Raw genomic sequence first — 61,776 nt, 5'->3', positions numbered from 1 at the left:
ACGTGTGACCCACAGACTAGAGATAAGGAATGGTTGCTGGACTGCGAAGAGCCCGTCGTTGGTTTGGAGAGCTTACTGCTCTTGTGAGAGGACCTTGTGAACTTGTAAAGGTTCAGCTCCTAGCACCCACGTGGCTCACAACTACCTGTAACTCCAATTCCAGACAGAATTATAGATACGGATTTTCTAGATCAAGAAATTTTAGACATTTTAAAGTTTTTCCTCTTGTATTGCTAATTTGCCTTCCATAAGCTTTGTACCAAGTTATGTACCTCCTAACACCTTATGTATAGTTCTCTGGAAAACACTCAACGCTATACTTCTCATAGGCAAAACCAAAAATCTAAAGAAGACTAATATTATTCTTATCACTCATAGGATTCTTTAGGGAAAGGCCTATTACTTAGTCTAACTGTTGACATTGAGGAAATATTCTCTAACTCATAGGACAGCATTGCTGAGCTTAATGTGTTCAAGGGGGATATGAACACTGAGCTTATTAAAAGCATCAGCATTTTCAGTAAATATCAGTTACTGCCTCGACTCCATGAATAGCCAGCACCAGCCAATATCTGTGGAAGGCTGGATAGCATGCCTTTATTAACCGGGCAGTACTGATGTTTATACTTTTCTTGGGGAAAGGTCTGATTTGTCTGGTTTACATCTCATATTTGATTGTTTTAGGAGTTTGTTGTATATTGCTATGGAAATTTGACTTTTTTTGTTGAAGGAAATTATACTGTTGATGCAAGAAGAAAGTTGTATTTCTTCCTAAATAAAGATGTTGATCAAGATGACATTGTCTCTATGATTATGTGTACGGAATTAGTGTTTATTATCTGAAGTGCTTCACACAAGTATTTCAGATTGTGAGCCTTTTATTTGGAATATTGAACATCCTTAATCCATAAATCCACTGGGTGGTGGTGGTACACTCCTTTAACCCAGCACTCAGAAGGCAGAGGCAGGTGGATCTCTGTGAGTCTGAGAGCAGCCTGGTCTATAGAGTGAGTTCCAGGACAGAGAAACCCTGTCTCAAAAAAAATAAATAAATAACAAAATACAATTTGGAGATTAGAGATTTTCAATCTATTTTTTATTGTGTCAGGGTGAACAAAGAAAAAATTCAACTTATCATTTCTGCAGCCCTTGCTTATTTTTTGACAAAATAAAATGGGAGGGAGATGTTTTCTAAATGTTAATATCAAACTAATAAGAGCAAAATATTTACATGAAAGATAGTCTACAGATTTTTAAGAAAATATGCAAGTATTCCCCACATTAATGAACAATGTGCTAGGGCTTGAGGGAACAAAGTCGCTTGGTCAAATCCTGTTCACTTAGAAAAGCGGGGCTTTCCCTAGCAGTCATGCAAAGATGCTACGGGTGTTCACAGCATCCATAATGGTCTGTTCTTCTACAGAAACCTGATATTGTGTGTGTGTGTGCGTGTGTGTTAAAAGTTATGCTAATGCCTCTTGTGCTCTCACTGGGTTTTACTGAGTGTGCAGCAACTCTTCGAAGTCAGTTCTGCAGTTGCTCCCCTTTTACTGAAGTTTTTACGTTAGGTGACTCAGAACCACTGAGTACTAAATGGCAGTCATTCCTCACCTTGTACCTAAGCTCATGTCTTTGTACTATGGCAAGTCACTTTTCCATAGACAGACGGTAGAGGGCCTGAGAGGGTAAGAACCATGGTCATCCTACTTCCTATTTTAGTCGAGATGATTTTCTACATTATATTCTCTTAATAACGTATTTATTATGATGCATATTCCCAAGTAATACTGACCCATGTGTAGTCAGGTACTGTACTAAATTGATATAAAATTACTGGATATTTTTAGCTTTAGTGAGAATGGGGTTTAGAATTTTTTAATGGAATTATCAATCACTTGATTTGAGTATTTCAATCAAGCAGAAGAAGTCTGTCTCCCATGTGCTATTAAAAATTGAGCTCATGACTACCGTCTGGTTTTGCTTTTAGAAGAGCCAGAGGTTATAGTCTGTGACCTCATGTAGAAAATAGCCACCGAGGAGCTATCCAGGATCGTTTTTAGTTCTTTAATTTTGGCAGGCGCACATTTTCAAAGCCGAAAAAGCACAGGGAGACTCCAAACCCACAAAGCAGAGCTGGAGAGCTTTAATGGAGGACCGTTGAGGAGGTTGGCGTTCACCTAAAAGCTTTGGTTGCTGCCTTTTCAGAAACTTCTTCCCGTCCGATTCACTGTCATTCAGGGTGTCGTTGTATTCTCTTGATGTCCCGTTGGCAGATTGCTAAAATGCTACCTTTCCCCTGTCATTTTCAAGAAAGAAGTATAAGTATGTCACTTTCCCTCCTGTAACTTTGAAGAAACGTGGACTTAACAGGTGATGTTTTGTACGAACACTTTGGAAAGTTTGTTTCTTCTCTCTGAGGCCCTTTGTTCTCTATGGAGAACTAGTAAAAGGATGAAGCATGCATGGATAAAATGGATCGTCTTAAAGGATTGCAGCTCCAAAAATACATTAGCAGGACTGGGCAGGTTTGACATAATGAGATTCCTATTTTAGCTTGACTTCTGGAACTCCGAGGAACTATAAATTGAACCGCACAAGACCCTAGGAAGGAGGCGCCTCTTTTAATCGCTTACAGACTTTGCTTCAGACTTTGAAAGATACGTCCAGTTGTCTGTTTCCTAAAGAGTTAGACTACTGATACTTACCAGCTTTAATACAAGAAATGATAGATAGAAAGCCGTGGTCCACATCGCACTGAAAGCCAAAACTGGTCACAGCAACTTGTACCAGGAGCTCAGAGAGGGGCTGAGATGGCCGAGGCTCCTGTGGATCCTGTGACTCAGCCAGTAACTGGGAAGAAAAAGAAGAGTCTGTCCATCGAGGAAAAGATTGACATCATAAATGCAGTGGAGAGTGGCAAGAAAAAGGCCGAGATTGCAGCTGAATATGGAATAAAGAAAAATTCTTTGTCTTCCATTATGAAAAACAAAGACAAAGTTCTGGAAGCCTTTGAGTCTCTGAGATTTGATCCAAAGAGAAAAAGACTGAGAACGGCGTTTTATACGGATCTGGAAGAGGCATTGATGAGATGGTATCGGATTGCCCAGTGTCTCAATGTTCCCGTTAATGGGCCAATGTTACGTCTAAAAGCTAATGATTTTGCTCAGAAGCTGGGACACAATGACTTTAAGTGCAGCAATGGTTGGTTGGATCGTTTCAAGTCCAGGTACGGCTTAGTATTCCGAGCACAGCCCGTAGAAGCCACTGGTATATCTACAGACCCTGCCACTGTCTGGTACCAAAACGTGCTGCCTTATTACTTAAATGATTATCATCCTAAGAATGTTTTCAGTGTAAAAGAGACCGGATTGCTTTATCGAATGTTACCTACAAACACATTTGCTTATAAAGGAGAGACTTGCTCAGTTGGAAAGCTGTGCAAAGACAGGGTAACGCTGGCAGTCGGAACAAACATGGACGGCTCAGAGAAGCTTCCTTTGCTCGTTATTGGGAAAAACCGAACTCCGCGTTGTTTCAAAGGCATAAAGTCCCTGCCTGTGTATTATGAAGCGAACAGAACGGCGTGGATGACTGCAGCCATATTCGAACAGTGGATGCATCAGCTCGACGAGAAATTTCAAGCCCAGCAACGAAGAGTGGTGATTTTTGTTGATTCTTGTCCCGCACATCCAGAGGTGAAAAACCTAAAGTCCATTGAGTTAGCAATCTTCCCACCGTGCCTGTCTTCCGGGCTTGTCGCTATGAAACAAGGTGTTATTAAAAGCCTGAAAATCAAATATCGGCACTGTCTTATCAAGAAATTTTTAAGTTCTGTTGAAAGTAGCAAAGAATTTACATTTTCTCTACTAGACGCGGTTGATACGTTGCATCTGTGCTGGAGAGCTGTAACCCCAGAGACCATTGTGAAAAGCTATGAAGAGGCAGGATTCAGGTCTCCAGCGCTGGAAACCAACAGTGCAGAGAGTGAAGCTGCCCCTCTAGACCTGGCTGCCCCTGCTCTGGGGGCAGGGGTGGAGCTTCCTGAAGGTTTGTCCATAGAGGAGTATGCTGCCCTGGACGAGGATCTGGAGACCTGCGAAGCCACCCCAAATGATGATGAGGAGTGTACCAAAGAAAGTAAACAAGATGAAACTGTTTTTTATGCTTCTGATGAAGAGGAAGAGGACAGCGGAGCTCTAGAAGCGGACCTACCCTTACCATCCAAGAACGACGCAATCGAAGCTATAGGAACCCTTAAAAAGTTCCTTAGAAGTCAAGATATGAAAGATGAACTTCACGATTCTTTAGCAGACCTTGAAAACTTTATTAATGCTTTGTCACCTAAATAGTCGTGTATTATACATCTGCGGAGTAGGAACTTTGCCTGCTGCATCTTATTACATAAGGAATGTAAAAGGAAAGTATCAATTAAATAAGGAAAGAGAGAATCTAATAATCCTTTCTAATTGCGACAGCCTTTGATCTGAATAGCAAGGCTCCCTGGCAAATAATGACTAAGTAAAATGGCAAAGTTCCTCTGAGCAGGTTTGGGGAGAGTAAACTGCGCTCAGAGGCTTTGTACTTCACAGGGACATAGGTCTGTGTGAAAGAACTCTTCAGCCGACCGACTCACATGCATGAAATTGCTGGTTTCCATTTTCTTTGTTTTTAAGTTCAGATCATGTTCTAGAATATATTACTTTATCTATGTAGTCTAAGAAACAAAAATAACTTGTTTTTATTGTAACCTGCCTGTGCACCAAGACAATGCACAATGTATCTCTGCTGCTTTCAAGTTACTTGTCAAATTAAGTCAGGTGAAAAGCCAGTTCTGCAGGGCTTCCTGTCTTCTGGGACCAGGAGATACAGGTCCTTCTGGTATTATAGTGTGTGCTTGTTCAATGGGAAGACACATGAAGGAAACACTGATAAAACTTATGTTTATATTTGAATGTGGTTAACTCTCAAGCCAATTGAAGATGCACATAGAGTTACCAAAAAGAAATTTATGATGCCTGTTTTTGTTTTTTTAATTACAACAGCTCGGCTTTTAATCTAATTTTGCTGAATTTTATTTTCAGCACGTTGTGATATTAATTGTCTTCCTTCAATTTTTTCTTCTCTAAAATTTTTATTAAAGTTGTTAGAGAAAGTTTTATCTAAATATTACATTAAAATACTGCAGTAAATTACCTAACCACCATCTAAAAATAGCTTCTGTGTGAGATTTTAACATTATGTCAGTTTTTCTACAGTTCAGTTTTAAGTAGCATATTTATTTAACTTATTATACCTAATTTAGCTCCCCTTGTAAAGTATTTCATAAAAATACAAAGCATAATGATTTTTTGTAAACTATTAATCTGCCAATTATACAATTAGAAATTACAGGGTTAGAAGAAAATAATTTAACAAAGCATTTTCTTTTCTATTGCTGATTTACTCTGCTCTGAGATTTAGTAATAGTTGAGTCTTAAAATGTATTAATATTTTAGAGGTTTCTTTTATTATTAAACATGGACTATTTAAATTAAAAAGCATTTTGTGATTTGATATGTAATTTTAATTTGGCTCAATCATGGACCTAAAAGAGTTCTTGACATCCCATTTGTCTCTCAAGAGAAAATTACTTATAGTTAGTCTGGTCTAAAAATAAATGTTTTATCTTAATTGTTCTTACTTTATAAACTCTTGCTGTTTCAACATTGTTTTTTATTTCTTAGCAACCAAGAATAAATCTCATGATACATTTAGGACATTCTTCACTGTGTGCTGTTTCTGAACGACTTAGCAGAAGTGTTTAGTTCAGGTTAAAACAGGAGGGTGTGTAATCAGTGCCTATGGGTTTCATGTTTCCTGCCTGCCCCTATGGAGCCTGAGTCCTTATTGCAAACCTTTTCGCTATATAGGAGGCAGATTAGCTGGAAGGGGGAAGCAAAGAGAGAAGGGAAATCAAAGTAAAGTGGTCCAGGCAAATACTTTCCAGGTTAAGAGGAATGCAGACCCAGAAAGACAAATATCATATGTACTCACTCATAAGTGGCTTTTAGACATAAAGCAAAGAAAAACCAGCCTGCGACCCACAACCCCAGAGAACCTAGATGACAAAGAGAACGTATCTAATCTACATGGGAGCACGGGGGTCAGGGGAGAGGATAGAAGGTGATGGGGGGGGGGAAGGGAGGGGAGTGGAGAAAAACGTATAGCACAATAAAAACAAGAAAAGAAAAAAGGAACAGAAAGGGGGTGGGGTGGAGAGGGGAACACTTCCACTGAACCAGTAGGGCTCCAGCTCCCTGAGACGAGGCAGAGTTGGGAAGTGGACATCAGCTTTCAGTTTCACGGGCAGTGGAGAACTGGACTCAGGCCTCTGCTGCACAGAGGGCTCCCTGAAGAAAACATGGCACAGAGCAGGTAAGTCAATGGGAGGCTGTGACCAGTGGATAAAAGAAGAGCCTGGAGTCCCTTCCAAGTAAAGCAGGGAGCGTGGCTTAGTGATGGGTTGGAGAAGAACGTGCTAGGTAATGGCATGGTCATCTTCATGCCGTCACCTGATTGACGTTCAGATAGTCCCCTCCTTGGCTTGATGTGTTGGAAAGAACCAAAGGATTGGATTCCCCACTTTGTAGGCGGAGACTGCTCAGACCCGAATAATCGCACTGAAACTATATTAATTACAACACTGTTCAGCCAATAGCTTAGGCGTCTTTCTAGTTAGCTCTGAGATCTTGAATTAACCCATTTCTCTTCATCTATGTATTGGCACGAGGCTATGGCTTATCCGTCAGGATCTGGCATCTGTCTCCTTGGGCAGCTACATGGCGTCTCCTTCCCTCTGCCTACTTTCTCTCTATATCTCTGTTTGGATTTCCTGCCTGGCTTTATTCTGCTCTGCCATAGGCCCAAAGCAGCTTCTTTAACCAATGGTAATAAAACGTTCACAGCACACAGAGGGAAATCCCACATCCCCCTCTTCATCCCATGCTTACTTATTTTGTTCTTAGTTGTCAACTCTCAGAAGCTTTTTGAAAGCTGGGGCAGTTGTAAAATCCTCTGATCTCCCCAGAGAATACTGAGTGCATGGCAGGCTCCTGGTGTGATCTTGTGTTTGTGAGATGTAAGAACCAAACGAGGAGGTCCAGACAGTCCTCCTAAACTGAAGAAAAGGGGAGGGGCAGGGCATCTACTCCCTGACTTCCTCTTGGTAAGCCCTGAAACTCCTCAGTGAAGGTGCTGTCACTGCGGGAGGCTGTTGACTGACACCTGTGTTCCTCATTGCAAAAGAGATGACTCAGCCCTGCGAGGAAACCATTTGTGAGCTGCCATGGGAGCAAACGAGAAACCCTTCTTCCCCAAAGAGGATCTGGGAGTCCACCTTCCAGGCCCCAGAGTGCTTTACGGGGTGTTGTAAACCGTGTGCACATCATGCAAGTCAGACCTGCCATACAGGTGAGGAATCTTTTATAACGTCTGTTTGAACTTGAGCTGTGCATTTTAGCTTTCAATCCAATTGGGTTGTTTTGTTGTTGTTGTTATGTTTTATTATTATTCCAGATTTGACCACTGTTTTCCAGATCCAAATTATTCCATCCATGAGTCTACCATGTGGATAAGCCCCTAGAGGTAATACTGGGAGAAGTGTAAATCCTACAGAATCCGAATGGCTGTCAGAAGAAAGTATGGCCTGAGCCAAAAGGCGATTGCATAAGTACAAAGGTTAAGCTTGACTCCTACTAATGGAAGGAGAGGTCTTGTGAGCAGGTAAAACAAGTTTTTTAAAGCCTGATTCTTCATTCCTGAACCGTGTGCACATCATGCAAGTCAGACCCGCCATACAGGTGAGGAACCTTTTATAACGTCTGTTTGAACTTGAGCTGTGCATTTTAGCTTTCAATCCAATTGGGTTGTTTTGTTGTTGTTGTTGTTGTTATGTTTTATTATTATTCCAGATTTGACCACTGTTTTCCAGATCCAAATTATTATTGTTGGAGAAATCACATTGACCCTTTAGAAGAACAGATTGATTTCCCCTCCTCTCAGTTGTGGGGGTAAGGAATCTCACAAATAATGTAAGTTCAAACCTGGTGACTAACGATTGTAATAAAGAGGGGGGGTGCCCGATAATTATAAAGGGTTTAGCCTGTTCATGTTGCTAGCTAGGCACTGAATGATGAAAACAGAAAAAAAAACAAAATCCCTCCGTCTTGGCATTGGTAAGTTAGTGAAGGAAGCAGGCAGCATTCCATAATGACAGGGGACACTCTGAGCGTGGCGTCTGTGTCTACAAAACCACAATATGGGCCTTTAACCCGGTCTTGAGATTAGGGAAGGAGTGAGTCAGCCGGGTGTCTGATGCCAAAACCTAAGATTTGGACCCACAGGAAAAATTGGAGTTTAGTGGGCAAGGAAGAGATCACTGCAGGTCAGGCTCGGAGGGAGGAAGCCTGCCATCAGCTGAGGAAGGAAAGGAAGCCTGCAGAGGAAGAGTGGCTTGCGGTAGAAGAGACCTGCCCCGGGAGTGATTGGCTGGGTTAGAGCTCAGTAAAGAGACATTTTTTGCATATGGGGGGAAGAGGAAGGAAGAAAAGTTTTCCATCTGTGTTTTTGAAAGTTTTAACCATAAGCAGAATCGTGGGCCTCAGGACAGAGGCAAAATGTTAGAGACACAGGAGTCTCTGAGGAAAGCCACACCACTGCCACCTTGAGGAGGTCCATTGCGAAAGGATTGAAAGGATCGTTCTAGCTGGTCTTTTTCATGCTTTTCACTCAGTTAAGGAACTGACCCTCACCTGAGTATCCAGCTGCTCCTACCACATGCTGTGTGAAACTGCCTTCACCATATGTGGCCAGGGAAAGGCTAGGAGAAGCTCCGTCTAGGCAGCTCTGCAGCTGTGGCCTTTTATTGTGGTTGAGGGTCCCCACACTCCTGCAAATAACCCTTTGCCTATGCTTGTGACTAAACCCGATAGACTCATTGGTCCTCAAGAGTGAATTTTGTCAGAATCATGCCTTGTTTTGTCACTGGTACCTTAGAAAGAGGGACAGACATTGTTGTTTCCCTCGGGAAAGGAAATTTAGCAACACCTCCTGACACACAGAACTATTCGTTCCCCTTGTAGGAGGAAGTAGTGGGAGGAAGGCATTGCAAGTGAAACGGATAAGCCTCTCCGCATTCTCCAGGAGAGCGGACAGAGCATAAATTCTTGCTAGGCCTTTCACCCTGAGGGAGCAGCCGAGGGGTTTTTGCAAACATTCATACATGAGCGAAGACACGTATGTGCACATGCAGTGACGGTCACGGAAAGGGATGCTGTGTGAAGGCCCAGAGACTGCGGAGACTGAGTGGGTGCTGCCGTGGCCCAGCACCCCTGTGGTGAGCAGCTGTGCATGCCGGGTCTTGGTCTTGGATTAATGCTGGTCCCTCACAGCATCCCCAGGAGGACTTCCCTTGGCAGTGATAAACAGATACATTAATAGTATCCTAGCGACAGTCATTATTTACTGATCATGGCTGACGTGTCATCTTCTTAGAAATGACTATTGGTCTGTAACCCTGCTCCACCCTTATCTCATTTAACTAACAAGATGCCTAACTTCTTCAACAACTTTATTCCACGTGCTATCCCTACTTATCAGATCAATATTTTAATTATTATTTTCTGTGGGAACCTTCCTAAGCTTACGCAGCATTTCTTCTTTCTGCAAGGAGTGTAGCAGACACTCCGCTGAGCAGTGTGCAAAACTCTCCAAGCCTGGAAAAGGTACCACTCCTAATTAACTGTCCAGAGGACTGTCTCTCGGCACAAGAACCAGTTAAATGCTTCTGGTGGGCTTTGTAGGACCTGAGGGAGACGGTGCGTTCTTAATGAAGCAAACCAAAGAGCTAACGCTTCCCCAGACTTGGCAGCCCCACTCCTGTGAGGACTGCAGATGTCCCAAGCTCTCAAGAGCAATTCTGGAAACCTTGACAAGTTCCATAGGCCCTGGAGTCATTAGGTAAGGTTAGCTTTTAGATGCTGTCTGCATTTATTTTGGAAATGCCTTTAATTTTTTGAGAGGGTTAACTTTGAGACCATTAAAAGGCATAGGGATTTTTTTTTTTTTGCTTTGTTCTGCTATGAAATAAGAAGAAAAAAAGCACCTTCAAAACTGGAGACCTGGAGACACACTTGGAATAGGGGTGTTCAAATTTCACCTGCTAAACTCAAGACGAGCAGGCAGGAAGTCCTGTCTTACCTTGTGGAGAATACAGGGAAAGCTTCAGGTTTTCCCCAAAAGAAAGATGTATAGAAAGGTAAAATCAGCTGGGCGATGGTGGCGCATGCCTTTAATCCCAGCACTCGGGAGGCAGAGACAGGTGGATCTCTGTGAGTTCGAGACCAGCCTGGTCTACAGAGCTAGTTCCAGGACAGGCTCCAAAGCCACAGAGAAACCCTGTCTCAAAAAAACCAAAAAAAAAAAAAAAAAAAAGAAAGGTAAAATCAGAGAAGACTCAATTATTTTTTATCTATCAGTGCTGCGGATTGAATACAGACCCCATGGGTGTCAGGCAAACATGACAGAACAGAGTTCCAGCCCAGGCCCAGGGAGTCACCATTAAGGCATTACCACATCAGGGCAGAGGTAAGAACGCTTGCCTAGTGTCCACAGAGCACCGAGTTCCATCCCCAGCACAACAAATGGATACATAAATAAAAAGAAAAATAATAAAGGGAGGAGAAAAATACTCATATTCTGGCCGCTCACAAACTTGTAAAAGTTACTCAGAACGTGCAAACGTGTGAATACATAAACGTAGCTGCCAGGCCTGAGCCACCGTTCCGCCTCCCACCTCTCCGTTTTTCAAGGCCCCAGTGTTGCTAACAGAAGCTTGGAGAAAACAGAATTGACTTCCTTTTCCGCACTGGTGCTTGAGCTAAGCCTTCTTTGGGGCATTCCTTTTTCCTTTCTCCTTTGCCTGCTATTTTGATAATGTTATTTTGAATAGCTTGCTAGTATATTTTTACGAGGACTCCTTTTGCCAAATGCAATTAAAAGAACTGTCTGAGGCTTGGTGCTCCCTGGAAGCTGAACAGAGAGTCTGGGATTTAGCAGCAGACTGAGTCTCCATAATAAGGACTTTGCTCATGTGTCACTCCCTGGTGTTGTCATTCACAGAAGCCTCTGAGATAAAACAATACAACTGACAGGTCCCAGGTATGGGGTCACGTCCCCTCAAGGAATAGCATGCCTTCTATACTCGAGAAAGAACATGATCAACCCCATTGTCAGTATTAGTAGCCACTCCAGGATAGAGACGGTTGCCACTCACACACAGACCTTTTCAGAGGGCCATCTCTGCTGGTGTGCCCTGTCGGGCAGTTTAAAGAGAAGTCAGACATGTGTCCATCTTGTTTTACTGTCTAACTGGGAATGTAGGGTAAACCCTCCATATGATAAAAACTGCACTTTGTGAGTGGTTTGGAGCCCATGTGGCAGGTGGAGTCCATTTGCATGAAGTAAGCAGACTTTACTGTGAGCTCCCACAGTGGGAAAGCTTCCCTGAAAAGGGTTGGGTGGGGCCAAGTGGGGTGCAGGGTACTAAAGCCAGGCAAAGGCCCCTGTGGGCAGGGATGGTCAGGGCGCTTCAGAAGGATTTCTGCAGGGTTCCGTTTTATATTTTCTGTGTCACACAGAACAAGTGGAGCACATGTTTCCTTTAACATGTCCAAGAGTAGATCATAGGAAGAAAGTTCCTGGCTTCACCTTGGCCTTGTGTGTACTGTAGGTAAATTGCTTACACTCTACCCTTGATTTCATGAAGTACCGATAAAGGGAGGTGGGGGAGGACACCCGTTCCAAGTGAGCATGTGACCGTCACTAAGATACACAGACAGACGAGAAAGGAAAGCCAGGCTTGAGCTCAGGCCATTTAAATATATCCAGGGTGGGGCGGGATGAAAGGATTAAGTTGGAAATAACGGAGTCCAAAAGAGCTCTGAGGTCAAGAGAATTGTTTTGTAGAGCTGGAAATTTATATCAGGCTTTTTAAGGAGTCGCTGGAAGGCAAGATGGCTCATGTCACATCTTGTTCCTTGTTTGAGCAGCAGCAAGCTTCCTTCAAAGCGGCAACCTCTGTGGGAAAGAGCATGAGGAGGGCAGATCCCCTCACTCAACTTTGCTTTCCAGTAATTCGGTCTCACCATGATGTTAGTAAACCAGTTCCCATTAAACGTTTTCCTTATAAGAGTTGCTGTGGTCATGGTGTCTCTTCACAGCAATAAAAACTCTAAGACAACTTTCAGGAGTAGGATCTCTGCCTCCACCAGATGGGTTCCAAGGACCAAACTCAAGTATGCTGGTTGGTTTTTTTTTGTCAACTTGATACAAACCTAGACATAGCTGGGAAGAGGAAACCTCATTTGAAAGAATGCCTCCATCTGATTGACCTTTAGACAAGTCTGTTTGGCATTTTCTTAATGACTGATAAATCAGGGGCCAGCCTAGTGTGAGTGATACCAACCTTGGGCAGGTAGTCCTGGGTTGAGCAAGCCTCAGAAGGCAAACCTGTAAGCTGCACTCCTCCATGGTCTCTGCTTCCGTTCCTGCCTCCAGGTTCCTGCCTGAACTCCTTTCCTGGTTTCCTTCAATATAAGTCAATTAAACCCTTTCCTCACCAACCTGCTTTGGTCGTGGTGTTTTCACAGCCATAGGAATCTAACTAAGACATAGGTCACTGGGCATAGTGCAAGGTACTTTTCCTGCTGATCTACCTCACCTGCCCCGTCATTAGCCTTTCCCAGCAGCCTTACTGTGAACAGAGACTGCACTTTCATTTCCCAGCCGCCCAGACCCAAATAATTACACAGAAACTATATTAATTACAACACCGATTGGCCAATGGCTCAGGCACATTCCTAACTAGCTCTTACACCTTAAATTAACTCATTTCTATTCATCTATATATTGTTACAAGGCTGTGGCTTAACAATAATGTTCTGGAATCTTTCTCCTTCGGCAGCTACATGGCGTCTCTTTGACGCTGCCTACTCTCTCTATATATCTCTGTTCAAATTTCCTGCTTGGCTTTACTTTGCTAAGCCATTGGCCTAAACGGTTTTATTCACCAACCAATAAAAGCAACCCATATACAGAAAGACTTCCCACATCACATCACTATCATTCCTAGAGAGTATTGTGGAATATAAGCGCACTAGTCACTGGAGGGGCTGCTCCCCTGCACCCTGACTCTTCCAGCTAGAGAGCCACTTGGTACAAAGTAGAGCCACTCTGGATGGGGTGGGAGGCAGGGAGCCAGATGGGCCTTGAGCTCTACTTTCTCTGAGGAGAGCATCCCTGAAGCCAAAGATCTCTGCCACTTCACAGGACACAGCGGAGCCATTGTGGGGGAAGGAAAGGCTCTTGGTTTTTGTATGGGCAGTCTGTTTCAGTAACACTTTTGATTACTTTTTTAACCAACACCCACATATTAACTACTATGTGTCAGATACATAAATTCTAAACCATTTTACAAATGTCCTTCTTAGGTTTCAGACTGAGTCTTTATTGGCCACTTGTGACTTAGGTGATGAGGTTAAATTTGATAACTTCTGTATGTTTCCATTTCTGTATCTGTTATCTGCTAAGAGAACAAGAAAGCTTCATAAGCTGCAGGAATCGAGTGAATCGCAGGCCAGTGCTTTAGAAATGGCAACAATGTTTATCATTATCATTGTATGATGGTAACAAATTGTCAGTCGGCCAAAGAGTTTGGCTTTCTCCTTTCTAGAATTGCCAATTGGTAATGACTGGAGGGGACACAGACAAGCCTGAGCCGTGGGAACCAAGACAAAGAGCTAGAAATCATGTCTCAGGTTTGGAAGAGTGTGAAATATGAATACATCACCACAGCTTAGGATGGGGTGGGGGTTGATACCATAACTTGGCAAAGGTTTAGCCCACAAGTGGATTTGGGTCCTCATCCCCTACTAACCCTTCCTCACCCATCTGATCTCAGTTTGGTGTCTGCTTCCTTGGTGACCTGAAGCCTCACATCACATACAGGGTTCCTCTGTGTGGTTCCATGGTACTCTTATCCTCCCGTCTCCCACTCTTCATTTTCAGTGCTGGGAATCGAACCCATAGCCCCACACGTACTAGGCAAGAGCTCTACCGTTGAGCTCAACCCTTTGGATCTATTTTGATTGATTGTTCTAGATCTTCAACCAGCCCGTTAGCTGGAAGAAACAAGGCCACCCTTAACGTTTTTCAGCCTGACTTCTTTGGCAGTTGACTTGCTGGTGCCTAGTCAGACTTCAATCAATATTTGTTGGGAGAAATTGATGTTTCACCTGAGCTAAAGAGGCAGGGAGAGCGTGTAACTCTAGTACATATGTAGAGAGCTTCCGAGTTCATTCAGCGAAGACTCTGTATCTCTTGTTGTTAGCAGAGAACTCTGCTCTGCTATTCTGAATGTGTGTTCCTGAGCTCACCTTGGGAGCAGGCAAGCACTCAAAGTCACTGACGAACATTCGGAAAACTGTCTGTCGGTGCCTGAGTCCTAGATGACTTTGCCCACATCCCTCAAGAGCCTTCATGTATCTGACTGTCCTTGACCATAGTATGTGTCTGTAATAAGCTGGAATTCAGTTCAGGGATTTGAGTGTTGGTGTGACAGATTGACGATCTCTTTTAATAATTGAGCCTCTGAAGTATAGCTTGGAAGAGTCTGGACAGGAAGCCCAGCTGGGTTGTATTATTGAACTTGCTCCGGGCACACAAATATCTTTGTCGGTCTCAGAAAGGTCAGGGAGCATTCTGTTCATTGAAAATTTTCAGACATTGCAAGGAGACAAAATGGCATTGAGAATGAAATGAACTGTCACCCGCAATGAAATGGGATGTCTGGGAAAAAGAAAGGGGACACAGACAAGGATGATAAAGCTGACAGTCATGGACAGACAGCTGCTTAGCATAAGTAAATTCATAAGTTAATTTATCAGTCAGCCCAGTCCAGAAAGATCCCTACATCTGGCTTACACTGTGATATATAAGACTCTGACAAGATGGTGGGGGGTAGAGGGTACAAAGGCCTCTTCCATATGAGTTTCAGAAGCATAAGGAGGACCAAGAAGAATCAGTATTTTCTTCATCTTCTCAAGATTCTTGCTACCCTTGTGTCCTCAGCAGTTCCTTCCCTGGGAAGAAGGGCTGATGCATGTGGGCAGTGTTGGCTAGGTGTCTGCCCAGTGCAGACAGTGGTTTCCGTTGGAGTCATCCAGATGTGCATGTTCCTGGACTCACATGCATGAGGCATATGGCTAAGTTATGTAGAGACTAAGTCAGTGGTGATATGTACATCTCTGCTCTGGATATCAGCAATAAGGCTTCTGATGGTAACGTGAACATTTAAAATGCAAAAATAAATCCTAAAGATGTTGGTTTCTGCAGAATGTTTGGCAGGCTTAAGCACTTTCCCCAGTTATAAGCAGTTAACAATATAATCTCTATTAAGTCGCCTGAAACTTTTGTCTTTCCCCCTAAACATACAGGGGGCAAAAGGCACAGAAGCCATTGCACAAAGAAACACCAAGGACAGTGTGTGCCTATAGTTCCTGCAGGAGGCAGGAAGGCCCTGGAGCAGCCTGAGCTCTATAGGGAGAACCTCTCTAAAAAATAAAACAGTATCAAAGAGGTGGGTTGGTGAGATGACTTAGTGCGTAAAGGTATCTGCTGCTAGGTCTGATAATATGAACTCAGTTTCTGAGTCCCATGTGGTGGAAGAGGAAAACTGACTGCTGCGAGTATCCTTTGACCTACACACACACACACACACACACACACACACACACCATGGCATGCACGCATCACCCGCTCACCACACAAAATAATTTTTTAAATGTAAATATAATAAAAACATGGCAGAACAGGTCCTTAGTCACCAGAGTAAGAAGAAGAAGGGCGGGGGCATCTGCATGAAAAAAGCAGGCTTTTGCCATCTGGAAGGGACAGCAGTGACATCCAGTGACCAGGTTTTGTCAAATGATAATCTGGTAAGAGTTCCGAGAGAGAAATGAATGAGCCAACGCTGGACAGAGCAGCCCTGTCCAGTCTGGGCACTGTGCCCAGTTGTGGCCCTGCTGCCAGCCTGATCTTGGAGCCTGGGGGAGATGCAGAGGGGCAGATGGGTGGGATGTGAGACTGGCCTGCTTACTGTCAGATGCTTCAGATGAAAGGAGAAAGAGTAGAAATGGGATTTAAAGTGTGTCTGTGCATTCTGAAAATGCTGGATTTGGATGTCAAAAGGCGCCGTGTCAGTGCTCTGTAGGAATTGCCTGGGTAAGGGAAGTCCTCAGCGTGCTTTCTCTAAGGTGCAAACCTTGCTTTTTTAAAGCGAAGTGATACGATCACATTTTAACCAATCTACTTTTCAAGTTTGATTTTTAAGTGGCGGGTGGTAAAATAGCAGTAGAATAGATCCAGTTTATTTCCATAGTCATTCTGCACTCCACGGCAATACACAATAAGTCACGGAAATTCAAAACATACACCGGCCAGGTGTGGTAATACCAGCGTTCAGGAGGAGGAGGCAAAATGATCTCTCAGTAAGAGGCTAGCCTGGTTTATGTAGTGAGTTCTAAGCTAGCCAGGACTACATAGTGAGACACCCCTCTCTCTCCATGTGTTTGTGTGTGTGTGTATTTACATAACTAAATATATAGTTATAACTATATATATTAAACTTTTCTAGAAAGCAACTGAAATTTGCCTTTATAACTTGCTAGGTGAGAATCTATTTTTACTATTATTTTGCTATATCTACTATTATTTTTATTACATAAAAAAATATTTGATGTGCAAAAAATCAAAAGGGCCAGGTGCCATGGGGCATGCATCTAATTTCAACTACTTGAAAGGTTGAGGTTTGAGGGTCTTGAGTTAAGACCAGCCTGGGCAAATTAGTGAACCCATATCTCTATCTCTCTATATATTACATATCTGTATTTATATCTATATTCTATATAGATGGATATTTTTTTTTTCGAGACAGGGTTTCTCTGTGGTTTTGGAGCCTGTCCTGGAACTAGCTCTTGTAGACCAGGCTGGTCTCAAACTCACAGAGATCTGCCTGCCTCTGCCTCCCGAGTGCTGGGATTAAAGGCGTGTGCCACCACCGCCCGGCTTATATAGATGGATAGTATCTATATTATACATACATATATAATAAATAGATACAGATGTATTGGAAAGAAGGAAGGAGAGAGAGGGAGAAGAGAAGAGAGGGGTGCAATTGGTAATTAGGTAACAAATACAGTGAAGTATATTTTTATAAATATATACAATGTTTGTGTGTGGAAGTTACTATATAAAATTTTACTTAAAGCATATTGAATTGTATATCATTGGTAGTTTGAAGGACATGTTTCAGCTTGTGGCTATGTATTCAACAGGACAACACAAAACAAATGCTTAATTTACTCTTGCATTTGTTTTTTTCATCTGTTTCTAAATTCAGTGTCTTATAGTTTAGTTAACAGAAACAAAGGAGAGGCTGGGTGGAGCAGAGGTAGTGGGCGGCCCTGGCTTTGGTCCTTCTTATGAAGGTGAATGCACACAGGAGAGCGGTCAGACTTCCTTTATAGATCACACTCTGGGTGGAAACCTTGGTGAATCCCCTGCGGCCATGATGCCATCCTTACTCCTCTGTGGTCCCATGAAGCTGGTGAGGGGAAGTCAAAGGCTCCGGGGTTTACAGTACCGAGCACACGGTGTTTATGGAGGAAGATTTCTCAGTCTGTCCCAGCACCTGGGAGCCAGAGCCCTTTGGGATCCAAAGATGACTTTGCTTCTGTGAGCGTGATGCAGGGCACCTGCTGCTCACACTCCCCACCTCCGTTGCCATTCATTGTTTCACACAAAGTCAATCGATAACCGGTCGTAATTGCATAATCTCTTGCTGGGCTGGTTGAATGAGAATGGCTCCCATATGCTCATATATTTGAATGCTTAGTCACCAGGGAGTGGATTTTTGGAAAGGATTAGGAGGTGTGGCCTTGTTGAAGTAGGTGTGGCCTTGTTGGCGTAGGTGTGGCCTTGTCGAAGTGGGTGTGGCCTTGTTGGTGGGGTGTGGCCTTGTTGGAGGAAGTGTAGCACTGGGGATGGGCTCTGAGGTTTTAAAAGTCCATGCCAGGTCCAGTACACTCTCTCTCTCTCTCTCTCTCTCTCTCTCTCTCTCTCTCTCTCTCTCTGTGTGTGTGTGTGTGTGTGTGTCTGAGGATCAGGATGTAGCTCTCAACTGCTGTTCCGGCGGGGGGGCCCCCCTTGCCACCTTGCCTCCTGCCATGCCTTTGACGACTCACAGACTCACTCTCTGACCCTGTGAGCAAGCCCTCAATGAAATGCTTTCTTTTATAAGACTTGCCTTGGTCATGGTGTCTCTTCCCCACGATAGAACATTAACCAAGACACCTGCTTTTGTCCATTCTAGGCTATAGGTCACAGCAGTGAGGAAAGCAACCTAGTCAAGCATCCAGACACTTGCTGGTGATAATTACAACCACTGGCCCCTTGCAGAGTGTCTCTTCCCTGTGACTCAACAGTATTGCGACCCACCTCCGGTTATTTGTTTGCTCCGATACCTGGAGATCCTCCAACTAAGGTAAAAACTGAGGAAAAACCCTGTCCTCTGGTCTTCCCAAACTATTGCCTTCCAGGTAGCAATGCAGAAAGGAAGGACGAAGCCTGCTGTCATGGGCTCTTCTCTCTCCCCAATTCCCCTGTTCCAACCCGATACTCCTTTCACTCCTCCTTCACTACAGTTCCCAAGGGGAACCTGCTGGAGTCTGCAAACATCGCTGGAGCAGGACCTCTGGAGCTCCTACAGAAACGCTTGACATTTGAACAGCTGGTACACAATACAGATGAATGCCAAGTAGTGTCTGCCAGCTCCCATCACTGCGTGAACGGCCCCAACGACCTGGCCTCCAGACACCCAGCCGCCACCCGCATACACTGAAATAATTTCGTTTGTCCTGTCTACCTCGCTGTATTATAAAGACTCATTATGACTGTCCACGCCATAATCATTCAAATGGCTTTGCTTAAGCTTTCTCTTCACCGTCGGACACCGGGCAAATGAATTAACCTGTCACAGTTTCCTCCTGCAGAGTCACAGTTGGGCCATCCTCCTGCAGCCCGCGGATCACCACCCCTTTGGGGATCAGATGACCCTTTCACAGGGGTCACCTAAGACCATCTGCACATCAGATATTTACACTGTGATCCCTAACAGTAGGAAAAATACAGTTATGAAGTAGCAACACAAATAATTTCATGGTTGGGGTCACCACACATGAGGAACTGTATTAATTAGAGCTCGCAGCATTAGGAAGATGGAGAACCACTGGCCTAAGGGGTGGGGGGAGCGGTGTTCAGAATAAGTAAGCAGGTGCTAGTTCTAAAGAGGTGACGGTGAAGCTTGGGGCGCTAATGAAAATGTGGGGCTCGGGGGTGCCAGGAGAGGAGGCCATAGTTATTTTGTGGGTTTGGGGTTGTTTTTTATTTTTATTTTTTGTAGATATTTACTTCTTCAGATAGTGAAAGTTACCAAAAACAACCAGAAAAGCAAAATCCATCCTCACAATTTTTACTGTAAACGCCTTCTAAAAACTTCTGACGAGTCATCAAACACCTCCTGCCTTTATTTCTTGTCATTTTTTTTAAAACACTGTTTCTCTTAGCCCTTCGTGAAGACACTGTCAGCTGCGAGTGCCATTTATTTGTTTATCTTTCCGTTCTGGCAGAGGAGCCCATGCCGTGCCATCTCTGGCATCTGCGACTGCACCACACCCCCAGCCTCCAGGAAAGATTTTTAAAAGGTGCAGTGCGTGCCCAGGGCTCCTCCTCCGAACGGTCCATCGCTTTGCTAAGTAGTGACCACATGTGAATGAGCACGTGGGGCAGTCATCCCAGATGCCAGGACTGCCGCTTCTCTTGAAACAATTTATATTTTTAGCCTTTGCTAACTTAATGAGCTAGGCATTTTCTAGATTCTGACTTACCGTATTTATTTATTTGCTTTTTAAAAAAGTTTGTGTGTTTATGTGTTTATCTGAACCTATATATATATATATGCACTAGGTGCAGTGCCTGAAACCAGAAAAGAGAATTGGATCCCTTGGACCTGGAACTACATACAGACAGTTGTGAACTTCAGTGTGGATTCTGGGAGCTGAATTCTAGCCTTCTGCAAGAGGAACAAGTGCTCTTAAATGCTGATTCATCTCCCCAGCCCCACATACCCATTTTTAAAAGGCTGCAGTGCTAAGGCTAGAAACACAGACTTAGCCGTCACGAAGCCCACTCGTGTTTTGACTCAGCTGTAGTCAACATGGATAATTCATTGTCTCTTTATCGACGCAATAGAGATGATAGTTGTTCTTACCTTTGGGAAAAAGCCTGGTATGGCAAAAGTGCTCAGAAAGAAAGGTAACTATTTGTTAATGTTGAAGGAACTGGTGTGTTCTAGTTGGCTTTAACTGACAACTTAACATAGCTGAGAGTCCTCTGTGGAGACAGCTGAGAAATTACCTGGATCAGATAGGTGGTGGGCATGCCTTGGGCTGGGAGTTGTCTCCACCACGAACTGGTGAAGGGGCCAGCCCACTGTGGGCAGCACCATTCCCGAGGCCAGTGTTCCTAGGCTGAATAAGACAGACAAGGAGCCTGTGAGGGAACCAGTTCGGCAGCACCTGCTGTGGCTTTTGTATTAAATTTCTATAAGGGTTTTGCTCTGACTGCCCTTAAATGATGAACTGTAACCTCTAAGCAGAAATAAATGCTTTCTTCCTCTAAGTTGCCTTTTTATTACAGTGTTTTATCACGACAACAGACAGGGAAGAAAAGCTGTCACTCAGAGATGCTTTTGCTGTTATTTTGGTATTTTATTCATCAGCTTCCTAGTCTGTCTTTTCTCCTTGTCTTCCTCCTCTTCAATCTCCGTCCCGTGTTTATGCTGGCTGCCCTTCTCGGAGCTTTTCTCCATTACATCTTCCTGGAAGGGAGGTGACCTGGAATTGTTCAAGTGCGAGCCTCCCAAAGGCAGGACGGCTGCAGAATGCATTAAGGCCGGCTGGCAATATCAGCTCAGCGATGATTCGGGTGCTGCTCCCTCTCCCTAACACTAGGGGTCACTGTTAAAGCAGTATTTCAAAAGCTGGCCGCTTTTCCAGCCATAAATTTGAGAAAGTCCTTCAGAGCACAGCTATTACTCATGGAGTCTGAGGGCAACAGCTGGGGATTTATCAAGCGCCTACATTGAAGTTCACTTCTAATCTCTTCTTGTTTCTCAGCTCTAGAAAACAATTCCGTTCACCCTGAGGGGGATGAGACCTCTACCTGAGAAGATCCCGAGTTCAAAAGCTGTCTCTGGCCTGGACGCCTGGCTCCAAACTCCCATGCCAGGCCCGCTGCTGCGATCCTGAGCCCACTCGGCTCAGAATCCTCCCCCCTCCACGTTCACACCTCAGACCCTTCTGCTCTTCGGCTTTCTTCCTGGGGATGACCCGAAACCTTAAGGCCTTCACTCACCAAGCCCTGTTGGGTTTACTTTCTATTATTTTTTAATCCATTTTCTGCCGTAAGGTTGAATGAGAGCTCTCACTTCAGAGGGCTTCAGGATTAGACCACACACCCGCGTCTCGCTTACCTGTATCTCTTAGCTGCGCAGTTTTTCAAAGTCACTTTTTAATTCATTCGTTTGTTTTGTTTTGTTCTTTGAGACAGGATTTCTCTGTGTAGCTGCCCTGGAACTTGTGCTGTCGACCAGGCTGGCCTCCAACTCACAGAGATTCACCTGCCTCTGCCTCTGCTGGGATTAAAGGCATGCGCCACCACCTGCTCCCAAGTACAGCTTTGCCGCGTCTGCCACCCAGATGCCCTTGGTTCCCGCTTCATTTCTTGTTCGGGTTACCCTGCCCTCTGACAATTACGGGGATTGCCCTGTGACTTTCCAATAAAATTTTCCTCATAGTTTAAGCAAACGTTTACTGAGCGTTTAGTATGAGGCGAGCAAAGGCTACAGCTTTACACGGATGATCTTAGTCTGTTCTCAGAGGGGCACAGTGAGAATGTGAGATTATCAGCACTCCACAGGGCCGGCATCAAACACAAGAGGGTTCAATGTTTTGTCACAAAGGTCCTAGATAGGGCTTGGGTATGATCTAAGCAGAGGGAATCTGACTCCCGAGCCCTTGAGCTCGGCACAGTAGCTGCCTCTGCTTTGCCATCAGTGTCTCCAAAAGCTCAGCTCTCCCGGAAGCCTCAAGCTCTTCTCACCCCTTCCCAGCTCCATGGTGCTCTCTGCTGATGCCTGGCTTCTCCCATGCTGACCAAGACGGTTACTGGCGCTAACACTCTCTGCCACATGTACTGTTACTATCGAGTAGCTCCATGCCAAGTCGGCTTTCCTCGGTTTGCTTCTTCTCCTCTTGAGCAGTCGGATCAGGATGCTTGACTGCCTCTTTGCTCTAAAGACGGGGGCTAGATGGGTGTCTCTGAGAGCCTTGCCGTGGCAGGTTCATACAGACAAGGGGCTTGTGGGGGAGGGGCACTTTATTACTCCCTTGCTGATTTTGTAGTTCTTCTTTCACAGATATTGGACAGGCATTGGCTTTAGGACCAGCCCAGGCCAGGGTCAACCCAGTTTTGTCTTATTATTGGGCCAAGTGAATAAGCCTGTGGAGTCTGGTTTTATTTCTGCAAATGTTGAAATTGCCTACAATGTGATTGCAGGGTGTGTGTTAGAAGGGATTAATAAGTAAACCCAAGAACGGACTCAAGAGGACATCTGGTTATCTTTCTTTTCTTCTTCGAATAGAATTTTGCTATGTAACTTTGTCTCCTTGGGTGCTAGTGTCCCAGGCTGCCCTTAAACTCGTGGCGTTCCCCCTGACTCAGTTTCACGCATGCATGCTGGGATTGCAGGCGCGTGTGCACCACCATGCCGGGCATAATCATTTCACCCTAACAAATGAGGGTGTAGCCAGGTCCAGTAGAAGCCTGGAATCCCAGGTCTTTGAAAAGCAGACACAAAAGGAACTCAAGTTCAAGGCCTGGCTGGGCGACACAGCACCTTGGTTAGTTTCTCAGATGTTGTTTGAATACTGCTAAAAAAAAAAAAACAAAAAAACAAAAAACAAAAACTTGTTCAGGCTGAAGGGACAGGGGAGAGGAGTGAAGAACCACAGAGAAGGGGCAGGGGGTGACTTAGTGGTGGAGTGCTTATCTAGTGTGTGTGACACCCTGCATTTCATCTCCAATACCAGAAGGGGGAGGGGGGGAGAGGAAGAAGGGAGGCTGAGAAGAAGGGAAGAAAGAGTGGGCAAGCAGGCGAACAGCCAGGCCAGTCTCTAAGTAAAACAAACAACAAACTCAGACTTTCATTTGGTTCTGTGGTAATCTTGGACCCTTTTTGCGTGTGTCTGCGCATGTGTCTGTGCGTGCCATAGGAGGGTGCCGGGTCTCCTGCTCTCTTGCTCTACATTTCGCTGTTTCCTTGAGACAAATTCCTTCATGGAAGCTGGAACGAGGCTGGGCAGCAAGCCCTAAGGACCCTCCTGTCTGTATCTCCCACAGCACTTCAGACGTATCCCCACCCAGGCAAACTCAGGTCCTCAGGCTTGTGCAGCAGATGCTCTTAGCACTGAGCCACCTCTCCTGTCCCTGTAGAGTCTTTTTAAGCCAACTAGGAGGGCTGATCTTCATGCCTGTTCTTAAAGCTTGTGGGGAAGCTATCTGTGAGACGTTAGGTTTGTTCTGAGTTGGATTTGTCCTGTTATGCTGCCTGGAACCCTAGCCCTTGAATACAGGCCAGTTTCCCTGGTCCATGTGGGAGAGAATCCATGAAGCTGACTTCTTTGGGGATTTTGAGGGAAGATGGTTTTCCACGCTGAGGCTGCGACCCTCAGTTTTATACACACCAGGCAGGCGCTCTGCCACTGGGCTGCCTGTGTACAGCCTTGGTTTACAATTGCTGACAATAGCCCAGGTCTCTTCTGTGCCTCCGCCACACAGCTAGACCGATGTCTGACCTGGGGGGCCACAGCCGTCTTCCATAATTCTGTCCTTTGAGTGAGTCCAGCTTTGATCTGAGGCCAACAACCACATCACTTCAAAATTTTTACTTCTGTAAGTAGGGTGTGAGGCTCAGACTGTATTCCCAGCATTTGGGCAGGGGAGCAGAGGAGAAGGGGGGGGGGATTCAAGGTCATCATTGACCTGAGTTTGAGACCAGCCTAGACTACATGAGACACACACACACACACACACACACACACACCCTCTGCCAAGGTCAAAGTACTTGTGTTCTTTTTCCTAAACAGGTGGATTTTTTCCTTTAATTTTTTATTATTAATTTTCTTTATTATTTTAGCTTACTGGCAAAAGAACCTTGGAATGAGTTGACGTGTTTTTTATTGTGTTTTCCTGGCTTTGGAGAATAATATAAAAAGCTTAAAGTTTTTAGGCATCTGGCTCCTCAGATGCTTGCAGGGTCTGCTCCTGGCATCTGGGCCAGTGTCTGGTGTACAAATCCTGTTTCTGGGACACAGCAAGTCATTTTCCTGACAATCTCAGGGTGTTTGGGGATGAGTAAACACACATTTCCACAAGCTCGGGGATCTGCCAGCACCATGCGTGGTGAGGTGCTCAGGAAACCCGCTGTTTAACAAGCATGCCTGGCCCCACAGGCACACACTCAGCCCTGGGGTTTACAGGCTGTGAGCATCATTTCAGCTGACCTTCCACCCAGTTGTTTTCTCTCTCGTTTGCTTCTCTTTCTTATTTTACTTGGCAGCAGAATTGGCTGTCTGCTAAAAATGATGAAAGAAAGGATAGCCCTGGATTTCAATGTGTTCTACCCAATCAACATTCTATGTGGGTCGGTGTAAATCTTCCTTTAAAGTAGGCCCGCTGTTCCATGTTTCCACATAGAAAACTAATAACAATAAAATCAGCAGGCAGCTTAGACCTGAGATTTAAGGGACCAACTCTGACGGTCGGGGCACCCGCCTGTGCAACTGGTGAGGGGCTTGCGTGGCATTTTAACTCTGGCACTATTGAATCCCCGCTGTTGATGAAGTGACGGCTGGCTGAGAATACATCCTGCCCATGCCAACACCGCCTCCACCTTCATACATATCTGTAAGAGGGGCCACAGGGGAAGCAAAGGAGGGGGCCGGTCCATCAAAACCCCGCTTTTGCCACGTGATTTGAAAAGGAGAAAAGTGGGCCCTCTGTTCCGCTCCCCGTCTGCCTACTCCCTTGCATCTCCCCAGGCACTTACCGTAGGGTGATACATAGCACCCTCTACCTTATTTGAAGCATCTCACCTCCTGTGAAGATTATCGATCTGTGTGGCTGCCATCCCGGCTTCCTTTTCTCGCTTTGAGCCAGCAGTGCGCGCGCGAGAGAGAAACAGATCCCAGAGGGCAGTTGCGCTAAATGATTACTTCTCTATTGCCACCCACCCCTCGCCACACGCACGCTCAGCTCTGACTGCTGCAGTTCTTCCAGGCTCTGGGCCACAGTGGTTCTAGCTATAAAACAAAGTGGCACTCAATGGGGCGTGATGGGATGGGACTGGAAATCCCAGCTAATCAGGAGACAGAGGCAGAAGCCTAAATTCAATGCTGTGGAGGAGGCTCCATGGCAATTTAGGCAACTTACCTGAGCTGTCTCAGAATCAAAACCGGAAAGGGAGAGCAAACAATTCTGTTCCTGCCACGCCTATGTTCACGCCCGTGTTTACGCCCGTGTTTCTCCTTGCAGTATATTGAATAAATATGATTTCTTCCTAAAGCAAACAGCCCTCCAAATGACAAAAACAAAAGGGCTGGAGTCACAAAAGTGGTAGAAGGGTTTGCCTACCGTTGGCAAGAAGGGAGGGGTAGGGTGAGGGGGATGCAGAGAAAGGAAAGACAAGGCTCCTCCTCCATGGGACTAGAATCCTAGTGGGGAGACACATAGGCACAGGGCAAGGCAAGCTCTTAGACTGATGAGCCGGTAGGGAAATAAAGTCGCCTTTATAAGAGATGCTTGTCTGGCTTTGGACTCCAAGTTGCGTTTAGACTCTGCCTTCATCAGCCGCCTGGCTGATATACAGTGGTCAAAGTCTTGTTCTAATGGTTTCAGTCGTGGAATGTTCTCCCCCCAGATTCCCAATAACTCCCCTTAATAGAGTGACTTCCCTGGCCACCCGAGAACCCTCACCCCCACTCCTGCATCATTTCCCAGTAGAGCAGTTAACTCTCGATATGATGCTGTGGTCTGCATGTGTGTGTCTACCTTATTTCTGTGCTGAGCACCAACCCTAGGGCCTGGCATTCACATGTGGTGTTTCTGAGAAGAAATGGGAGTGGTCATTCTTGTTACTGATTCAACTGTTAATTTTGGTCATTTGGTTATGGTTATGTTCTTAATGCCCTTGTCTTTTCGAAATACATACAGGAATATTTACAGACGAAATGACAGTGTTTGGAGAGCTGGTTTGCTGCGGGGCTGGCACAGGAGGGCTTATTAAACTGCTTTATCTGTTTTTGTATAAGTTCAAAATCCTTCATAATGAAATGTATTAAACCATCAGTTAAAGCAGCATTGGATTATAACCCAAGGGATAATATAAATGTGCCCCAGTCAACAGGGCTATGAACAAATGAGAAAGGACGAGACAAAGCTTCATTGTGTACAGCCAGCGTTGGCGTGGCCCGTCAGAAGGAAGAGCAAGGACCTCCACTTCCCAAAGGCAGGCTCCACAGAGTGATTTCCTTCCAGAATGCGGTGGAAAAGCAGAGAAGAAAAGGGAGACGATGAGCATCCAGAGCTGCATGATCACGGAGAAGGTCAACAGCTTGTATTGACAGCGTGTGCCCTTGATACATCCCGAAAACACACCGGTTCTGTCTAACCTTGGGGGGAAATATCAGACAAACTGAAACGGAAGCACGTTGTATAAAATGCCTGGACGAGCTTCTCCAAGGCTGTCACGATCGTCAAAACATAGGAACTGTCTGAGGAGCTGTCATAGCGCACAGGAGTCTCCAGAAACAGCAAGCAAATACATCCTGGGTGAGACCCTGAAACAGAAAACATACGGCACATAAAACCCGAAAAAGGTGAACCATGTACCAGCTTCAGTTAATCATAATGTATGAATCTTTTTAAGTTTAGGGAGAGGAGATGAAAGGGGGAGATGATGTAATTACATCATAACCTAAAATGCTTTTTAATTTTTTTTTTTTGTATTGCAGCAGATGTGTGGAGATGAGGGATAACCTGTAGAAGTGGATTCTCTCCTTCCACTGTTAGATGGGTTCTAAGGATCAGGTCACCAGCCTTGCAGGACAAGCAGAGCCATCGCTACGTGACTATACTCTGAGGAGAGCAGTGTCTACTCACTTTGGATGAGGAAGGGAACAGGCCAATGTATGGTTGTCACCTGGTCCAACTTGGTGACCTATGCGTTTTATTGGGGCTACTCGCAGAAATATGGGTGAGGGATTATTATAGGAGCAGAAATGACTCAAAGACAATTAGGTCACCAGAGCCCACTCTGGTATAGGTGACAGCTCACCAACAGTAGAGTCCTGGTGCTCCCTGCACAGCCTGTAGACAGCTCAGTTGGTCTGAGTCTCTTCCAGGCTTCTTGGCTGTTCTCTGCTGCTTTCTTGCAGCTCTGCGTGTCCGAAATTGTCTCTCGGCTGTCTTTACAACGTATGCATACTTGAGGGAGGGGCTCAGTGAATCTGGTCAGTTTCAGGGATTTTTCTGAGACTAGTGAGTTGTTTACTTCTCGAGATTACCTACTCTGCTTAGATTCAGGTCTTCTCCTTCCTCTTTAACATCTCAGGTCTCAGCAAGCTCTACTCCAAGATAGGAAGGTTTTCATCTCAGGTCCAAAGAGAAAGTAGCTCTGTGGGACAGCACTGCAGAGCAGGGCCAGCTCCCGAATCTCCTTCTCAGGCTCCAGTAGCCGAGGCCAAACAGAAACCAGGAAAGATGGGGAAGAAAAAGGAGCCCTGAGCCCTGGGATTCCCACTGCTGAGCAAGGAATTCCTACACAACTGAGAAGCTGCTGCAAGAACCTTCTGAGCAGGACTGCCCTTTCTGAGTGACAGTGCAGACAAGGGGATTGGAACAGTCAGCGAGCCACGCCAAAGGCCAGGCAGTGTGTCTTACAGCCTGGGACCTTGGAGTTTAACCTTACAACACTCTTTCACACGGGTCAACCTGACCGCCTCACCACATTTACAGAAGGAAGTTCCTCAGCGTAAGAGAAATAAGAAAACAAACTCCTTTTCTCTTAAATTTTTGAGTTTTTATTTGTATTATTTTTTAAATTTAGCATATAAAATAAGATTTCTCTAATATCTCCCTACATGTATGTCAGTATACTCTAACATCTGCATACATGTATGTCAGTATACTCTAATATTATGCTAGTTACTCTTCACATACACCTACTCATTCTCAGGCAAAAAGTCTGACGAAAGCAGCTTAGGGAGGAAGGGTCCTTTTTGGCTCACAGTTTGTAAGGATGTGGGAAATATTACTTGATAGGTTTCTGAAATTTGTCAGTATGTGTCAAAAGCCTTCAGTCTGGCATCCCAAGCAAACCATCGGATACTACACGCTTTCAAGTTTGTACTGGAGGATCCTCAGCTTAGCGTTGCTTGCAATAACATGAAGTTGAGTCAAGGTAGAGATTCCACGGTAGACGGTGACTGGTCGTGTGAATCTATCCTGGATCAGTTAAGAGTGTGGGCGCTCAGGGGCAAAGTTCTGAGCCCGAGGCCCCGCCTGAGAGCAGGGGAGCAGGGGAGCTCCCCGGCGATCCCCTCGTTTCCTCTGTAAAATGAAGATAACTTACAGCATTTCCCTCACTAAGCTGTCGCGAGGAACGAATGGCTTTGTGAGAACTGCCTGCTACCTTTTAAGAGTTCATCTGTTATGCTCCTTTCTGGGCCTAGGCCATGGCCAGGAAATGTCTTGTAAGAGAAGCCCTAAAAACATGGAGAAATAAGTGTGATATAGTAGATGAAATAAAAGAGGAGGTTAAGAAGAGCAGCTGTAATACTGACAGCTTGGTCAATGCATAAAATACAGGCACATTAACAAGACCGGCAAGGGGCCAGATGTTAAGGATTCAGATCAGAGTGGTGGAGTTTTGGGGAGACTTCTGTGTCTTCTTGTTTTTAATATCTCACAAATTTCAAACGTAACAATAATCTTGCTCTTAATCAGGAATTTAAAAAACACGAACCTATTCTGAAATGCCTGTACCTAGGTTGTGGGCCTGCCGCAGGGTTCTCTGTCTGACGGTGGCAGGGTGAGGTGAGGACACTTACCCTGCTCTTCTGTTCATGTGTCCACCCCGTTCTACCCTTATGCCATACCTTGTCCTCCCTCCCTGTGGCCCAAGGCTGAGCCCTACTGTGGCCCTGGTGGAGCTGGTGAAGCCGGTGGGATTCCGGGTCCTGTGGCAGCCCTGTGCAAGGCAGTGGCGTCATAGGGAGACACACAGAGTTTTCTCATCCTGAACTCATTTTCCCTTTGGCGACCAACATTCCTGTTGTGGAGTTGCGGGGGGCATCAGGGACCAGAGTGGTGGGTCAGTGGGGTAAGAGCATTTGCTACATCGACAGGACTGAGTTTGGAGCCCAGCACTTACATAAATAGCTGGGCGTGGCTGTGCTATCCTTGCTGGAGTCTCTTACCGCAGCGCTGTGGGGATCAGAAACCAGGAACCTCGCAGGTTTGTTGGCTTCTAGAAAGGTGCCAGGCATGTTGAAATACCAAGAAAGTACAAGATGTGGAGAAATACAGAAGGACACTTAGCACTTTGCCAAATCCCGTAACAACTTGACTTCTAGCTCCGAGTCTGTCCCCTCCACTTAGACTTCGAGCAGAGCAGTAGCCAGGGCTGGTGTCTAGCCCCCGGGTATGGGGAGGTCTCAAATCAAATCTTCCCTAGAGTTGGAATTAAAGTCACGCTTTCTAGTTACAAATCCCCCATTTTCCTTTGACCATGGTGGATAGCAAGAATGAATATGGGAGAGCTCCAGACTGGCGTTCTTGTGAAGTCTTTATGCATTCTGTACTCGCCTTACTGCCTAGAACAGGTAGATAAAGCCTCCTCCTCCCCGCCGTGTCAGAGAGACAGAGAGACAGAGAGATACAGAGACACACACACAGAGACACAGAGAGGGAGAGAGACACACAGAGACACAAAGACACAGAGACAGAGAGGCAGAGAGACAGATACAGACACACACACACAGAGAAAGAGAGAGAGAGAGAGAGAGAGAGAGAGAGAGAGAGGCAGAGAGGCAGAGAGACAGAGAGATACAGAGACACACACACAGAGACACAGAGAGGGAGAGAGACACACAGAGACACAAAGACACAGAAACAGAGAGGCAGAGAGACAGATACAGACACACACACACAGAGAAAGAGAGAGAGAGAGAGAGAGAGAGAGAGAGAGAGAGGCAGAGAGGCAGAGAGACAGAGCGAGCAAGCCCTGGAGAGCAGAGAGGCCCGAGGTTGGATGAGGTCAGTAGAAGACAGGCAGTGAGGTAAGCTGCTAGAACGGGTCTTTCTCTCTCTCTTTGCCTGAAAGCAGAGAACATCTAGGCGTTGCCTCTGCCTGAGTCACCGTGATGTGGTTTCAGTCTCTCCTGCAGATTTCTGTCTTCATCTCCTGCTGCTGTAGACGTGATGGACAGATCAGTGAATGACAAGTAAATGAGTGGATAGAGAGAGAGATGACTATGGAGAAACTGGAGGTCAAGGTCGACCTGCCTGAACTCCCTCGTCCATCCCTTCCTTGAAGTTTGCCGGGTAGAAGATGCCCGCTTGCCCAGGTTCTTCATCTCAGCCTCTCCTAACCCTGACCGAGGTCAGATGAAGCTCTCGGGTGCAAACAACCCAAACTACAGGGGTGTTTTCCAAATAGAGTCATATAGGAGAAGGAAAATCCTCTATCTAGAGCGTGGGCATAAAGTGAGCTGGGGTCGGGTAGCAGTCAGACCTGTGCGTGTGTGTGTGTGTGTGTGTGTGTGTGTGTGTGTGGTGTGTATGTGTGTGAGAGAGAGCGTTGTGTGTGTGTGTTGTGTGTGTGAGAGAGTGTCGTGTGTGTGTTGTGTGTGTGAGAGAGTGTCGTGTGTGTGGTGTGTGTGTGTGTGTGTGAGAGAGAGAGTGTCGTGTGTGTGTGTCTCCTTTGCTCTGGGGAAGGTTCGTATTCCAGACTAGAAAAACCAGTTTCTGGAGATCTTGGGTTTGGCTGAGTGCATTACAAGCCAAAGTATGGCACAGAAGCTGGTCATCTGGCCAGTAAGTCCTCCCTTCCAGGGCCTGAGGTTCTGACCAGGCCTGCTGACCTGGGCTACTGACTTCCCACACAGGAGCTCTGCAAGGGCTGCCTCTGACTCACGACACTCCTGACCAGCCTCCCCGGGGCTAGGATTACAGGTGTGTACCTCTAGGCACGTGGTCCTTGACATTCTCCTGCTGTTTCTGGTCTACTAATTGCTTCCACGTGTTCCCCTGCCTGTTGCTGAGAAAGAAACACGGGGCCCGGTAGGTGAGGGCTGTACCCCAGCCTTCCTGTATCAATCTCTCACCAGCCTGCTTCATTGCTTCCTGCTTCCCTTGAATACCAATCTGCCAGTAGGCTCTTTAAAAACTCTCTAAACTGGGTCTTGAAAGATGGCTCTGACGTGAAGAGAGCTCGCTGTTCAATCATGAGGACTCAAATGCAGATCCTAGAACCACATTAGGTGACTCACAAAACCTGTGACTCCAGTTCTACAGAAAAAGGCCAGGCACCCTCTTCTGGAGTCCTCAGCACGCACACATGCGCGCGCGCACACACACACACACACACACACACACACAGAGAGAGAGAGAGAGAGAGAGAGAGAGAGAGAGAGAGAGAGATTTATTCCATAAGTTCAGTGACTCTAGAAAACCTGGACTAATACAGAGATGTCCAGTAAAAGCTGGTCAAAAGCGCAGGATGATAGGGTTCACTGAGGACATCCACCCCAGTCCTCATATAGACCCCACCCCGTCCTCATACAGACCCCCACCCGTCCTCACATAGACCCCACCTGTCCTCACATAGACCCCACCCGTCCTCACATAGACCCCACCCGTCCTCACATAGACCCCACCTGTCCTCACACAGACCCCACCTGTCCTCACATAGACCCCACCTGTCCTCACATAGACCCCACCTGTCCTCACACAGACCCCACCTGTCCTCACATAGACCCCACCCGTCCTCACATAGACCCCACCCGTCCTCACATAGACCCCACCCGTCCTCACATAGACCCCACCCGTCCTCACACAGACCCCACCCGTCCTCACATAGGCCCCACCCGTCCTCACATAGACCCCACCCGTCCCCACATAGACCCCACCTGTCCTCACATAGAACCCACCCGTCCTCACATAGACCCCACCTGTCCTCACATAGACCTCACCTGTCCTCACATAGACCTCACCTGTCCTCACATAGACCCCACCCGTCCTCACACAGACCCCACCCGTCCTCACACAGACCCCACCCGTCCTCACACAGACCCCACCCGTCCTCACACAGACCCCACCCGTCCTCACACAGACCCCACCCGTCCTCACACAGACCCCACCCGTCCTCACACAGACCCCACCCGTCCTCACACAGACCCCCACCCGTCCTCACACAGACCCCACCCGTCCTCACACAGACCCCACCCGTCCTCACACAGACCCCACCCGTCCTCACACAGACCCCACCCGTCCTCACACAGACCCCACCCGTCCTCACACAGACCCCACCCGTCCTCACACAGACCCCACCCGTCCTCACACAGACCCCACCCGTCCTCACACAGACCCCACCCGTCCTCACACAGACCCCACCCGTCCTCACACAGACCCCACCCGTCCTCACACAGACCCCACCCGTCCTCACACAGACCCCACCCGTCCTCACACAGACCCCACCCGTCCTCACACAGACCCCACCCGTCCTCACATAGACCCCACCCGTCCTCACATAGACCCCACCCGTCCTCACATAGACCCCACCCGTCCTCACATAGACCCCACCTGTCCTCACATAGACCCCACCCGTCCTCACATAGACACCCACCTGTCCTCATATAGACCCCACCCGTCCTCATATAGACCCCACCTGTTCTCATAACCATGTTTTTTTTTCCCTTTCTCTACCACTTCTCGACTGGATTATTTCAAATAAATTTCTGTAAAGTTCAGGGTAACTTCCAGGTCACCACATCTGTCACCTTCTTGACATCTGACAACACATGACACTGATGTCAGTGCTATCCCCAGGCAGCTCACTCTCCTGCCCTCCGTCCCTGGACACTTCCTCCTTTCTTCCTCCCCCTCCCTCTGTATTCTCTTTCAGTGTCTTTTTGTCTGTCTCTTGTGTCTCTGTCTGTCTCTGTGTGCATGCCCTTGAAGGCCAGAAGAGGCTGTGTCATGTCTTCTGAATTACAGGTGGCTGTGATCTGCCTGATGTGGGTACTGGGAACCGAACTTGGAATTTTTGCTAAACAGTAAGTACTCTTAGCTCACGGATTGGTTGCTCCAGCCTGCAACCGGAGGTCTTTCCTTTACCAGGAGGGCTGCCATCTCTGCTGACACAGGGAAGGGGTGACCTCCAGCAACGTGAGAATACAGCAGAAAGCGACCTTGCCCCTGGTCCTGCCCCTGCATGGCCCCAGCAGGCAGGAAAGACAATGTGAAGTATGAGCACCCCCTGTTTCTGCTTGCTCGTCTGTGTAACAGATACAGAGGTACCCTATGGGCCCCTCCATGTCTGTCTCCAGAAACACTTGTTTCAAATGGTACAGACCCAAGCCCCTATGGTCAACGTCATCCAAGTGGCTCAGTTTATAATGCAGCCCAGATTCACAGCTAGGAGCGGGCGCTCTCCCAGGAATTTCAGAGTCGCAGCCCAATCACGGCTCTCCCTTGGTGGCCGTGGCACCCAATCCCTGCCACCACACTCCTGATTTCAGGCTTCCACACCTAGCCGGACCTGGTGGCATCCCGGCCTGCTGCCTCACAAACACGCTAGCCGCTGTTTTCTACCTGTGGCCAAGGAAGGACCACATCGAGTCTCGCGGCTGAGGACAGTGGTCAAAGGGGCCCAACACAAAGTATAAAAAAAGGACTCAAAACGTTTTGAGTTTTTTTTTTCTCTATCAGACTTTTTGTAACTCGTTTCATGCGTTACTGAGCGTGAACTTGTAGATGACAGAGCTGTTTTCACAATGTCAGAAGTTGGACACGCCTCCATCTCCTCCTTCCCAACACTTGAGTCAGCCTCGAAGCAACTTCAAGGTCTGTCACCTCGGTGCCTCCAACCTACGCTGTGATTGTAGTGAACGTAGCTTAAAGAGTGTCAGGACTGAGGCTGGCCTTCACTTCCCTCCCTCCTTCCAGTTCTCTTCCTCCAGAGAGGCGTGAACAAGTTCCTTTCCCCAACGGCGCAGTGGGCATTCCCTCCCCATTTGCTTCCACTGCAATTGTCCTCCCCAACACGCTCCCAGAAACCTGTCATTCAGGTGTCCTAAGCACCTCCAGCTGCAGGCTTTCTGCTCTCCCCTAACACATCCAGATTGTTCCTCCAGGAGAGGAATGAGTGCACGCACGCACGCACGCACGCGCTGGCGCGGCAGCTCTCCTCTGCCTCTGGCTCTCCCCGGGGAGAAGGGGCTGTGTCCAGGGTGCTGTGCAAATTACAGGAGATAAACATTCATTTGCATGATTATAAATTAATCACCTTATCAAAGCCTTACGCCCAGGCATCCTTGATTTCCGTGGGTCCCATTATCGGCTCATTTCCTGCCTGAAAAGGTTGCTGGTAGCGGGTCCCTACGAAGAATGATTCCCTTCGAGTCAGCCTGGAGCATTTAACACTTAACTGCTTCAGCAGCCTGGCAAGGCCTTTGGACCACCTTCCTTGGGTTCAGATTTTAAACCCAGAGTTTACGTCACGTGCACCATCATTCTTGGGCTCCTACATGATCAAAATTGGGAAAATAGTTAAGAAGGCCTCCCAGTGGCCAGTGCCCTGGCTTCCCTTTCTGCTCGCTAAGCTCCAGGCCTATCTAAACCATGCGCCTGCAGAACCTCGGCCTCAAGTCCTCTTTTCCAGGGACCAAATGCAAGGTAGAAAAACAAGAGAAGCCGTGTGATTTTGTGCGCAGGAATCTTCCAGCCTTAGGGACGTTTTAGAGTGCCCTGGGGTGTTTGGGAGCCCTGGGTGTTAGCAGTAGCTACAGGGCATCTCCGAGAGAAGAAAGCATGAGTTAGCCTGCACTCAGCTGAGTTTTATAAGCAGCAATTAAAGTCTTGTTCAGAAGCAATCAGTAATTAAGCCGTTGTAAATGGCCCCTCACAGAGCATGGCCTGAAGCTGAGTAAGGCCGACTTTCCCTGGACTGGGCTGGGTTTGGGCAGGTTCGAATCCTCATCGAAGCCTAGAGAACGGAAATCTTCCTCTACAAGATCCTCTAGTGATTTGTATCTACGCCAAAGATTAAGGTTAAAGCCTCTTAAAAACAGACTCCAAGATCCCATGCCACACAAAGAGCTGCCGGGTGCCCTCTGCTCTGCGGGGACTCTTGTCTCAAAGCAGTACTGTCCCCTCAGAAGCCTTCCACCTCACAGGCCTCCTCTGGTTCCCTCTCTTCCTAGGGGCGGCTGTGATCTGAGAGGATGCTGGAGTCAAGGCTCAGAGGAGGGGGTGAAATGAGGGATGAAGGAGTAGAAGGACTCTGTGAAGATGAAGGCTCCTCTTACACCGACTCCTGCCTTCGGTGACAGTCCAGGAGCCATCACAGCCCAGGCAGAAAGCAGTTCTGCTATCATCCCAGGACACTGCCCTGGTTGGCTGAAGAGCAGGCTGCCCCCATCTCGGAACCCTTTTATAGTTCCACCAGTGATGAGCTGATAAACATTTCGTGGTGCAGCCCTTTGACACACAGCACACAACAAGAAAATGGAGCGGCTCGTTAATGCATGCAACAGCACAGCTCACTGTGGGCACGGCTTTTCCAGAAGCAGATCATACAAAAGAAATCTCTCGATGGCTCTTTTTTCTTTTTCTCTTTTTAAAGCAGAGTCTCACTACATAGCTCTGGCCGTTCTAGAACTCAGCATGCAGCACAGGCTCGTCTCGAACTCACAGAGATCCACCTGCTTGTGCCTCCCAAATGCTAGGAATGGAAGTGTGTGCCACCGGGCCTGGCTGAACAGACACATGATGGCATTGTATTCAGTCATAAGAAAATCAAATTATGCCGCTTACAGGAAAACAAATGAAGCGGAGATCATTGCGTTCAGTGGAATAAGCCAGTCTCAGCAAGACAAACACATTTTCTCTCATATGCAGAATCTAGACTTATGTATGAATATCTATATTTATGCCAGGGGCATAAAAGTAGAAGGGAGAACGCATGGGAAGAGGGGTGTAAAGGGAGAGGAAAATGAGAGGCTAACGGGGGCAAAGAAAGGCAAAATATTGCACTTCTTCCCTCATGCTGGACTCTCTCTCTCTCTCTCTCTCTCTCTCTCTCTCTCACACACACACACACACACACACACACATACACACACAAATATGCGTGCTTGCTTGAAGTTTGCCTTAAACACTGGGCGGTGATGGTACGCACTTTTAATCCCACGCTAACGAGGCAGAGACAGGCAGAGCTCTGAGTTCAAGGACAGCCTGATCTACAAATCCTGCTCTAGGACAGCCAGGGCTATGTGGAGAAATTCTGCCCCATAAAATAAACACAACAGTTTGTCTCATGAGTAAGCATGACCGGAGAGGTCAGCTCAGCCACAGGCCTGAGGCAGAGTGCAGGAGAGGTTTCTTTCCACCACACAAAGTGAAGCAGACAGACCGAGGCCTTGAAAACAGGAGCCCAGGCACAGTGCACCTGGAGCCCTGATCCTGCAGGGTAGGCGCTGGGAATCAGGTTTTCTTTTTTATTCCACTCCACAGAATGGTCTGACTGAGACAGACCAAGGTTCAGAAGAGACCAGAATGGGCTCTCTCCCTGAAAGAGAACCCCAAATGGTTTTATTTCTGTGGCTTTCCTGAGGGTTTGTTTGAAAACAACGCTGTTAAGCTACTACCCAGCATCAGGCCAACCACGGTGGGCTCCATGAGGAGTGACTTTGTTGTTTTCCTAGGTGAAGCACTTCCAGGGTGGACCCTGCCTGAGCTGGGAATGGCTTTCATGTCCCTGGTCCTGTTCTAGAGACTTTCGGAATGTTACCTGCTGGCTTGGAGGTATTCGGGTTTCAAATATTTCTTTTTTGCTCACTGCCTCCTTAGAAATTCCCTTCCCCCACCCTTCCCACACATCAAGAAAGGTGTTCCTCCCCTTTCCCACCCCAACAGCCTGAAAGGTCACAGGTGTTTCCATTGTTGAGAATACAGGGGAAAAAACCACTCCCTTAAACTGGGTGCAGGCTTTGACAAAGAACACTGGGTGTGGCTGGGCAGGTTCCCTGGGACTGGGCACCCATGTGGTTGATCTTTCACTAGAGAGTGGCCTCCCATAGTCTTGGACCTGAGCCTTGATCCCAGAGAGACCCTGACTTGGCTCTGCGGAGTGCTCCTCCTGCAAGCCCCCAACTCGGGGGCCTCCACTGTTCCAGGGTTTCCTACAGATTTGCCCGGGTATAGCTTTACAGACAATTTACTGCTCTGTTGTGGCCTCCAAACTCCAGCTATTAATTTTTGAGTGTGTTCAGGTGTTGCTGCAACAGAGAAGTTTTGCTCATTGATTTCTTGAAGCATTTGTTGTGCTGTGTATGCTGTTGTTATGAATCATTTAGATTTATGAGTCCGCGTATTCCATTCCCTGCTACCCCGCAGAGCCCAAGGATCCCGAAGAAATCATTATGTACACTCAGTGCTTAGGTGTCCTTGAATGGGGCTCTCAGCAAGCATACGAAATGCGAGCCCCAGGGGAGGCAGGCAGCTTTACTTCTCCTTGACTTGGATGTTTAGCAGGGAGGCTGCTTTACTTTCCTGCTTCAAGGAACTCTTGGAGAAGAACAGAGAGAGAAACACTGGAAGAGGAGGGTAGACTCCAGAAACGTGTGTAAAATGAACAACATGAGCCAGTGGCTCTCAGGGCCAACAGTTCTGGTAACTTACTACACATGCGAATTCTCAGACCCCACCCAAGACCTGCTGAGTCAGTGATCTGTGTTGCAACAAGACTCTGGTACATGCTAAAGAAGTACGTGCTAGCATGGCCAAGGGTCTGGAACCAAGAGTTATTCAGCCTGGAGGACACTCCGAATCTACAGCTTACTGTAGACTAGAGCGGAGTTGCTCTCCTTCTCTGGGGCTCCATTTTCTTATTTATTAAAATGGAAAGATGACGTCTTTCTGTGACCTCAGACGCTTGTTTCATAGACCAGACACCTTCACCAAAGTGAAAGGTAGTCAGATAAGAAATTATGTAATGTAGAATATCCTTATTATTCCTTGAACTAGTGAATAATAAGCGGCCCAACAAAATTTAGGTATAATGGAAATCAGTGTTTAAAATGGTTTAACTATGACATAACATAAATATATAAATCTTGTTTGTGTGTGTGTTTTTAACTTTGATATCACAAAAAAAATATAATTCTGTGTGTGTGTGTGTGTCTGTGTGTGTGTGTGCATGCCTATGTGTGGGGGTGTGTGAGTATGTGTGTATGAGTGCATGTGTATCTGTGTGTCAGTGTGTGTGTCTGTGTGTGAGTGTGTGTCTGTGTGAGTGTGTGTCTGTGTGTGAGTGTGTGTCTGTGTGGGTGTCTATGTGTGTGTGTGTGTGCTGTGGTGTGTGTGTGTCCGTATGTGTGTGTATGTGGGTGAGTGCATGCCACAGCTCACTTGCGAGGTTAGGAGGTTAGAAAACAGTCAACAGGAATGAATCATTTCTCTCCTCCCACCACGTGGGTTCTGGAGCGCTACCTCAGGTCATCAGGGTCAGAGGCAAGTGCCTTTCCTGTGTGAGCCATTTCGCCACGCCTTTAATCACACAATCCTAAAAGCCATGTGGGAAACAAAGAAAGTCTTCTGTGAGAGAAAAGTGGTTCTGTCTTACCCGGCGTTAAAAGAAGCGTCTCTGATCCGCTGCTCCAGAAACATCAGGCATTTTCTCAGTTTATCCCAACCACGCCCACACTCAGTGGACACAGGGTGGGTGCCTCTGGGGGTAGAGATTTCTAGCAAAGGGTAAAGGACTTACACAGTTGGGGTGACTTTTATTGGTTCTCCTGTTTCATAGTGAAATGGAGACGGACAGATCAGCACCGCGCACGCGCACACAGGGGCACCATCTACAGGAGCACGGTGGCTTTCTCTCAGCCTTCCAGACTGAACCATTCCCTTCGCATCCTCTCAAAGGTCCTGTTTTCCCTTCTTTGGTCATCTCTGTTTCTCCTCTCTGAACTCCCTCCAGATCCTTCATGCACGGTCCCTGTTGGCGCTAAAACTCAGGGCTGTATACAGAACCCTAGATCGGAGATCAAAGAGGATTCTGGGAGGACGACCTCATGGTCTAGTACCCTTTTCCTCTGTACTTCCCCAGCAGAGCTCTGCCCTCTTATGGGGGTCAAGGCTGTGGCTGCGTCTGTCAGTCCAGGGGTTCCATCTAGACCACAGCTGTACATTGGGATCACCTCATGATGCGAGTTCCTCAAGCCCAGAGATTCTGTCTTGTTGGCAGGGTCTGCGGCTCTAAAGCGTACCCAGCATAAGAACCTCTGGTTTGCCAGGCGGTGGTGGCGCATGCCTTTAATCCCAGCACTCGGGAGGCAGAGGCAGGCGGATCTCTGTGAGTTCGAGGCCAGCCTGGTCTACAAGAGCTAGTTCCAGGACAGGCACCAAAATCTACAGAGAAACCCTGTCTCGAAAAAATAAAAAATAAAAGAAAGAACCTCTGGTTTTAGCTTTAGTGGAGCAGCTGAGAAGCTGAGAGGGACTGGGAACGCCTTCTGACATCAGACCTAGTTTTCCTGACTTGGGAGTAGCCCCTTTGGAACCTTGTTATGCCTATTAACTTCAAACTTTACAATTTGAAATGTTTTTAAATATTCATTTTTTCTTTCAGACTCTCAAATTCCCAGTGACACTATAGTCTCTGGGAGAATTCATCAAGGCAGATCACTGGCCACACCCCCAGGTTGCTGGTTCAGCTGCCCTGGTTCCCAGATTTCTAGCCATTCCTTCAGTTGCAGCAGCTGCCGCTATCCCAGCAATCATTCTTTCAGAACTACCAATCTTAGCTCTTTTTGGTCCCCTTGATTCTGGACAGAAGAAGGATGTATGAAGTGGTAAAAATGAGACCAGGTCACAAACGCATCTAGACCAGCAGGGAACCTTCTCTATCGGAACCTTCACGGGAGCTGCTAAACCCAAGCCGGATGGCGCTAACAGTGAACACAGATGACCAGGGTGCTTGTTTCAACAAAGGAGGCGGCGAGTTTTGATTTTCTAGGGGACCTAAAATTTGATACTTGCCCATTAATTATGGGTGTGGTTTTTGCACCAACACCCTGGCAGTGTGTGTGTTTGTGTGTGTGTAGGGAGTGTTTAACAGGGTGTCAAGTTCATTCAATGACTTCTCTGTTACAGGTACCATCATCTTATGTAACTGTCCTGGCCTCATGGTTTGGTCTGGGTCTTACAGTGAGGCTGGGGGCTATAGGTGTTCAGTACTGAGGAAGTAGAAGGTCAGGATAGAGCCTGGTCCAGGGGTCAGTGGGCCAAACAGGGATGTAGAGAGAGTAGGCAGAGTCAAGGAGACGCCACATAGCTCCCCAAGAAGGACGCTGGAATCGTTACCAGGAGGCCACAGTCTTGTGGCAATACACAGATGAATAGAAATGGGTTAATTTCAGATGTAAGAGTTAGCTAATAAGAATCCTGAGCTAATAGGCCAAACAGTGTTATAATTAATATAGTTTCTGTGTGATTGTTTGGGTCTGCGTGGCTGGGAAACAAATGGGCAGTCTCCCACCACATCAGTGTTTTCAGCAAGCAAGGTCTTCAGAGTTCTGCCGAGGTTAAGCTTGGCAGCTGCTATGCCATGCCAAAGGAGCCATTGGCTCAGATCTACTGGGAGATTCACAAGGCATTGCTCACCTGTGCGACCTCCAAAATTAGTGTGTTTAAAGGGGATCTTAGTGAGCGAAGACAGAGGCCTGTGCAGGGTTGGCTCATATGCTTGTTTTGGTAACAGTCCTCTATGCTTACCATTTGTGTGGTCATCATGAACCCGGCTAGTTCTAGCTTGGTTTAGTACTACTGGGCTCCAAGTCTGCCAACATCCTGACTCTGTGGCCTAATCTGGTGTTTTACAACAGAGCTGTTGAGAGCATGCTTTTAAGTGGTAAGGTTCATGGCCCAGAGTTTATCTGCTGCTTGGTCCCTACCTATCTCATTATCTGTCTTGTTTTTCTGCATTTCATGTTTCAGTGGGGTCTTCCTTTTCCTCTGTTCATTATGTTACTCAGCATCAAAATGTTTTCTTAGTCTCTCTTTTATCTAGATTTTTCTCATCATCTTTAATTTTGATGCTTTTACTCCATGTGATTTTTTCTAGCTTTCTGCTTTTGCAAAGAACTTTTAAAGACTCTAATTGTTATTTACTTTAGTCACCCAGCTGTACAGCAGACTGTAGCACCCTGTGTACAGTAGACTGTAGTCATGCACGTGCACACATGCACACACGCACGCACACACACACACACACACACACACACACACACACACACACATGGATATATGAAATTTCAGTTCCTAACATGGAAAGGGTAGTTCCTCTCACTAGTTGCCAGTGTGGCACTGTGAATAATTAGTTGTTTTCCTTTCGCGTGTCTTCTAGGGTGATGGTGTGGGTTCCAGCATGGGCAAACATGACTCTGAGGGCCCCATGCAGACACTGCAGCCTATTTTGATCCTTTGGAGAGTGGAGTTGTAGTAATAAACCTATTTGGGTCCGTGTCAAATGACAACTACTCACACGAATATTTGTGCTATGACTTCACTGTGTACTTAAATAGGCACCCAAAAGGACAGCCTGTGCAAGCTGCTATTTTTATCGCTCCCAGTTTCTCAGTCGGCTGTGCCATCCAAATGGTAGCAAAATACTCCGCCTTCAATGAAAACCCTCCAGCACCACAGGCTCTGCTATTAAAAGCAGCCTAACTTAACACATGGATGGGGAGTGTTTCCTGAATGCATGGAGTTGGACACCCCAGACTCTTGCCCCACGATCAAATCCCATGGCCAGCAGCTTGCCCCAGCATTCCTTTCCAAGCCTGGTACCCACGTATCTTTCTACAAACTACCTGATATTGTCCCTTTCCAAGCAAGACAGGCACTTTTCAGATCCGTGTATACCCAAAAGTCCTCCTGTGGGTGTGTGACAAAACGTGACCCCAGCCACTACCAGAGAAAAGATTCGCCATCTTACTTGTTAAGATACAGTGACAGAGGGGTCTTGGCAGGCCGAGGGGCCATGTGGCAGGTGAGAGACAGACACGCCATGCAGACAGAGCTTATGTGGGAAGTTTTATTGGGGAGGGAATGGGGAAAGGAAAGGAAGAGAAAGAGACAGAGAGAGAGAGACAGAGATAGAACAGAGAGAGATATAGATAGACAGACAGACAGATAGATACATAGATAGATAGACAGACAGATAGAAAGATACATAGATAGATAGACAGATAGATACATAGATAGATACATGATAACTAGATAGATAGATAGATAGATAGATAGATAGATAGATAGATAATGGATGGATGATGGATGGATGGATGGATAGGTAGGTAGATGGATAGATAGATAGATAGATAGATAGATAGATAGATAGAGGTAAAGACCAGTCTGCCTCTTCAGAAGAGCATCAGAAAAAAGAACCAGAGTGGGTGGAGCTTGTTACTTAAAGGGACCTTTACAGCTGCATACAGAGCCAGGGTACTGCTTGCCATGGGTGCAGGGGTGACGTACTCTGTCTGGTGCCAAGGGGCAGGGACAGGTGTGTCTGGATGCTAATATTACTGGCAATTCATTCATTTCTCATCAATTTCTCCCAGCGACTGTGCCCTGGACTGTGACTTTTCTGCTTTTGCTCCTGCACTGCTCTTTCCCTGTGCATGGTCTGGAGTTCAGCGCATCTTCACCCAACCATGCAGTTCAAACAGCAGCTGTGATGAGGACCAAATGGGGAAGGCAGCTAGGACATTCAGGGCAGAGGATCCCCAAAAGTAAACTGCTCTTCCTTTGGCTGAAAGCTGAAAACGTCCTTGGTTCTGTCCAGGCCAGAGCCCAGCAGTGCTGGGGGAGAGCTTTGTTCTTTGTACTTTCTCTCCTAACTTCTGCCTGGAAGATTATATATACATAGTCACACAGAGGTGTGACTGCAACTCCCATCAATCACCTGGCCAAGAGATCACCCCACGGGAAGGCTGATTCACTAAAGCCGTGCTAAAGGGGTGGGAGGAATAATTATACCCTCATCGTCCTTTTCCTTCCCAGAACTTTCGCCATTAGTGCAGTAGCTTAAATGGCAATGGTCTTGCAGCTTTGATAAGTCTACCTTCTCTCTCTTCCTCTCTCTCTTTAAATTTTCCCCCTTTCCCCTTTTCTGCTTCTTTCTCTTGGGTAATGGGTAAAGCCTACGCATGTTCTCTCTGTCCCTTTGGGCTTTCTCACGCTTTCTCTGAAGTGACATTGCTTTTACCATGTAACTGCCTGCTGCCGTGACTCCATACAGACCACCATTGCTAACAAGCTGCCCCGTGTCTCCTTCCTGACCCCTCTTCTCCACCCCACTCCTCCTGGTAGCTGCCAAAATCTACAACTTCTCTGCCCTGGAGGTGACATTGTTGAGCATGAACAACCTTCTTTCCCAGGGCTGTGGCTGCTGTAAGTCCCTACCAATCATAACCTAAAGGCGTCTGTAGATCCTCATCAACAGCAGCTATCTTCAGGCTGGCGGTCAGCTGAGCCGGGCTGCCCCAAGTTGGATTCCAGATTTCTGGTCTCGTTGGAGTTCCCGGAAGTACAAGGTCACGGTTACAAGGTTGGGAGGATTCTCACACCTTTTGCCCACACCTGCCATACTGTCTCTTCCACGCACAGTTCGGTGAGGAGAGCAAGCCTTCAGCAGCCTGGCCCAACCTGAAGAAGCCGAGGCCTGGAAGAGCTAAGGCCCCACGAGGGTATGCACGGACAACGGTCACTTGAAAAGGGAGCACCAATCCTTACCCTGAAAGGGGCACCAGTTTCACAGAGAGAGTACATATTATGAGCTATATAAGCCCATGCCTCCTTGCCACTCGGGAGAGTTGCAGCTGACCTTGGGTGCTGAAGCACACGGTTGCCACCAGGGCTGGGCATCCTGTGCGGCTATTAACGGAAATGATAGCACTGCCCAAGCTGAAAACTTCTGTTCTCAGTTTCAGATAAGCTCTGCACCTGTTGCTGGACGGACCGGAAAGGACTCACCTCACAGCCCCTTCTGCTCTCGGTTCCTTCCTCTTCCCTCGGTTTCACAACTGTGCGAGTCTCTGACCCACCATGTTTACAGTTTAAGGCTGCTTTGCTTCCTCCTTTCTCTCTCTTTCACTTTGGTGTGGGGGCCGCTGTGTCCCTTTCATCTCTAGATCTTGGCGATGCTGCGCAGGCTCAAGAACCTGTCTGGGGCCGTTAATACGGCTGTGCTAGTGAAGGGGCTTGCTGCAACGCCCAACGATGTAAATCAGATTCCTGAGACCCGACGTAGAGAGCTAACTCCAAGGTGTCCTCTGAACTCCTGTGTGGGCGGGCTATAGTGTGTACTCCTACACACACACACACATACACACACACACACACACACACACAGAGTTATTTATGTATACAGTGATCTGTCTGCCTGCAGGCCAGAAGAGGGCATTAGACCTCATTACAGATGGTTGTGAGCCACCATGTGGTTGCTCTTAACCTCTTATCCTCTGAGCCAACTCTATAGCCCACACAGAGTTAACAAAGAGTGAGTTTAACTTGGAATTTATCTTATCATTTTGTTGCAAATACATCTCTTATTTCTTTAAGGGAGAGAGACATTCTTTCACTTCTTCTGCAGTGTTGGAGATGGAACCCATGCTAGGCGAGTGTTCTGCCGCTGTGCCGCACTCCCAGGAATATTTTGGTGAAAGAAACATTACCCACTCAATCCTTTCCATTCCCCTCTCTGTGGACACAACATCCTCGGAAGCATGGTTTATTGGAGGCACTGCCCACACAAGCGCTCTGGCATTGGAGTTGTCTCTTTTAGCAGCATCTTTCATTCTTTGACCGTTGCTGTAACCCCAAACCTTGGTGTGTTTATATTTTCAGGTTTTGTTGGTGTTGAGGATTTAGCTGGCTGGGGATACCATCTGCTGTTTGAAAGGTGGAAGGCGCAATGAAGCAGAAAACAGGGACTGGAGAGAATGACGCGTGCACACAGTCCTGGGGTCCGTCCCTCCTACTACACACAAAACAAACACTGAAAAGAGGAGAAGAAGACACTGAGATCCTAGATCAGCACACGGTCTAGAATAGACCTCGGCATCAATACTAGGTATTCCTCACTTGCAGGAACGTTTTAAGACCTGGGAGTTGGGGGAAGACAGGAAGATGCAATCAAAAAGGAAACTGTAGTGGAAGGAAGGCTTAATTCCCTCTAAGAGGCGTGGGAGGTCACAGATGACTAAGACTGTTGGGGGTGGTATTAGAGCTACAAGCAGATAGAGCTTCTTGCTGTATTCTGATGCGTCTCATTGGGGGGGGGAATGTAGGGCCAGCTTGGGGGTTGGAAGAGGAGTTGTGGAGGGGGGTTGTGGAGGGAAATTGGGGGTTGGGGATGGGAGCTGTGAAGAGGGCTTAGGAAGGGGGTTGTGGAGGAGAACTGGGGGAGATATTGGGGGAGAGGAGCTGGAAAAGCACTTATCTGAAAGTCTTGAAAGCTCATCCAGTAAAGAAAGCCGGGCACACGAAGGAAGCTTCGCTTTTAGTTCCAAGCTCCCTTCAGCAGGGGCAAAGCAGGAAAGAATGGGTGCTATTTAGTTTCTGCTTGTTGAGAGAAGGGACATATTTTTTTTCCCCCAGGAACTAAAAATGAAACTCTAGAGCAGGTTTCTCGGATTTATTTTTACTGTCTAAAAACCCCCTCAACATCCTAGCAAATGCCGAGTTCTGGACTGCCACCACGGAGACTTCGGTACTTCTAGGGTGTAGCCTAGGGCTGAACTCTGCTAAGTTACCCGAAATAGTTCTAATGTAGGTGTCCACCCTAGAAAGGCCCACTGTTAAGAAATATCATCACAAAAGCAAATTTATTCACTTACTCATTTGCCCTCAAATGCTGCGGTCAGTCTGGAGAAGACAGAAAGTCCCTGTCCTCGGGAAGACTAGCAAATCACACTTTTTGAGGCCAGCCCTCCGATATCGCGCCCTCGGGAAGACTAGCAAGTCAACTTTTGAGGCCAGCCCTCCGATATCGCGCCTCATCCCCGATGCTGCCTGAGGGTCCACTGGACTCCAGCTCTGGTAGCCAGGCTGTCATCTCTGCCTTGGAAGGAGGCAAGGGCTGGGGTCTGTGTCTGGTCAAAGGAGCAGCTCCGCAGATGCCAGACCCCAAGTTTCCTTTCTTCTCAGTGAAGGGCAGCCGTGAGCAGCAGCAGCAAGCTGGTGGGGCAATACTGAGTGGTGCCCTCCATTGTTCCTTTGTGGTCTTGGGTATTGGAATCCTTGGCCCTTGGTGACAGCAGAGTTTCCGTACACTCAGTCTTGGGCCTGAGATCCTTCTGATTCTGAAGATATGACATCTTCCCTGGAATCGTCTCAGAGACCAGGGCCTGCGCGTTCTCTTCTCTGGCCCCTGAGAGCCCCTTCACCTTTTATAAGCGGTCTTCTCTCTCCTGTCAGCTCTCCACTTCTAACCGTGTGAGAACAGTCATGTACCATGCAGCACAGTGTGCTGGGTTCCCATGTGGTGTCTTAGAGACCTTTGGCGGATGCTTGTTTAGCTGTAAAGCTGTAAAGCTGCATTGTCTGTCTTCTCTAACACCATTGAAAGCAGGGACGGCAAGACCCCTCCAGGCCCCAATGTTGCAGCGCTGGGGGGCAGCCTAGGAAAGCCCTTGGCTGCAGACTCCCCGACTGAGCCTAAACAGCCTGCTGTTGGGGTCACAGACGATGAGAGGGAGCGCTCACACACATCACACCCATTTGTTTGACCAGTCACAGATGTTGGCGTAGAACCAATCACAGTTGTGGGAGCTTGTGTTTTGGATCAGACATGGTCTTGTCCCCCCTCCACCAGTCATAATAGTCCCCCTACCAGGAAAAGAGATCCACCTCTGGTCAAGGTGGAAATGGCCCAGGAGGCTTAGTCCTCTGCGGAATGTTCAAGATCACTAGTGCTAACATAAGGATGGGCCAGCGGGCTATAAAAGCTATAGTCCTTTCGCTCAGGGCAGCTTAGCCAGCAAGAAAGGGTTTGGTACTTGCTAATTAGAGTATCAAATTGTCCCGTTGTGTCTTTGCTTCCTTATAGAAAATGAGCTTCGGAAGCAGTGTTTGTTGGCAGCAAGTAACAGGAGTTCCAACGGTTGTTAAAATAATACCTAATACATGCTTCAATAATACCTAACCCATGCCCAGAGCCCAGGGAGAAGTTATCCCCGGCATCTGTCTCACAAGGAATCAGCTCCCTAAATGACCAGCAAAGAGCGCGGGACAAGGGCTGGCAGCAGAGACTCCACAGAGCAGGTGGATTTGACAGGAGGAAGCTGGCCATGCAGGGTCAGGTGCTGCCCCTCCTAAGGCAGGGAGTAAGCCAGTCTCATTCCCTACCTGCTCCCCCCCCCCCCCCACATTGAAGCTTTCTGCACACGCGGGGGTTTATTCTTCTCTCCTTGCTCTGGCCATTACCCCCACCTGCTCTCTCTGGCGTGTCTTTGGTTCTGGGGCCTTCCTTGGTTTCCTCCTCTCTTTTCAAGCTGCCTTCAAGAGGGTTTACAGCCTCTGCTGCTGTCAGCAACCTTGTCTGAGGGCCTGCTCCTGATTAGTAAGTACCAAGGAGCTGCCTGCCCCTTCTCTGGAGACAGAAAAATGGTCCGAAAAGCAAAGCTTGCGTTGGTGTGGGTGTTTGGGAGCGTGAGAACACTGCAGACGTATGTGGGTGCACATGGATTGATCACAGAAGGCCGAACATGCAGATGGCGATACTAGATCATATGGGCAAAAGCACTCGGACTCTGGAAAACCTCCCTGTTGTCTCCAGCAGCCAATTCAGAAGGCAGCCTGCTACAAAGTTGCAGGAAGGTCACCATCTGACAGAGACCCTGGTGTTTATCCCACTGTCTAATCCTGAAGAAGCCAAGGGCTGACTGTTCACCAGTTGCGGAAGACAACAGCCTGAACTTGCTGTAGTGTCTCTGGCCAACAGCCTTCCACAGAGTCTGCCTGCATGCTGCCTTCTATTTGATGCACCGGGAAGCTTTCCCAGCCCTGGCCTGTCTAAAAGTTTCTGCCAAAGATAGTAGCCAGCTCCCTTGCTAGAACGAGCTTGGAATTAATTGGCTACTGTTTGTTCTTGTTTGTTCCATTCCATGGTGTGTAGGAATGTGTGTGGAGGGAGAGCTTTGAATGCATTTATGAGGACGTGGGGGGGTGTGTGCACAAGCATATATACACCTGTGTGTGGTGTGTGCACCACTGTGTTTGTGCATGAGTGTGTGAGATAGTGTTGCATATTTATAACACTACATGAGGGGTTGTGTGAGTGCGCGCACGCGCGCACGTGCATATGCACATACCTGAGTATGTTGGCAAGAACACAATTTGGGCAGAAGGGACTGTGGACAGAAAGCTGGCTGGCATTCACAGCGAGAGCTTCATGCTTCCCAACTGAGTCCTTGGGCTTCCTCATTCTCTGTGGTCCATGGAGTTAAGTCAGGACACGCACAGAAAGCAATGGCAGCACCGAGGACTCTCTTCTGTGGATTGAACGGACGGCTGGAAAAGCCACTCTCTGGGGAAGGGAGTCAGCAACCTTAGAACAAAAGCTAGAAGCTGGCTCACCTCTGGGACTCCTTGAGCCTGGTGAGGCCTCGGGGAATCTTCTAGACACCATGACCTTTTGCTTCTTGCTGTTCCACAGCCATCGACAGGCATCTGCGGGCCTGCCAGTCACAAAGATCAGTGCCTTGGGGTGAAGACTGAGGCCCTGGCTTCCTGCTGAGTGTGTACCAGAAGTTAATCTGAGACCTTGGCAGTCACTTTCCAAAATTAATGGTTGGTGAAATGAGAACAAACAGGCAAATAGCCCCTTCCTGCCACATTGTCCCTGGTGATTTTAGCTGCAGTGGGTCGATCTCTGGGGTGTTCCCACTTTCCGATCAATAATGGTATTTCTTCCCCCTTAGATGTACTGCATCAGGCTGTGAGCACAGAGGTCAGAAGACGACAATGACATGCTGTGCAGGGTTTCTCTGCAGTCTGGCTCTACGTGGCCCATCATTCTAACACAGTAACTCTCTTGCTACCCAGAAATGACGTCTAGCCTGCGTGTGGGACCTAAGCTGTGTGTCCATCCCAGGCTGGAAGGAATCAGACAGACAGCCTTGCTCTTGTCCAATGCGAGCATCAGCCTAAGAACCAAAGCTGTGCTTCAGAGGATGGCAATGGCGAAATGCAGCTCGGAACACTCTGGTCCCGGGTCTTCTCTTTTGTAGTCGTGTAACACAGCTGAAGAAAAACCCACTCCACTGGAATAATCGCCACCCAAACCCTGCGCCGCGGTGTCTTGGAGCCAGGAGCCTACTGACTCTCAGCGAGCCTGCGAGGAGTGGTTCCTTCTCCGCGGCTGTCAGACCGCTCACCTGGCTCGTCTCGAACACATCTATTTTCATTTGCGTTGTTTCCGAAGTGCAAAAGTGTGTTGTGTCAAGAGGGGCTTTAATCGTCACTTTAAGGCATCAAAATGCCTGCTGTAAGTCCATGAACACACTGGTTGTCGCGTGAATCACCGAGAACTGAGGTAGACACAGAAAAGCTGTGGACCAGAAAGCAAGTTCATGGCTGTGTCCGTGGCTGAGAAACCCCAGCCCCAATCACCCAGCAGCTCCCCTGGGACTGGATGGGAAGGAGGGTGACACCGGGCCTTAGAGGAATCTGACGCTTGCCTCTTGGCTTCCCTGCCTCTAGGCATCACAACAAATGCAGTAATCAGTGGTGTGCCTAGGTGCTAATCCACCCAAGCCTCCAAAGCCTCCAAGCTGCCCCGGTATGCAAAAGACCCTCCCTCCTTCTTCTCTGTTTCCATTGGGTAGGGTTTCTAGCTTTATCCTAATCCTATGCAATCCTGTTTTGCTGGTTAACAGCTCCTTAGAAAAATGCATTGTCATGTAAAAGAAAGGTCAGGCCATACAGGTCCACGTTCCACCTGCACCTCCCATGTGCAGAGTCTTCCTTGCAAAGATATTTCTCCCAGGGAAGCAAGGCACAGTACTGTCGGTAGGTCCAAATGGAACCTATGGGGGAAGCAGGCGCTGGAGGATCGAGGCAGAGGAATAAGCCTGGCTTGCTGGAGAGCAACGACTGGCTGTTTTCTGCTGTCTGGACAGCCTGTGCTGTCCATCCCAACAGCGACTAAGTTCGTGAAGTTGTTTAAATTGAAAATTAAGTTTACTTCATGTAAAAGTGCACTTTGCACGAGGCTCAGTCCGGTGCACACACTACATGATGTGGCTAATGGCTATTACCAGACATCGCTGACTTCAGACATCAGCACTGAGTTCAGGTCAGCGCTGTCCAAGACTCTGGACAGTTCCAGAGATCCGCCAGACAGATATGCAAACTTGCCAAGTCAGAACACCTTTGTGGTCCAGGCTCTCTCCCGATGCTGAGTGACACCTGAGCAACGGACTTGGTTCTCAGGGACAGTAAGGTGGAGGAGGCCCAGACTCCCGAAGGCTAGGGAGGTGCTAACTGAATCAGTGCTGGGCGAGCAGCTACTCTGTTGCAACCCTTGCCAGTCTGACAGGCTCCTGCAGAGTTACATCACTTCCTAAAAATCAGGCAAACACCTCTCCTTCAAGTGAGCACCGACCCAAAGGAGCAGGAAACAGGAAATGTGCGCGTCGGAGGGCGGCCGGGGCTCCGCAGCATCCTGAGCACAGGCGAGCCAGCTGACATGACCGCGCTGTTCATTGCCCTGGTCTCGGCCCTAGGGCTGGCGCTTGGTCACTCCGACCAGGGTAAGCGACCTCCTGCTGGGAACGAGGATAAGGAAGCCTGTGGGTGCCAACAGCTACGGAACTCTTTCGGGGAGGGTCCCACTCAGAAAGCCTAATCCTTTCGGTGAAACTTAAGAGCGAAAAAAATTAAAAGTGTTTGGGAGGGCGAGACTGGAGGGCGGACCTTGCGTTCATCGCGCCCTCTCGCTTCTTCCAAACCCCTGGCTATCTTTGCCTTTTATGATCCCTGTAATTAATCAGCTTTACAGGGCATATTAAGAAAACCATAAACGTTTTGGCAGTTCGTGGAAAAGAATGTTCCAGTCTGCTAAAAGACAGAAGTAATGATTTCGCTTTAATAGCTGAGAGCTTGGCAGGTTCCAAAAACCTCCTTGTGGGAGGGAGGGGAGCAACTAGGGTATGGAACTTTACTCTTGGCGAGGACGTGGGGAAAGATGTAAATGGAAAGGGGTTACCAGGAGCCCGGTCGTCCACGCTCTAACATCCAGGTAATTCTTTGATCTGGTTTTCTTTGATCTTGGTTCCATAGGGGATGTTTCCTTCGCACCCATTGTTACCCATGAACATTTGCTTTAAAGGCTGATGTGATGACTGGGAGAGGCAGTACTGTATCTCAACACTCTAGGCTGAGCAGCCGTTGACTGGCTCTCATGGCAGTTGCTACAACAAGCTCTCTCAATTGCATCTGTTGACTTTCCCTTTGCAAATACACGTGCAGCCCGTGGTTTCTAAGGATGGGTGGAAGAAACGCCTGTTTCTAGGGAAGGGCTGTATCTAAAGCAGAAGGAAAATGTGCTATTGTTATTTAGATAGAAGGGTGACATCAGGCACTGAAGTCAGAGACCACAGCTCTCTAGAGGTTGGTGGGTATGCCTCCCAGCCCCTCAGCCTCCCTTGCAGGACACTCTTTAGGTGGTGTGCCCTAGTGTCTGAAGTAGCACGGGAGGGGTGTGTGTGTTACTTTCAAAGTGAGACCGGAAGTCAATACTTGTTTTGTGCCCTATGCTTTGGAGCTGGGAGGAAGCTGGAAGGAGCCTTGAGGACTTGCAGAAAAAAATCGTCTTTTATTTGTCTTCAATTTTCCTAAACTCTATCCGAGCTTAGCAGACACTAGGAACTCAGTAATTGTTAAATTGCTGATTACTGAATTACTAAAACCATCCCTGGAATGCCTATGAGGCTGATCTTCAAGAAGCACAGAGTCCCTGAAAGCAGAAGTCAAAGAGGAAAGTGTGGTTGCACTACTGTGCAGAGAGCATCTCTGAGCGTGCTGCCTGGACCCTGCCTGTATCCCCATCTAAAAGATGCAAAAATACCACTCGCAGAGAGCTAGATAATAACGGCGGCATATTAGAACATTAGTCCAGGGAAAGGCTGGTCTGCAGAAAGCTTAGATTTTAAAGTAATCTGTGTGTATCCTTTTGAGCCAGTGCTGCTTAAGAATATGAGTTAGATTAGTTTTATTTTACACCTTTAGTTATTAAAAAATAAAGTATCGGTGGATGTTTAGCAGAAAAATCCAATCTCCTGGACAGTACCGTTCTCTTTAGTGCAAGCATCTTCTGAGGTCCACCCCCAAACAAAGCTTTCCAGCAACAAACAAGGTGACACGATACAGATGCTGGAGGCTGGCCTCCCTGTGGGTCAGCCTGCCTTCTGATGGACAGCCTGGTTCAGAATTGAGAACCGTCTCAAGTGAAATTATCCCCTGAGAAACAAGCAGGAGGCAAGAAGGAAGATAGCTTCCCTTGGATCTTGACCAAATCGACGAGCACAGTTGAAAAGTCTCTACAGCTGAGGCCAGTGCAGGATCTTCCGAAAGCTGGGACTGAGGTCTGTAGAGAGGAGGACCCATCTTTGTGGATCTGAATATTAGTAACGGACCTGGATTTGATGCTTGTCCACAGGAAAAGCAACGTTGAGAGTTGAGTTTACTGTGGGCTGCTGTAAGCGGGGGAGCAGGAGCTGGAGTAGAGGCAGAGTGAGCAGAGATGCTGGGGACTAGCTTCTGAGTTAAGAGCAAGAAAAAGACCAGGATGCTAGAGCCACTAGGTGAGAGGCTTTGGGGTGTGGGAACCGGGAGAGAAAGAATGATGTGCGCACAGCCGAGATCTGACTCCAGGGTCGCAACACCCTTAGAGATATAAAGCTTCGGCAAAAGAGAGAGAGAGAGAGAGAGAGAGAGAAAAGAGAGGAGAGGAGAGGAGAGGGAGAAGACAAAGAAAAGGAGAATAGAGGAAAAAAGACACATAATGATATTGATGCCTGTGACCCCAGCAGGGTGGGTGGGAACTCAGAAAGACTAAGGTCAGTGCTTAACTGGGTCATAGTGAGAGACCCAGCCTCAACAATAATAGCAACAAAAACAACAGCAAACCAAACCAAACCAAACAGAGGATGGGGCTTAAAAGTGTCTACAGCCCCAGATTCCAGGAAACTGAGGAGGGCCTTCAGGATGCGTGCAGTTCTGGGAAGACGCGTGCCCTGTACTTGGCTGTTACTGTTTGCACCACCCTCACTCAAGTATGGCCCACAATGCAAAGAAACAGGAACTTTGCAGGGCCTATCTGCAGCTTAACCCGCCCACTGAGCTTTTGATTTTAGTAATCATTATTTGCATTTCTAGAAAGTCTGACATATGTATGTTTTCCTTGGTTTTTACTTAAGCTTGGCTGTTTGCACCTTGTGTTCACCTTGTGTCTGCTGCTATCCACTGGATGGTTTTCTTCTACAATTTATATAGACTGAACCTTGCTGCTTGCTGGACTCTCAGTTTCCCGGTCATGAGGAAAGTCTTGAGTGCCCTGAGGGAAGAGTCTGGCACGCTCGCCTGGTTAACTTAACTCCAGATTCTCTCCACCAACCCCTAACTCCTGGAAAGTGCAGCATCCTCCTCTGTACCACACACTGGGAATGAAGCCACAGCTGTGTTGAGCTTAGAGGAGGCTAGGGCTGGACCTGGGGTTTCACCTCAGCTGTGGGACAGGCAGACAGTGGGACTCGGTCTCTGAGAGCTGAGAGGAGGGAGTAACACCCCTGGAGAGATGTAAGCCGTCAAAACAGAAATGGGGCCAGCCAATAACCAGGAGTAACTATAGGGACAGGGAGGTGGCCAGAGAGAAAGATAAAGACAATTAAGCCAGATTGAAGGTCTGAAGAGGCCTGGCTTCCACAGGGTCAGGGTTGTCCCAGCTGACACTGAGTGTTGAATATCATTATCCACCCTGACATAACTCTTTAGGTCATGGCCTGGTGGGTATAGCTTTAATTTTTGTTTGTTTTGTTTTTGTTTTTCGAAACAGGGTTTCTCTGTAGCTTTGGAGCCTGTCCTGAAAGTAGCTCTTGTAGACCAGGCTGGCCTCGAACTCCCAGAGATCCGCCCGCCTTGGTTTGGGAATGTCTCTGTTTGATGTGAATTAGCCCCATCTTCCTTTTTCCCCCGCTTCCTCACCCGGTTGTCATTTCTAGAAACCAGATCCCAGTGGTTGCCGAGGTTTGCCAATAGGTTGTAAAGTGCCTGATTTACTTAAACGTTAGCTTACCCTTTCTAAAAAATAGTGTTTGTTCGCTTATTCATTTATGATTGACATCACCAGATTTAGAAAATAAAAACGAGAGAACCAATTACATGGATCTCAGATAGCAGATCCCAGAGCTTAATGCATAGACTAGACTGGGGTCAAACTTGTGATTTTCCTGCCTCAGCTTTCTGAGTGCTAGGGCTGCAGACATGCGCCTCTGTGTCCAAGTAAGAATTTCGTATTCCGTTCTATGTAATGTTAATCTATTAAAGACGTGGCAAGTGTTGTAAGCTAGAATGGCATCCCAGTGTCTAAAGAGTGGCCAGGTAGCCCAAATCGGCAAGCTTCCTGAAAAGGAAGAATTAACAAAATACTTGAAATGAAAAAGGCATTGTCTCAGTGTGTGGGTGCACCCCTCGCGGTCCTGAGTTCCTTGCTCGTGCTCCGTCTCCTTCTGCTCCTGATTTGGACCTTGAGATTTCTGTCCGGTGCTCCCATGTGGGTCTCTGTCTCTGTCTCCTTTCATCGCCTGATGAAGGTTAATATTCATGAGGATGCGCAATGGGGATGTTCTATCGGGAACTCACCAAGGCCAGCTGGCCTGGGTCTGAAAAAGCCTGGGATAAATCCGGACTTGCTGAACATAGCGGACAATGAGGACTACTGAGAACTCAAGAACAATCGCAGTGGGTTTTTGATCCTACTGCACGTACTGGCTTTGGGGGAGTCTAGGCAGTTTGGATGCTCACCTTAAGAGACCTGGATGGAGGTGGGTGGTCCTTGGACTTCCCACAGGTCAGGGAACCCTGATTGCTCTTCGAGCAGATGAGGGAGGGGGACTTGATCGGGGGAGGGAGAGGGAAATGGGAAGCGGTTGCTGGGAGGAGGCAGAAATCCTTAATAAATAAATAAATTTAAAAAAAAAAGAAAAGAAAAAGGCATTGGCTTGGGTCTCTTGCATGCTCGATTAGACTGAACGCCAGACAGTGGCTTCCGTACTCCCACCCTGGATTGCCTTAGCTGTCTGTGTGTTCTGGTTACCTCTTCAAGACAGGTGTCAGGGCAAACATTCTGAGTGATTACCGTCATTGAATACAGATGATCAGACCCAGAGAACTGCAGAGTAGCCAATGAAATCAACAAGGCCTCTGCACCAGAGGGGAGGAACCGCGTGGCCTTCACGTGTGAGCGTTCATCCCTGGGGCATGAGAGCCATGAGCAGCCTTTCCTCACAGGGGACTTACAGCTTTGCATTAAGGGTTTGTGGCTCCATCTTTTTTTCTCAGTCCAGGTTGCTTTGGAAAGAAAACCACCCGCGGGCTCTGCTCCTGTGACAGGGACACACCATATGGTCCCAGGAGGAAAGCTTTAGGGTAAGGAGGGTAGCCAACCTGGTAGCCAGGAAACGAGTGACTGACAGTGCCACCCCAGACCCACCTGCCCTCCGTGGAACCCAGTGCCTTCTGCATGTTTTCCCGTGGAGTAGCAGTCCCAGCCCCATGGGCCTATTTGACATTTCCGTCAGTCATTCTGTCTGTAAACAGCTGTTTATACCAGACTCCCAGGGGCCAGGAGAGCACTGAACAGCCAAGAGCACACCATAGAGAAGTTCATGGTGGGAATAATTCCAGGTGATAACTGTTTTTTGTAAGATAGGGGCTTCTCTGTGTAGTGCTGGCTGTTTTAAAACTCACTCTCTAGCCTGGCCTCGAACTCAGAGATCCTCCTGCCTCTGCCTCCTGAATGCTGGGATTAAAGGTGTGCACCACCACCACCTGGCATGGATAATAATAACTTGGCATAGCTTTATGGGCAGAGAACTCGGAAAGGGCAGAGCATCAGTGGTGGTGTCCTGCTTGGCACTAGCATCTGTGTGTATCATACACTGTCCATCCCTTCACAACCAGGCTGGTACCCAGAACGTCTGGTATGACCATTCGTCCCAGTTTTGTTTCTGGCCACCCTACCATCAGGTTGCACAAATACCGAACAATTAATTTTTTAAAAAGTGACTGCTAGAAAAGCCTCAACCACTTAATGGTGTATATATCTGTTCACTTCATTCCTAAGTCTCCTTTCTGCATATGGTCAATAAGTCTGTCATCAGGAGTAATGGAAAATTAACATTCTGTCCACTTGTTTATGGTTTAGCTCAGTAGGTCTCAGCCCAGCAAGCGTATTTACCAGAGCAACTAGGAAAATTGTAAGAAACACAGTTGGGCCTAGGGCTATCGCTCGGCAGCGGATCGTGTGTGCTGCAGAAGACTCCAAAACACACGCCCCGTTATCCTGGCTACATCTCTAGATAGCATCAAATAACCCGTGAAGCCGAGGGACAGTGACAGTTGGGGACAGCTGATCATTATTGACCACAAAATGGAATTATTCAGGCCACAGCCTTCAGATCAGATTACTGTCTTGGGAGCTAACTGAAGCCCACTACATGGTAACACAGGGCGCACTACACGGTAATGCTGGGAGCACTACAAGGTAACACTGGGAGCACTACATGGGAACAGTGGGAGCATTGCATAGTAACGCTGGGAGCACTACATTGGAATAGTAGGAGCATTGCATGGTAACGCTGGGAGCACTGCATGATAACACTGGGAGCATTGCATGGGAGCACTGGGAGCACTACATCCGAACAGTAGGATCACCACATCGGAACACCGTGAGCAGTACCTGGCAATCCATGGTTTATGAACCTTCCCATCTAGTTCCAACCACTATAGGCTCCAGCCACCATACCGTGCCATCTGCAGACCTCTTTGGGAGGTGCAGGTTCTAAAGCCAGGCTCATACCTCTCAGACTTAATCGGCAAGGGGAGTGCTCTGCGCTTGCCTTGTTTCTCTCCTAATGTACCCTGGCCAGCGCCTCCCAGGGGCTCAGCCTTCAATGAAGACCTTTAGTCTTCACTCATGGGTTGGGTACGAGGCTCCCAGGATCCGAGTTTGGATTCTTATCAAGCTTCCAGAATGAACAGTAGAACAAGAGTGAGTTGAGGTCGCCCAAGGGAGGGTTAGAAGTGAGAGACCTTAGAGGTTGTCTCAGCCTTGGCTGTGCCCTGGAGTCCCCTGAGCACCAAAGCCTTTGCCCCAGCCTCTGATATAGAGACCATGGGTAGGGGTGAGATCAGAGCATCAGGCTTTTAAGTGCCCCAGCGGGGGGAGATGTAGTGATATTTCATTTGTATTTTAATAAATAAAGCTTTCGTGAAGTCCAGAGAGCAAAACAGCCAGCTGTTGGCTCTTACCTCTACCTCAAGTCAAAATGGCGATCCTGCCTCCAGGAATCTCAGAGTGAGGCTATGTTTGAGAGCTGTTTTCTTCTGTTTTATAATCCTCTCTAGTTCTGGGATTAAAGGCGTGCACCATTACCACCCTGTTTCTATGACAAACTAGTGTGGCTACTGGGATTAAAGGTGTGTGTCACCACTGCCTCCTCTGTAAGACTGATCCATGCCACTATTTTATTCTCTGAACTTTAGGCAAGCTTTATTTATTAAAATACAAATGAAATATCACCACAGGAGGAGGGATATGTGGCTGAGGCAGAACTGCCAGAGGTTCCCTTAGATTTTATTTTGTTTATTTTTAGTACCCTTAGATTTTAAAGTTTGTTGTTCAAAATAGAATCTCATGTAGCCAGGGATGACCTTGAACTTGTGATGCTCCTGCCTCTGCCTCCAAAGAGCTGGAATTGTAGCTTCTCCAGGGCTGAAGTTGCACCCAGGGCTTCATGCTCTGCCCCCTCAGTTTTCTGTTCTTTCTCCTTTTCCACTTCTAACACAAATTGGGTTCTTCCCTCTTTGCTCGTTTCTCTATGCAGATGTCAGGATGACATGTAGGTAGGAGTCTTGCATTTAGTTTCTTTGGGCATCCTCAAGTCACATAGATGGCCAGTAACTCCAGAGCAGGAGAAAGCATGGGACGCCGGGTGTACGTTTCATTGTCCGTGTTCTAAGTACCAAAATCATGTGGGCACACCCTCTGCCCGGTCAACAAAGGCCAGCACAGGGGTCGGGCTGACAGCATCTCAGGCTCTCCTGAGTTAGGAAACATTCTCTTATCAGCGCTTTATTTCACAGGACCTCAGCAGTGTGGTACTCTGTCGGTTGGTATAAAATGCACCCCCATTTCAAAACCAAGAGGGGTTGGGATGTCACTCAGTGGTAGAGCATATGCTCACCTGCACAAGCTCCCCAGCACCCCAGAGCCAAAGGGTCTTCATTCCCCAGCTCTCAGTGCCAACTACTCAGCACAGCAGAACCGCAAAACCTAGATCTCCATTACACATTTGTTCCACTTTCAAAAACGAGAAGTTAACTGGCTTGCTCCACCAAGAAGCAAAGTCATTTCCACTCAGTGGCCGTCCTCAACATGATGACGAAGGCACACATGCAACTCGGTTGCTGGAGCTTCTAGATCTCATCTCATTTCGTCCCCCACTCATGAAGATTTCCCCCAGGGTCCTCCCAGGTGTCTGCACTGTGAGTCCCAGATGTGTTGGCATGGATACGGTCAACGAACCCCCCTAAGTGAGCCTGGCGATTTGGGGCTCAACAGTCAGATGAAGAAATGTAGCTTCACTTCGTCGTCAAGTGACTGGCGGCTCCTGCCCCCTTTCAGTGAGCAGAGAGAGAAGGATGGAATGGAAAAGCCGTGGGAGGTTTGTGACGGGGTCCACTTGAGATGACTGCGACTAGGCTGCCTCAGAAACCTCTTGATAGCCCCGCAGACAGGCGCGGGTGATCTCCACAGGGCCTTCTGCACGGCACGCGTTGCTTTAGGATTTCTTCTGCCATGTGCTTACTGACACCCCTCCTCCTCCCCACACCCATCTGCACTCACCCCACCCCCAGCTTCGCCAGCTTTATCCCCGTCCCTATCTATCACTCAGGTCCTGAACGACATCCAGTGTTAGACTATAAATGAGGAAGTGACAGTCGGCGGGGGAGCTCCTGGGGGACAGCTAAAAGCAAACAAGGAAAGATGGGTAGGAGACAAAGGCAGTATCGGCTGTGCCATCCTGGTGTGTGTGTGTGTGTGTGTGTGTGTGTGTGTGTGTGCACTCCAGGGCCCGGAAAGCACAGCGTTGGCACATCACATGTCTGCCTTCAATGATGCTATGAGAAGGGCAGGTGAGAAGGCCTTTTGGGGGTACTTTCAGGGAGCAGGTTCTAAAAGTGGAGAAAACTCTTCTCAGGTCCCTTGGCTATGAGCACAGAGCGGGGAAGCCCTGGGTGCACAGTGTGTCTGAGGCCGAAAGGAAAAAAGCTGTAAGCCCTGGGGAGCTTAGCCCCGGCGGTGTCCACAGCTGGACTCACTTCCTGCGTAACTCACACTCTCCACCACTGTGCTAAGCCCTATTGCTGTGAAAAAAATGTCACAGACATTCCCAAAGCACAAGCCAGTGTTCCTTAGAGAAGACTAGAGTTTGGGGAGGTACCTAGAGGCCAAGTCGTGGTTTATGGGCTCCCCCATGCCCGTTGGGTTAAAAGCCCGTTGCTCAATGGGCTGTGGGAGAAAAACAAGACAACACTCGAACACTTTGGGATTGAGGGCATGCACCACCACAACCAGCTGCTCCCATTTTCAAAATGAAAAACAAACAAGCAAACAAAAGGAATCCCTCGTGCATCGTCAGAATGTAGGCGGAACAACGGACCTGTTCCTCAGGGAAAGACATTCTCGCCCATTCGTCTGCAAAGTGTGGACAGGAAAGATCCAAAGGTCAGAATAGTGGACAGGAGTGGGTGGGTGGGTGGGTTCTGTGTCTGTGGGCGTGGGGTTTATCTTAGTGCCTGGCGCACACTAAGCCTTCCTTCAGCCTGTTTATTGTTATTTATTGGAGGGGTGAGCACTGTTCATGAGGTTAGGCCTGGTTAGGACAGGGGGAGAGCTATGGGAGGTTGTTATGGGAGCCTCTCAAAGCATAGACCTGCAGAATAAAGATGCAAAAAGCAGAGAGAGGGGAGGGAGGGAGAGGGAGAGGGAAGCATTTGTAGAAGGGTCGCCTCCAGCGTTGACTTCCATGTTCAATACACTCCCAGCTTGAGCTTCACTGAGGGCTAACCAATAAATACTCCATGTCGCACTGAATGGGAAAGCCAAGTCCAGTGGACCACGTTCACCACCAAACACATCTAGGATATAGTTAAAACTCACGGGAACCGTGACATGTCGGCCTGTCTCCATGTCATTCTCCATCTCGTTCATGTTCAGGCACCGAGGAAGAGTTAGAGCACTCAGGATACAGCACCACAGAAGAAGATAAGACGGATGAAGTGACAACCAGCGCTTTGACTCTGGTGAGCACGGAAGTGTTAACAGCAGATACGAATTCTACACACACTGATGAGCCCCCAGACCCGCAGGGGTTCGTGCTAATGGTGGCGGTCCCCCTGGCGGCGGTGGTCATTCTTTTATCTGTGGTTCTCCTTGCGGTCTACCTTAAAAACAGGAGACACAAGCAAGGTAGGTAACTCCTGCATTTCCGTTTTTGGATGACGACTTTACACCTCAACGAGCTGCCAGAAACAATCTGCTTTCTCCTTTTATGCAGAGCCTTCTAGCCAAGGATCTCAGAGTGTCTTGCAGACATGTGAGTATCTGCTTGGTGCCGGGGCGGGGGGGGGGGGGGGGCGGGGAGTGCAGACATGTGAGTATCTGCTTGGTGCGGGGGGGGGGGGGGGGGGGTGCAGACATGTGAGTATCTGCTTGGTGCGGTGGGGGGGTGAAGAATAACTGATGAGTGCTATATCCCATGGAAGTTTTCAGAAGTTAGTAATGCCATCTTCTGTGTGTTTTTCTAAGTTTTCCATCTACATTGAGATTCTAATATGCTGCTGTTATTGGAGCATGTTTGAAACCAGGGT

General features: G+C 47.6%; 1 protein-coding gene and 2 long non-coding RNA genes across 3 annotated transcripts; 2 read left to right on the top strand and 1 right to left on the bottom strand.

Annotated features, from left to right (window-relative positions):
• The first annotated feature begins 2,760 nt into the window (after positions 1 to 2,760).
• On the top strand, positions 2,761 to 4,349 carry Tigd4 (tigger transposable element derived 4). Its single transcript, XM_041659290.1, has one exon. The coding sequence runs from the start codon at positions 2,811 to 2,813 to the stop codon at positions 4,347 to 4,349; it is 1,539 nt and encodes a 512-aa protein (XP_041515224.1). The 5' UTR covers positions 2,761 to 2,810.
• A 3,155-nt stretch (positions 4,350 to 7,504) lies between these two features.
• On the top strand, positions 7,505 to 20,246 carry LOC121452910. The gene is made up of 4 exons (XR_005974933.1): positions 7,505 to 7,838; positions 7,950 to 8,069; positions 18,467 to 18,637; positions 20,119 to 20,246. It is a non-coding gene; the product is annotated as an uncharacterized LOC121452910 (long non-coding RNA).
• A 134-nt stretch (positions 20,247 to 20,380) lies between these two features.
• On the bottom strand, positions 20,381 to 21,812 carry LOC121452911. Its single transcript, XR_005974934.1, has 3 exons — positions 21,686 to 21,812; positions 20,569 to 20,676; positions 20,381 to 20,422 (listed from the first exon to the last, which is right to left on the bottom strand). It is a non-coding gene; the product is annotated as an uncharacterized LOC121452911 (long non-coding RNA).
• Positions 21,813 to 61,776: the final 39,964 nt, after the last annotated feature.

This window comes from Microtus oregoni, unplaced genomic scaffold, assembly GCF_018167655.1.
Source record: "Microtus oregoni isolate MIOR12 unplaced genomic scaffold, Mior012 000010F_ref0000083, whole genome shotgun sequence".
Classification (NCBI taxonomy): domain Eukaryota; kingdom Metazoa; phylum Chordata; class Mammalia; order Rodentia; family Cricetidae; genus Microtus; species Microtus oregoni.
This window is presented reverse-complemented; position numbering and strand designations above follow the sequence as displayed.

What these genes read in the sequence shown, in the direction of transcription:
- Tigd4 (XM_041659290.1), top strand. Translation starts at nt 2,811, where the DNA reads ATGGCCGAGGCTCCTGTGGATCCTGTGACTCAGCCAGTAACTGGGAAG.